At 38.1% G+C, this 72,089-nt stretch overlaps 2 non-coding genes across 2 annotated transcripts; one reads left to right on the plus strand and one right to left on the minus strand.

Moving 5' to 3' along the window:
• Positions 1–13,765: 13,765 nt before the first annotated feature.
• LOC141680996 (small nucleolar RNA R71) lies at positions 13,766–13,872 on the plus strand. The gene has a single exon (XR_012558473.1). It is a non-coding gene; the product is annotated as a small nucleolar RNA R71 (small nucleolar RNA).
• A 24,961-nt stretch (positions 13,873–38,833) lies between these two features.
• LOC141683257 (small nucleolar RNA R71) lies at positions 38,834–38,940 on the minus strand. The gene has a single exon (XR_012560206.1). It is a non-coding gene; the product is annotated as a small nucleolar RNA R71 (small nucleolar RNA).
• Positions 38,941–72,089: the final 33,149 nt, after the last annotated feature.

The following is a 72,089-nucleotide window of genomic DNA, read 5'->3' on the forward strand; positions in this document are numbered from 1 at the left end:
TGTATTTAATCGTGACATTGCAGGGTAGAAGGAATTGATTGTACGGTAACTACTCACTGAATAGGTTCTTGGTATTCTAAGCAGTGAATTCGTATTATCCGGATAGTCGCGATATGCTGAGAAGTATCCCTCACGATGTAGAATAAATATGATTAATTTATTAATTAATCATATTTAATGAATTATAGAATTTATATAAATAATGATAAAATAGTTTTATTACTATTTATTTCTACTACCGGCTTAATATTGAACCTACAGGGTCACACCATAAAAGAGAATGATTTAATGGTGGAGGAATTAATTAATAATGGCTGGTAATTATTTATTTGTGAAATAAATAATTAATTAGCAGATTTCATAATTGATTAAATGAGATTTAATTAATTCTTAATATTATTAATTAAGAATTTAATTTTGGAAATTAAATCAAGTGAGAGAATTATTTTTCTAAAGTGTTTAGAAAAGGGATTAATGATTAAAAGGTGTTTTAATTATTAGTTAATTGGTTAATAAGAATAATCAATTAAAGGGTTAATAAAAATAATATTTTATGGAAAATTTTCAGCTGAAAATTTTGCCTATAAATATACTATTATAAACCCTATTTGCCTCAACCCAAATAATTAACCCTAATTCTAAAGTAGAACAAGAGGGAGGAAACTAATTCTCTCAACCTCTTCCTCCTCCATCACATTGTACTCTTGGTGGATACCCGTGGAGTGCTTCACACTTGAGGAGCAGCTGCTAGGGATCTCCGCTCATCGTTCTTGGATCACTATTAAAGACCTCAATATTTCCATTAACGTAAAGCTTCTTAAGGTAAACATACTGAACTACGAATTAAATATTATTTTTCGCATGGATCCTGCGGAGGGTTTCGGTTTTTTTTTAGATTTAAATTTACGTTTTCGTTGCGTTTATGTGCTAAAAACCCTTCACTAATAAGCTAAGCTTCTGGTTCTTCTTCACTTTCAGGAGTGTATAGATTTGGACTAGAAACAGTCCTTGGTATATGATGAATAAATGAAGTAGTAACAATCATTCTTGGACCTTGAGACTGAGATGTCTCAGGTACTTCCTCAATTCTAATACCACTTGACCTTGTTCTCCTCTTAGTAAGAAGAACCACTTGAATAGCTTGAACAACTTTCCTTTTAGCACCTGTTCTTCCACCCTTACCACCTCTTGCTTTGCATCTTCCTCTAGAAGCACTTTGATTTTTTAGTTGACTAAGAATTTCCTCTTGGCGTTTATTAGTCGCTAAACACGCGCTAAAATTCACGCAAGTATACGCATTCCCATATAATATAGAATTATTTCTAGTTCATTCCCACAGGGACAATCTAAGATTAACTTTGTGATTTATGCACTTATGCAACAATGATATGGCTATTATTCAATGCTAAGATGAATAACAAATTGGGTTTTAATTATACTACGATTAACTATTGAGAATTATACTAGAGAACATTAACTACAGAGAGTAAAGAGAGTTGAATAATATATAACACAAACATGGGATTCTAACTTCATTAAGTACTTCATTCAATAGCCTTTTGTTCTTAACCTTAGCATGTAATGGTGATGACACTAATCAGGTAACACGAAACTGATAAATGCCAATTTTTGTTGCACGAATACCATACTAGCAGACATCTACAAAAGAGATAGAAGCTGAATAGACACCAATTATATTGAGACCCTATATGTCTATAGAATTTGATAACATAATGGTTTAATGCACAAATTATCTACTGTAATTACACAGGACAAGTAAGATGGTTAAAATTACCTACGAATCATGCATAACAATAACATATTAACTTATGCTAGCATGGCAAGTTCTAAATCCTTAAATTCACTATCGCTTCATTAAGAATTAACACGCTATCTTATAAGTTCGCGACGCTCATAAGATGAATAAGCACAACCAATACTAGGTTATCATACAATCACCACACACTAAGGCATCAAAATAAATCAACTAAAGAAATCTATAAATAAATCCGCCAGAACCCCAAGATAATGATTAGCCCATAATCGGACTCATCATCAACGTGGGTTCCGATGAAAGAATGGTATAATAAACGTAGTCTTTATAAATGAATAATAAACAAAGTACAAAATCCAGAGTATTAGGTTCAACAAAACAAGAAACGAGCATCCAAGATTACAACTTAGAACAAAGATTCACAAGAATAAACTAGATCTTCTTCGACTTCGTTGAATTATGCTATAGGTCTTCTTGTTGTCTTCTCCTTAAGCTCTGTTACGTCTCTCTCTTGAAAAATGTCTTTATTTAAGTATATATAGCAGCCCATGCAAAGTAGAAGTCATCCAATTAGAAGCCAAGTAGAATCAGGATTTCAACATCCCGACCCGGCGCGGCCGCGCGCTTGATCAGCGCGGGCGTGCTGCATCTCTCTAGTTTGGGCGCGGTCGCGCGCTATGACAGCGCGGGCGCACCCTACTCCTGGAGAAAATTATGCTTTTCTTCAATTCTTGCTGCAATGAGTTGGTTTCCCGAGCGTTATTCCATGGACACCATCCTAACATCATCCTAACACCATATTAGCACAAAAATAATGCTAATTCACCTGATTTCCGGATTAATGCCTGAAATGCAAAAATACTAGAAAACACATTAAAACACCAATAACTTGAGTACAAATGCACCAATTCAAAGCTTAATAGAGCATTATAAAGTGTCATAAATGCCACTCAACATACCCTCAAACTTGAATCGATGCTTGTCCTCAAGCATAAACAAACTCAAAGAACAAGAAATAAAAATGCATGAATGCAACTAAATGAATGCAACGATCCCCAATAGAATAATTAAACCAATCAACAAGCAACATCTCAACAAATACAGTTATTCGCATAAAGATCAATCAAACCATACAAATCAACTTACAAACCAGAGATGTGCGTGTGTGCAAATACTTACAGATATATTATCGCAACTAGATCAATAATCATGACTCACTACTCATCAAAGCAATCGCAAGGTTATAAATAAAATAAAAGCTAGACTCAAAATAACTTATAACACTTCAATTTTTATAATGGAGTTTTATATGGATTTAAGCCTTTATTCACAACAAACAACACAAGTATGCTTATTTGACCGTGCAATGAGTGAGGTCCACAAAAGACTTATACAATAGTACCCATGTAACGAGTGTTAGGTTAACGGATCCCAAACTATAAAAGCCCTGGATCACTAGGCATAAATTCCCCTAAGAACTTAATAACTCAAGTACTAAAAAGCACATCATGATCAATTATACATAACACTCATTTTTTTTCTTTTTTCTTTTTTTTCTTTTTTTTTTCTTTTTTTTTCTTTTTTTTCACAAATTTCTGAACGAGTGCGTTTCCCTCCATCTCGTTCAACCCTAGACTACTCATATAAATATGAGCCAACTACTATCCATTTGACACCTAGCCACAACAACTAGCAATGAAATCTAATTTTCTCCAATTTTTAAAAAACCATGTTATTTTATCATTAAGAGAATATCCTAAATTCTAAATATAAAGAAGCGATTAAACCTCGACAAACAAACAAACCATGATCATGATCTAGCACTCAAGCAACCTATAAAACTTAGTGAAATACAATTGTCTCTAGCATGCAAATCAATCTGACAAGACTTAATATCACTAAATACGACATCACTACACTAGCATCAATATCACAAGTCAATCGGAAAAATCATCTAAGGGATCATGTTATTATGCAAATGCATGAACTATATGCACAAACTATCATAAAAACTACAAAAATAATAAATAAATAAATAACTACATGGAAAAATATGCAACTATATGTACTAAACTATCATGAATATGCAAACTATATGCGACTCACACAAAACATATTCCTTCAACTACTACCCACAAACTTTAAATTTTCACTGTCCTGAGTGAAGTTAATAATAAGGAATCAGGCATACCTACTCGGAATCAGGATCCTCACCTCCAACGGGTGGAGTGTCAGGCATGTCTAGAGGTGGATACACGGAATCCTCACCAAATACTGTCCACTGGATGTCAATACCTGTCGCTCTGAATGCGGTCCCCAATGCCTGGGTGAGATCACGTGCAAAACGACTATGGATGTCATGCATCACATCCATCCTCCTCGCTAGACGCCTATACTGTGTCGTGCTCAAACCAACTCCAGCATCTGCTCCTCCTTCCTCCTGCTCCTGCTGCGATGGCTGTTGTGGCTGGGACGACTCTACTTCCTCACCCAACTGAGCTCTCCAACCTGCCTCACGAGCAAACTTTGAACCACCAGCATACATCTGATCATATGGTCGCTTGCCCAGAAGAAGATCAAATGAATAACCAAGCCCCTTAGGATCGGACTTACCACCGTACCACTCCACTATATTCAATATAAACGAACTATCAATAGCAGAATTAGGAAGCTGAAGTTGCTTATGTGTGGCCCAACGGACATGAACCGCCGTACACAACTTTGTCATAATGGACGCATAGGGTATAGACCCCGTAGTACCCCCTCTCAAAAATCTCAGAATACCTTAATGAATAATCCTACCAAGGTCCACATAGTCACCCTTCAGAATCCCCCACAACAAACGCGCACACTCCACAGTAACCTCATGCATACGAAAAGATGGCATGCTATTAGCACAAATAAAAGAATTCCATGTACGTGCAAACCTGTTCATACAAGAAGCAGGGAATGTGTCATAATCAGTTGTTCCCTACTTGAACTTCCAGTGAGTCTTAGGCACACATAGAGTAGCAACAATCAAATCCAAATCAAAATCTTCCGGAGTCTTATCGTTCAAAATGTCCTGATCGGGCCTCCTTGGGGCCTGATCAATCACCCACCTTATCACCTCAGCCCTGTACTCCACCTTCATCCCCCTCACCACAGTGAAACCATTCTTCTCCGCCTTTGCATTAGCATAGAACTCTCGAACAACACTCATGGGCACAACAACGGGTGCCTCGCAAAAAGCAACCCAGCCCATCTCCAAGATCATCTCCAAAAACTTACCATCTTTTCCTGATGGCAGAAAACCACGCTCCTTGGCTATAGGCTTCGAGAGAATCTTCGTATACTCCGCTTCAGCCTCTGGAGTCGAAAACCTCGGCCTCACACCACCCGCACTCGAGGAATCTGTGGTGTTGCTACTTACTTGAGTTCTTTGTCTCTTAGGTGCCATTGGGATTGAATAAAAGAGAATAACAGATAAGTGTTTGAGAGAGAATTGTGTTTGAGAATTTGTGAAGTGGTGGAGAAGTTTTTGTATAAGTGTATGTATATATAGGAGGTGAGAAGAGAATTAGATATGGAATAGAAGTGGGAATTGATTATGGGAATACTGGGAATAATGAGTTTGATTTGGAGGGGAAATTTGGGATGTGGAAGAGTAAAATTCGGGTAGGAATTGATTTTTAATCAAAGTCCCCGATTTTCTCTTTAATTCCCAGCTGTTATTTTTTTCAGAATTCGGTGACCAGCGCGGTCACGCGCTACATTAGCGTGGGCGCGTCGTGTTTCTGTTGTTTCAGCGCGGCCGCCCGGCTAGGCAGCGCGGGCGCGCCGTGTCTTAGGATTTTCAGCACGGCCGCCCCACTTCCTCAGCGCGGGCGCTCCGTGCTTCTGTACTTGCCACCAATTTTTTTTCATTTTTTCATTTTTTCTCTTTTTTCTTGCTTCCTCTTCCTACTAATGTACAACAAACTTGGGTTGCCTCCCAAGAAGCGCTTGCTTTACGTCGTTAGCTTGACGTAGAAACACGAAATCAAACGGACAACAAAATGGCATTAACCACCTTGCGGTTTTCCGTGTGACCATAGTAATGCTTCAACCATTGACCATTTACCTTGAATGCTTGGCCCAGATCATTCTCAAAAATCTCCACCGCTCCATGTGGAAACACAGTTTTGACAACAAACGGCCCTGACCACCTTGACTTCAACTTTCCTGGAAAAAGACGGAGACGAGAGTTGAAAAAAAGAACTTGTTGCCCCGACACAAAATGATTTGAGCACTAGACCCCTTCGTGCCACCTCTTGACTTTCTCCTTATACATTTTGTTGTTTTCATATGCTTGAAGTCGAAACTCGTCGAGTTCATTCAATTGAAGCATCCTCTTCTTTCCATCTGCATCCAAATCAAGATTCAACTTCTTCAAAGCCCAATACGCTTTATGCTCTAGTTCCACCAGCAAATAACACCCCTTACCATAAACCAACTGATACAGTGACATCCCTAGCGGAGTCTTGTACGCTGTTTTATAGCCCAAATAGCTTCGTCAAGCTTCAAAGACCAATCTTTTCTCGATGGACCCACAACCTTCTCTAAAATGTGCTTAATCTCTCTGTTCGATACCTCAGCTTGACCATTCATCTGAGGATGATAAGCCGTAGCAATGCGATGATTCACATTATATCTTTGCATCATACCAGTGAACTTGTGATTGCAAAAATGCGACCCCTCATAACTGATTATGACTCTTGGCATTCCAAATCTTGTGAATATCTGCTTGTGAAGAAAATTAAGCACTACTTTCGCATTATTTGTTGGAAACGCCTTAACTTCAACCCATTTTGACACATAATCAACTGCCAACAAGAAATACTGATTGTTACAAGATGAGACAAATGGCCCCATGAAGTCAATTCCCCAAACATCGAAGACCTTAACCTTGAGAAGCACATTAAGAGGCATCTCATCCCTCCTGGACATGTTACCCACACATTGACATCGATCACATTTCAAAACAAACTGATGAGCATATTTAAACAAGGTCGACCAAAAGAAATCTGCTTGAAGAATACGAGCGGTTGTCTTTTCTCCACCATAGTGTCCTTCATAAGCCGTTGAGTGGCAATCTCGCAAGATCCCCCCCCCCCCGGTTTTTCTATAAGGAATACATCTCTTGATGATTTGGTCAGCTTCTTGTCAAAAAAGAAATGGCTAATCCCACATATACAACTTCACTTCATACAGAAACTTCTTCATTTGAGCGTATGTCAAGTCGGGAGGCATGATATTACTCATAAGGTAGTCCACAATGTCTGAAAACCACGTTTCTTCCTCTTGCACTCCAAACAGCTGCTTATCGGGAAAAGACTCATTAATTAATGACTTATCTTGTGAAGTTGCAATTGGATCCTCTAAACGCGAGAGATGATCCGTAACTTGAATTTTAGTCCCTTTTCTGTCCTTGATCTCTAACTCAAATTCTTGAAGCAAAAGAACCCATCAAATCAATCTAAGCTTCGAGTCTGTCTTCGAGATGAGATAACGAATTACAGAGTGATCAGTGAAAACTGTCACCTTCGTCCCAAGCAGATAAGATCGAAATTTCTCAAAACCATCTTTCTCCGTAGTTGTATAATTCAGTTGAGCACCATTTAGTATCTTACTAACATAGTAGACCACATAAATTATGTTGTTCTTTCTGTGTCCAAGAACTGCTCCAACTGTATAGTCACTTGCATCACACATCATCTCAAAAGATTCACTCCAATCAGGCGCAATTATGACATGTGCCGTGATTAAACTCTTCTTTAAGAACTCAAAAGTAGCCACACACTCGTCATCAAACTTAAACGGGACATCCTTCTACAGAAGATTGCACAAAGGTTTATGAATTTTTGAGAAGTCCTTGATGAACCGCCTGTAGAAGCCCGCATGATCAAGAAAAATGCGAACTCCCTTAACAGAAATTGGTGGAGGAATATTTTTGATGACCCGTACTTTGGCTTTGTCCACCTCAAGACCCTTGCTAGAGACCTTGTGCCCAAGAATAATGCCATGTCGCACCATAAAGTGACATTTCTCCCAATTGAGAACTAAATTGGTCTCAACACACCTCTTGAGAACGTCGCCTAGATTCTGCAAGAACTCATTAAATGAATCACCAAACACAGAGAAATCATCCATCAACACCTACACATTCTGACCAATCATATCAGAGAAGATAGCCATCATAAATCTCTGAAATGTGGCCGGTGATCCACATAGCCCAAAAGAAACCCTTCGAAAGGCGAAAGTACCAAATAGACAAGTGAAAGTACTCTTCTCCTGATCTTTTGGAGCAATGCATATTTGATTATAACTAGAATAACCATCCAAAAGACAGTAGTACTCATGCCAGCCAATCTGTCAAGCATCTGATCAATAAACGGCAGAGGGAAATGTTATTTTCTTGTGGCCTTGTTCAGCTTTTTGTAGTCCATACAAACTCTCCACCCCGTGACTGTTCGTGTAGGATTAAGCTTATTCTTCTCATTAGCGACGACTGTGATACCTCCCTTCTTTGGTACACACTGAACTGGACTCACCCAAGAACTGTCAGAATTGGGATAGATGATCCCTGCATCCAGCCACTTAAGGATTTCTTTCTTCACAACTTCCTTCATGATCAGATTTAGCCTTCTTTGTTTCTCCCTAGTGGGCTTACTACCTTCCTCTAGCAGAATTTTATGCATAGGATAAGAAGGACTGATTCCCTTGATATCTGCTATAGTCCAACCAATTTCTGATTTGAATTCTCTAAGAATTCTCAAAAGCTTCTCCTCGTCGCTACCTGAAAGGTCAGATGCAATAATAACAGGTAGAGTAGATGCATCACCTAAAAATGCATACCTCAAATGTTCATGTAAAGGCTTAATCTTAAGAATAGGAGCTTCCTCAATAGATGGCTTAAGGCGCTTAGGAGCTTTGTCCAACTCCTCCATTACCAGAGATTGAAAAGGAATATCAACCTTCCTCTTCCAGGGAGAAGCATTCAGAAATTGCAACTGCTCATCCCCTTCATCATCTTCACTATCAGAATTCCCCAATAAGGCCTTCTCTAAGGCATAAGACCTTAGCAATTGATCAAGTTCTGAAGTAACCACAGAATCAACCAACTTCACTTTTAAGCACTCCTCATTTTCCGTAGGGAACTTTATGGCATTGAACACATTAAAAATTACATCCTAATCCATCACTCACATGGTGAGCTCAACTTTCTACACATCTATCAAGGTTCGGCCAGTAGCCAAGAAAGGTCTTCCCAAGATTATGAGAATCTTCTTATCCTTCTCGAAATTAAGAATTACAAAATCAGAAGGGAAGATGAGTTTATCCACCTTGACCAAGACATACTCCATAATACCTCACGGATATGTAATAGTACGGTCAGCCAACTACAAAGTCATATAAGTAGGCTTTGGATCAGGCAAGTCCAACTTCTTGAAGATTGACAAGGGCATCAGATTGATGCTAGCTCCCAAGTCACATAGACACTTGTCAAATGACACATTTCCAATGGTGCAAAGAATAGTGAAGTTTCCAGGATCTTTAAGCTTCAAGGGAAATTTATGTTACAGCACAACACTGCATTCCTCCATGAGGGCAACGGTCTCTAGGTCATCAAGCTTCACCTTCCTAGAGAGAATACCTTTCATGAACTTCGCGTAACTGGGCATTTGGTCAAGAGCTTCAGCGAAAGGTATATTGATGTGAAGTTTCTTGAAAACCTCCAGAAACTTCTCAAACTGCTTATCTATCATTTTCTTCTACAGCCTCTTAGGAAAAGGAGATGGAGGATAGATTTGTTTCTCCCCTGTATTACCCTCAGAAGGAGTGTGCTCAATAGTAGTCTTCCTTGGTTCCACTTCTGCTTCCTTCTGCACTTCTTCTTCTTCAACCTCAACTTAAGATTCCGGAGTCTTAGCTTTTTCAGGATTTACAACCTTACCAGACCCAATGTAATTGCCTTCACATGCTCCCTAGCTTCCTTATTGCCTGGCACTTCAGTATCGCTCGGAAGTGTGCCAGGTTGATGATTTAGTAATGCATTAGCAATTTTCCCAATCTGATTCTCCAAGGTCTTGATAGACACAATTTGGCTCTTGTACATGATCCTCAACTCCTCCAATTCAGAGTTTTGATTAGCTTGCGGTAACTACTGAAGTTGAAGTTGTTGCCTAGGGGTATATTGCAGTTCCTGAAAACCAGGAGGATTATATTGCTTTGCTGTGTATGGCTGATAAGATTGTTGCACCGCATTCTGATTGTTGCTCCAGCTGAAATTAGGATGATTGCGGTTAATTGGATGATAAGTGGCTGGAAATTGTTGCTGTGATCTCTGCAAGTTGCTCACAAATTGAGCTGATTGGCTAGAAATAACACACTGCTCAGTTTCATGCGCCCCCGCACAAAGCTTACAAACACTAGTGATTTGATTAACTCCATAATTTGCCAAAAAGTCCACTTTCATCGTCAAAGCTTGAAGTTGAGCAACTATAGCAATAGCTGTATCCACTTTCAGAATTCCTGCTACCTTGCCTTTAAACATTATTTGTGTAGGATTATGGTATTCATTAGCTGCCATGAGCTCAATCTGTGATGTCCTCAATCCCGGAATCAGGAGTTGACGTCACTAACAACAATAACAACAATCCTAATTATTAACAATGCATAACTACGACCCCTTTACCAAGACTTTTTCCATGTTTAAATGTGATTTAGGTTATAACTATTACAAAACTGACTTACAACAAACCATCCTAACGTAACTAACTTAATACAACAACTCAATAGACCATCCTTGGTCCAACACAACTACCTCAGAGGAGCCCGACACAGAAGGAACTGGAACTCTGCCCTGACTACCACGGAAGAATCTCCTAGGCATCTGCAATACATGTCTAAAACATTCTGCAAGGGTGAGCAATTAATTGCTCAGTAGTACCACTATATGAATGACAAGTAAAAACGATTTAAAGTAAAGTAGTTATAGAAACAGAATTCATAACTCGTTAGAAAAAAAGTAAACATTCATAAAATGGATATTCAAAACTAGCATGCTCTGTAAACCAATAACGCCAGTTGTGTGTTGTGTGTAAATACTAGAGTTTAATTCTAGCAGGCCATTTTCATTTCAAAATCCACTGTATAAATCACTTGTTCTGTTACAGGAACCACAAGGCCTAAATCAGATATGTAACAGATGTGTGAAGACAGATGATCAGACTATCAACACCAGATAGCTCTAACTGCCATCCCATTTACCTATTCCCGAACTCAGAGACTAGCTAGGTCTCTGACTTGCTAGACTAACCGGTTATATAATGCGCGCAACTGAATTAGCCTCTTATGCCACCTCAATAGGCCTACTGTGGCCCTTATGTATCCCATATCTGATCGTTTTATCCAGTTTTCAAAACACTTGTACCTATCTCATTTCAAAACCATTCATTTTAACAGCACACATGAGAAATCTAGTTCACAAATCATTTCATTCGAGATAGGTACCTTTCGAAGTTACTTTTCCCTAAAACAGGTTTAAAGCAATGATTTATAACTACAGGGGATACGTAACTTATCATTACGAGATTAGAACATTAGCTATTCATATATACTGAACCATAAAAGAATGGTCAGGGGTACTTTCCTTCCAGAGCTTATAACTATCACTGGCTGATTTTGGATTGACTCGGACGCTCGGCTTTATCGTCTTACTATCATGATATCCTGGATCCGACTTTGACGCTCAGGTCCTTCACTTGGAACCTTGCTGAGCTTGTCGACTGATCACTAGGTTATCGTTGGTTCAATATCAATTCTTGAGTCCTTCGACTACAACCTACAGAGTCGAAATACCCTACGTTAGACGACCAGGTATGCTTGACATATCCTCGCTAACAACCTACCCATTCGATATCAAATCCCGACTTGTAATTATACATATTATAATAATACATGCAACAATTAGGATTCACGCATTTAAGTTTCGGTTCTACATTCAAAACTTGGTTCGATGATCATTTTCAGAAAATACATATGACCAACATTCGAAAATAGGGTTGTCAGCTGTAATTCATAAAATATATTCTTACGATACATAGGTACATTTCGTAAAATAGGGTTATTAACCATATACCACAATATACAGGTAGGCTCACACAATATTTATTTATAAGTATATAACTTTGTACATTCAACTGATATTCCCGATATTTTACAGGGTACGCTTCCAAAATTTGGGCAGCGTCTCCTTTGTTTATCGGGCTTCCCGTCAAAAAAAATCGACGTCAATCACAACAATCAACCAATCAAACTGGCAATCACTCCAACCTCACAATCGAATAACCCCGGAACGTATTATTTAACTACCACTTTTTATTTCAAAAATTATAAAGTAAATTTATTAATTGTTATTTGGCTCAACAATCATCATTGCCAATAATCCGTCGGCTCAACGAGATCATTGCCGACACCGGCATAACTCCGACGGTGCCCGTACAGGTCTCCAGCCAGAGTTTCACCATACTTCACAAACCGAATAATTTATTCGATTATTAATTCATAAAATCACGGAAATTCATGTAACATCAATAGAGAATTCAAACCAAAGCTTCGAATTCCAGGAAAAACCATAAAATAGGCCTACCAGAATTCACTACCACCACAACTCAACTGAAACATACATATGCTTACGCGTGTGTATTCATATGCTAAAACCCCGACTGAACCAAGGCCAGGGCGGACGGAACAGAACATGGCACCGGAAAAGAAAGGTGGCATCGGAACTTACCAAATCGAGAGTAAAATCGGACAGAAATCAGGGAAGAAACGGGGAAAATGAAGAGAGGGAAGAGATTGACAGGAGAGCTCGAGACATTACAGAGCAATCGAGAGGCAGCAAGAATGAAGTCGATTACAGGGGTTGAACACAATTGCGTTTATCTCCTTCCTTCTATATTTTTTTTATATCTGTTAAACCAGTGAACCACACGTGTCTATCAAAATGGACACGTGTCCCCGAAACTCCCGAGGCCAAGTTTTTATCTCGATTTGTACAATTTATTGAACAAAGTTACGGTAGAAAAATGGACCGAAAATTACCAAACAAGTTTTAAAAATTTCTAAAAATCCCGAAACTAACAAAATAAAATTTTCGTGATTTTTAAAGTATTTTTGAAACGCGCCTCGTACCCGCATTTAACGAGTAACGAATTGAGCTGCACTTAAAACAATTTCAGAAAATCAAGAAAATAGTCTTAAAATGTTACAAATATCCCGAAGTTTATAAAAACATAAATTTTGAAATTTTAAAATTATTTCTGAAACAAAATTTATACCCGTTTTTATCAGTTAAACGAATTGACGCGGGGTGAAATTAATCCCAAAAATTTCCAAAATAATTTCAAAATTCCACGAATAATCCAAACTTAATAAAATACGAGTTTCATGATTTTTAAGACATTTCTTAATTTAATATGAAATTTACACTTAAACAAAATTAGAAAATCATACAAGACTAACTAATTCATGAAATATTTATTTCTAAATTTTATAAAATTATAAAAATAATTATTTTAATTATAAAACCATAAAAACAATTTTAGGGACAACCTAAATATTTATGTGAATAAATTTGCATTAAATTCACTTTTAAAAGTGAAAACAATTCAGTACAACTCAATAATTAATTACGCGAACAACCCGGTACACCATAAATCACACATAGATAATAATAAAATAATACATAGCTGATAAAAGATATACACACATTTTATTTTTTTAATTATTCAATAATTACACACTTAAATAGTATATACAAAAAAATATACGAGTCGTTACACAATCAACTCATACGCTTCATTATAGCTTTTGGCCCATAAGGCTCCACCAGACGTTATATCGAGCATAGGTTTAGAATGAGCGCCTAAACGATTGTAGAAAAAGTTTATAATCATCCAATCAGGCATGCCATGGTGTGGGCACTTCCTTAGTATCTCCTTATATCGATCCCAAGCCTCACACAAAGATTCTCCAGTTTGCTGAGTAAACTGAGTAAGAACATTCCTGATTGTAACAGTCTTCGCCATAAGAAAGAATTTAGTGAGAAACATTTGAGCAAGATCCTACCATGTGGTGATAGACCCTGGTGGTAGAGAATGTAATCAAAACTTTGCTTTATCCCTCAAAGAGAATGGGAAGAGTCGCAGCTTGATAGCATCTTCAGTCACCCTATTAAACTTGAAAGTGTCGCAGATCTCGATGAAATCCCTGATGTGCATGTTGGGGTCTTCTGTAGGAGAACCCCCAAACTGAACTGAGTTATGTATCATCTGAATCGTGCTCGACTTGATCTCAAAAGTGTCATCCGAGATGGCTGGTCTGATGATACTTGACTGGATATCATTGATCTTATGCTGAGAATAGTCCATCAGAGCCTTAGGATTTTCTGCTTGATCTCCCATCACTACTAAAGCTGGTTCCTCGATTTTCTCTTCTTCTTCTACTTTCTCTTCGTCCTCAAAAACTTCCCTTCGAATCATTACATCTTATTCCTCGGTTTGATCCAGAGTTCTCTTACGAGCCCGCGAACGTGTATGCATACACGCTCGCTAGAGTACCTGAAACACGACAAGGAAAAGAGTAAGTAAGTAACAATGTCCGAGTCAATGAAATTTAACGATCACTGATGGCAAACACATAAACTAAAAGTTAACATTGCAGTCCCCAGCAGCGGCGCCAAAAACTTGTTAGTCGCTCGCTAAACACGCGCTAAAATTCACGCAAGTATACACGTTCACAAGTAATATAGAATTATTTCTAGTTCGTTCCCACAAGGACATGCTAAGATTAACTTTGTAATTTATGCACTTATGCAACAATGATATGGCTATTATTCAATGCTAAGACGAATAAAAAATTGGGTTTTGATTATACTACGATTAACTATTGAGAATTATACTAGATAACATTAACTAAAGAGAGTAAAGAGAGTTGAATAATATATAACACAAAGATATGATTCTAACTTCATTAAGTACTTCATTCAATAGCCTTTCGTTCTTAACCTTATCATGTAATGGTGAGGACACTAATCTAGATAACACGAAACTGATAAACGCCAAGTTTCATTGCACGAATACCATACTACCAGACATCCACAAAAGAGATAGAAGCTAAATATATACCAATTATATTGAGCCCCAATATGTCTATAGAATTTGACAACATAATGTGTAAAGCATAATGTAATGTACCATGTAATCGAGGATTTATAACTTAACATGAAAATAAAAACAGATAAACATTATTAAACTGTGAAGCACAGGAACCCTTCAGATGAAGACATGATAAACACAAAGAACCAAATAATGTGATTGATTCATTAGGTCCTCCTACAGATAATGGGAAGAAGTTCACTACTATGTTCAAGCAGCCATGAAGAATAAGACATTAAGAGGCTTTAAGTATCAGTTGCATGTATTGACTTCTAGTGTTACAAGTTCAAGGGTTCATTGAAAGAAGCAATGGATAAACATCAGTATGTATCAACTCACAAATCACAAGGCAAATTAAATCAGGATGCTCTCAATACTAGTTGTTTGTAAACCAGACCAATGCACCAAACATCAGCATTCAAGAAGTATTTTGATTTAATTAAACAGAAGGAAAATGATTGATACATTGAAGAATGGTTTGACACAGAGCCAAAATATTCCAGGTCATGATAGCTCTCTCTACCTGTCGCCACAGAAGCTGTAACCACAGAGAAACTACTCAAAGGTAACCCTGTCGCCACAAAAGTTCTAACCACAAAGAAAATAATCTAAGGCAACTCTGTCGCCATAGAGCTATCACCATAGAAGTTGTAACCACAGAGAAACTGCTCTAAGGTAACCCTGTCACCACAGAAGTTGTAAATACAGAGAAAATAATCTAAGGCAACTCTGTCGCCATAGAGTTATCCCCACAAAGCTGTCGCTACAGAGCTGTCGCCATAGATCTGTCACCACAGAGGAAGCACAAGGGAAAGCTTGTCGCCACAGAGCTGTCGCCATAGATGAGTTATTCACAGAATTGTTTGCAGCAAAATTAATGAATTGTATGGACAATAATTGGACACCTGTCATTGAATTTTGAAACTCTACAAAGCAGCAATTGAATGTAATTCATTCAGTTAGTTATCTTCTTCAGCAAACAGAGAAAGTTTATGAGAGCTTCATTAAAGCATCACATTTGTCATTCTTGTAAACAGAATGTTATGCTGCTGAATTTATTGTAGCTAATCAATACTTTGATTAGATTGTAGCAACCTCAAGGTTTATATTAATAAAACAATATATTCCTCGAATTGTTTTTGTGTTGTTTTTGATTCCGTACTTTTAACGAAGAACTTGAAACGAATCAAAAGAGATTGTAGGTATCGTATTCAACCCCCCTTCTACGATACTTTGGGACTAACAATTGGTATCAGAGCTTGTTGATTGACACATAAATCAAGATCCGGAGAAAGAAACAAGTTCTTGAAAAATTCTTGAATTTTTTAGTTTTCAAAAATTCTCATTTCTTGAATTTTTTTGAATTTTAAATAATTTAATTCCGCCAAGATAATGAATAACCAAAGAATTGGAAGCATAAAGGTTCCTCTATTTGACAGAGATAATTACAACCTATGGAAGAAAAAGATGATGCTGTTTTTGAAAGCTTCAAATCCACTTTACATTGGGATACTACTGAATGGAACTTATATTCCGATGGAAGTAATTGCTGAATCCACTACTACAATAGAATTCCTTCCACATCTACTCCCAGGGATCCGTCTAAATATATGAAAACCGATAAGGAGTTGATAAATCTGGACACAAGCCTTCAACTCATAATTATGGAATCGACCGATAAGGATATGAGTCATCAGCTTCTAGGAAGTAACAGTGCAAAAGATATGTGGGAGACCATTGAGCTTTTGATGGAAGGAACAGAGGAAGTCAAAGAAAACGGGATGGATATTCTGATGACTCAGTATGAGGCATTCAAACTTCAACCCGGAGAAGCACTATCTTCACTCTTTGAGAGATATATAAGACTGTTAAGTGAATTAAAGCTGTAAGGGAAATTCTACCCTATACGAGAGTCTAACAGAAAGTTTATGCTAATGCTCCCAGTTCACCTGGAACAAAAGAACACATCAATCAGGGAAATATCAGATTTTATCACTATGTCCCTGGATGTGATCTATGGTATGTTAAGAACACATGAGCTGGAGCAAGAGCAAAGAGCCATTATCTATGGACCTGGTTCTGTTGACAGTAAGAGTACGACACTTGAAAAAACCACTGCACTTATAGTTCGTGAACCAGAATCTCAAGAAAACAAGGTTGCACCCTCCTCAACAATTAAAGAAATTGTCATAGCTGAAATTACTCATGGTGAGCCAGAAGATGAAAGTGAGTTTTATACTTAAGAGGAACTTGAACAGTTGGAGGACAAATCGATGGCATACATGGCTGTAAAATTTAGTCATGTTAGATTCAGGAGAAAGCCCAACTACAAACCAAGAGGTTCATTAGGAAGATTTCTGAAAGGAAGCTACTCGTCAGGGTCAAGCTCCAGAGGAGGCTACAAGTCAAGCTGGGTTGACAAGAGCAAAACTAGATGCTACAACTGCAATGAGTTAGGGTACTTTGCATCTGATTGTAGAAAGCCCAAGGCAGCTAAACCAAATGATTCCTATGAAAGGAAAGAAACTTATGAAGATCTGAAAAGGAAGAACGAGAAGCTGAAATAGAAGCTAAATGCTTAAGTGGTAAAGGAAAAAGGGAGATCCTACATTGTTGAAGGAAAAAGTTGGGATGATACTGATTCAGATGAAGAGGAAGAGCATGTAAATCTGGCTCTCATGGAATACTATGCAGAGGAATCACCATGACCATCTCAGGTTTCTTAACTTACCACTATAGAAATGTCTATATCTGAATATAAATCTACTGTGCATGAACTTACTTTAGAATTATATAATGCTCATACAAGCATGCATGCATATAAAATGGAAAATGATAAATTAGTTCTTAAATATGAGAGTTTAACCTCTAGGAATGAAGAACTAGAATTACTTGTAGTTGGACTAGAAGACCTTAAGCAAAAAAATGAGTATCTAGATAATAAGGTTAAATGCAATGCAGATATAGAGGCCATTCTTAGAACCCAAATTGCTGACTTAGAAAAGAAGTTACAGGCGTTTAAGAATGTAGCTCTGACTTAGAAGGAGATAATAGATATTCAAAGATTTAAATCTAAGACTCAATAGGACTTGACTATTCTAAGCTGAACAGTAAGAAACATAGTGGCACATCAGAGATAAACATGTTTGTCTCAGAAAAGGTTCCATATGTTATTAAGGATGTTGTATCTCCGATATTCACTGAGTCTGTTTTAGAACCTTTGGATGAAGTAAGTTTGCTGATCAATGAGGAATTAATTACTGAAGATAGAAAGAAGGTAGAGGAATCCCCTAAGACCCCTAAGGTTCCAGCTACGAAAGCTAAATCTATAGCTGACCTAGGTACTAAGGTGGATTGAAAAGAACCTGAAATGCTTAAGAAACCAGAACCTGTAGTCAACTCTAAGACTAGTGTAAGTGTTATGGTTAAGACTAGGAAGAACAGGAATGGCAAGGTAGGTGTTAATAAGAAATCTAATTTTGCATCATCTTCATCTGCATCTAGGAAGCTTTGTAATAATTGTAATTCTGCTGCACATCTTACACATCTTACACATGCATGCACAAAAGGTAAAGTAGAATTCATTGCAACTTCTAGTATGTCTGTCATGCCTAACATGCCTAGTTTTCATGAACCCTGTAGTATAGTTGGATGTATGCCATGTGCTTTTGTTACCATGTCTGATTATTTTAAAGCTTTTCATGCAACTGCTAGCACTTGCATCAACACTAAGACAAACATGAGTAATAAGCACACACAAGACAAGACTGAGACTCCTATTTCTAAGTCTGACAACTCTGTTGAGACTAACACTGAGAAGGAGCCAGCCAAAGTGAAAGCTAAGCCTATTAAGGGTTCAATTATTGATTCTGTTTTTACTCCTAAACCTTCCGGACCCAAGAAAGCTTGGGTACCAAAGTCTTCTTAATCAATCTGTGTTTGCAGGGTAAGGTAAGCAAAGAGAAGATCATGTGGATACTGGACAGTGGGTGTTCTAAGAACATGACAGGAGAAAAGTCCCTGCTCACAGGTGTGGTTGAGAAAGCTGGCCCTATAGTTACCTTTGGAGATGACAACAAAAGATTTACTAAGGGATATGGCAATTTGATAATTGGCAATGTCATCATTGAGAACATCTCTCTTGTAGAAGGATTAAAACATAATCTTCTGAGCATAAGTCAGTTTTGTGACAGGGGATACAATGTTGATTTCAGAATAGAAATATGTTTGATCTCTCAAAGGAAATATGAGAAGCTTGCTTTACAGGGAGTAAGGAAAGGTAATCTGTACGTAGCTGACTTGAAGTCTACCTGTGATGGAGTAAGCAGATGTTTCTATAGCAAAGCTTCATCAGAACTAAGTTGGCGATGGCACAAGAAGCTCTCGCACTTGACTTCAAAATAATGAACTCTCTGATCAAGAGAGAACTAGTGAGAGGACTACCATAAATAGAATTATATCAATAAGGACTCTGTGAAGCATGTGAAAAAGGGAAATCAAAGAAAGCGTCACACAGAAGCAAGGAAATGACAAGTATAACTGAACCTCTTCAGTTGATTCACATGGATTTATTTGTTCTAGTGAATGTATTGTCACTATCAAGGAAAAGATATGCTTTAGTAATGGTCGATGATTTCTTCAAGTACACATGGGTGTTGTTTCTACAAACCAAGGATGAAGCACCTCAGCTGATAGTGGATCATATAAAGAAGATTGAGATGGAAGCGAAATTACCTGTTAGAAAGATCAGATCAGATAATGGGACAAAATTCAAGAATGTATTTCTAAATGAATTTTGTACGGAGACATGTATTTCGAGACAGTATTCAGCCCCAAGGACTCCACAACAAAACGGGGTAGTAGAAAGGAAGAATCGTACCTTGGTTGAAGCAGCAAGGACTATGCTAAGTGAATCAAGACTTCCTACCTACTTCTGGGCTGAAGCTATCAACACAGCATGTTACACTCAAAATTGTACCCTGATTAACAAAGATCATGACAAGACTCCTTATGAGATTATGGCTGACAAGAAACCAACACTGAAATACTTTCATGTGTTTGGTGTTTAATGCTTTGTGCTAAAGGAAGGAATTGAACATCTAGGAAAGTTTGATGCTAAAGCAGAAGAAGGCATATTTCTTGGCTACTCTCTGGAATCTAAAGCTTACAGGGTTTATGTGATCTCTGATCAGAAGGTGATTGAAAGCCTTAATGTAACATTCGACGACACCAAGTTGGCAAGCCTGCAAAGAGAAGAGAATTCTGAATCTCTAGAATTTGAGAATCTAACAGATGATCCTATGGATATAATAGAACCTGAGATTGCTAGAACTATGCATGTAGCTGATTCAGGATCAAGTGGTGACAATGGTGGAAATACTGATCATGATAATCATTCAGGAACTCCATCAAGAACCACTACAAGCAGATCAGAATCATCCAGTCATGGTGACAGCAATTCAGGGGGGCAGGAAGAGGATCTATAGTTCACACTCAACATCAGGCTGAACAAGGGGAAACATCAAGATCTTATCTGCCTCGTCAAAGGGTTTGGAACAGAGACCATCCCTTTGAATTGATCATTGGTGATCCTGACACAGGAGTAAGAACTAGACATGCCACTCAGAATGTATGGCACTTCTCAGGGTTTCTTTCAGAAATGGAACCTAAGAAAGTGGATGAGGCACTGGAAGATCCAGATTGGGTTATTGCAATGCAAGAAGAACTCAATCAGTTTGAGAGGCAGAAAGTATGGAAGTTGTTACCCCGACCAAAGAACAAGTCAGTGATAGGGACTAAATGGGTATTCAGGAACAAGCTAGATGAAGATGGCATTGTAACAAGAAATAAAGCCAGACTGGTAGCTAAAGGTTACTCTCAAGAAGAGGGTATTGATTATGATGAAACCTATGCACCAGTAGCTAGACTTGAGGCAATCAGGATGTTTCTGGCATTCACAGCACATTCAGATTTCAAAGTTTATCAAATGGACGTGAAGAGTGCATTCCTGAATGGAGAGCTAGAAGAAGAAGTGTATGTGGAACAACCACCTGGCTTTCAAAATCCTAATCTGGCTGATTTTGTATACTTTCGATTCAAAGCTCTCTACGGTCTTAAGAAAGCTCCAAGGACATGGTATGACACTCTCTCGGAGTTTTTACTTGAAAATGGTTTTACAAGAGGTGTCATAGATAAAACTCTATTTCATAAAGTGCATAAATCTGATATGATATTAGTTTAAGTATATGTTGACGATATTATATTTGGTTCTACTAATGATGATCTTTGCAAGAGATTCTCTAAGCTAATGTAGAGTAAGTACGAGATGAGTATGATGGGGGAGTTGAACTACTTTCTTGGATTAAAAGTGAGTCAAAGGAAAGATGGTATATTCATTTGTCAATCCAAGTACATCAGAGAACTTCTTAAGAAGTACAATCTGGAAGATTCAGCTCCAGTAAAGACTCCCATGCCACCAGCCTCCAAGCTTGATCAGGACAAAACTGGTAAGAAAGTTGACATCACAAGCTATAGAGGTATGACAGGCTCATTACTTTATCTCACAGTAAGTAGACCAGATATCATGTTTGCAACATGCTTATGTGCTAGATTTCAAGCTGAACCAAAAGAATCTCATCTAATAGTTGTTAAAAGAATATTTAGGTACCTTAAGGGAACTCCAAATCTTGGAATTTGGTACCCTAAAGGCACAAGTTTTGACCTAGTTGGCTATACAGATTCATATTTTGCAGGTTGTAAGATTGACCAGAAAAGTACATCAGGAAGCTGTCATATTCTTGGAAGAATATTTGTATCTTGGCATAGCAAGAAGCAGCACTCAGTATCCACATCAACTGCTGAAGCTGAATACATAGTTGCTGGAAGCTGTTGTGCTCAAATCTTGTGGAAGAGGAACCAACTCTGGGATTATGGTCTATTGGTGTCAAATATTCCAATATTCTGTGACAATACTAGTGCAATAGCAATCTCAAACAATCCAGTTCAGAACTCAAGGACAAAGCACATTGATGTCAGGTATCACTTTATCATAGAGCATGTCAAAAAGGCACTGTGGAGTTACACTTTGTACCCACAGAAGATCAAATTGCAGACATCTTCACCAAACCACTTGATGAAAACACTTTCTTTAAATTGGTTAGTGAACTTGGGATGTTAAATATCTCTAATTAATTTTAGAAGTCAATAACTGCAATTTGGTCTGGTTAAATTCACTTGTTGTTTAAATTCTATATATTAAGGACATCTGAATTTACATGCCATTAATTATTTCTCGTAATTCAATCATTTTTGTGCTTACATACAAAATATATATATGGCTGAGCACATTCATATTGATAAATCTATTTAATTTGATCTCAGCGGACTTTGGATAATTTATATGTAAAGGGGTTCATTGACATTAAAATTAAATATATTGCAGCATAATCATTTTTCACAAAAATATAGTGTTATCAATTTAATGATAATATTTGTAGAAGTAGTGAAAAATAATTGTAATTTATTGTTTTAACATTCTTTTTAATAACTCAATATTTAAAAGATGTTTAAAATAAATCAGTAGCAAAGGATTGTGACTTAGAAATTTTTCTAAGTCCTGTACTCTGTGTCGCCACAGAGACCTGACTTAGAATTTTTCTAAGTCCTGTACTCTGTGTCGCCACAGACTGTGTCGCCACAGAGACCTGACTTAGAATTTTTCTAAGTCCTGTACTCTGTGTCGCCACAGACTGTGTCTCCACAGAGACCGGACTTAGAATTCTCTAAGTCCTGTACTCTGTGTCGCCACAGACTGTGTCACCACAGAGACCTGACTTAGAATTTCTCTAAGTCCTGTACTCTATGTCGCCACAGAGAGTGGTCGCCACAGAGAGGGATCGCCACACAGCTCCTTTGATTATTTTAGATTGTTTTGCTGTTAATATAAATACACAATCGGGTTGGTTATCTTCTATATACACACATCATTACCATCGCAGGAGAGGAATTTTTTTGTTGATCAAAACCCTAACAAAGTGCTGTTGAAATTTATAATTTTTACAGTTTTGTAAAGCCCAGTTAATCAGGAGTAGTTTGATAACAAAATCACTCGATTTTATCGGTTAATTTTGCAGATCGAGATACTTGTTTTGTTTAATTGTTTAAGGCCTTATTTGGTTACTCATTTAAGGGTTTTAGTCTCAATTAAATTTCTTCATTAAGACATTGTTTGGTTAATCCTTTAGAACTGCAGTGTGTTTAATTAGAGTCTATTTATTTCTCTTAATAATTCGAAGTGCTCAATTTAATTTGTTTTAAATCTAAACTATATTCTCATTTTATTTAAATGGCGAATAATATTCAGATTCCAAAAACAAATTTTATTTCTATTATTGAATGCGATCCCATAAAAATGCTACATTTTGAAACTTGGATCCGCTTTTTAAACGAACACTCAATTGTGCGCTTCGCATTAACGACTAACGTGAAATTGAATGTTGAGCTTCTCAGGAATGTACACACAACAGCTATAAACTCTTCAGAAGATGAAAAATTAGATTTTTCTTTTGACATTGATGATGATACCATCAGAATTACAGAGGATGATTTCAATGAACATCTTCAGTTACCTCGAGATAACTTTGATGAAACTCCAGAAGATTGGGAACTACTCAGCATCTTTAGAGCTATAAGGAGCACAATGACAGCGAATGATGATTTACCAAGGCACTTCAACAAAAGTCATCTTTCGAAGGAATGGAATCTATTCTTCAATATACTGTCTCATTGCTTGTCTCCCAAGACAGCTGGATTTCATGGACTCACTATTTTTAATCAAGTTGTTGGGGTTGCTGTCGCGAATAATCTTCGCATCAACTTTGGGAGGTTATTCATGGAGCACATTTTGGAGAACCAATCAAATCATCAGAACTTTATCCTATATGCAAGGTTTCTTCAGATAGTGCTAAATAGAAAACTGTCAGAAGCCCAAAAGACATCCACTCATAGTGACTTAATGCAAGATCCTCCTGTCTTATCTCAACTGGTAGTCACAAAGCTACACAAGAAAGGGAACTATCCAAACTCAGAGGTTGCTTTCCTAACAGAACACATGATAGATGCCTTTGTCACTATCAATGCTCAATATGAAGAAGAAGAAGAAGAAGAAGAAGAAGAAGCTGAAGATGCATCTATAGCTGCAGATGAACCTCAAGCTGAAAATGAACCACAGGAAAACATTGATCATGAAGCTGAAGAAAATGTGAAAGTAGAAGCAGATCAATCTATTTCTGAGCATGGTGACCAAGCAGAGGCTGAAGTTGAACAAGAACAACAAGCTGAACCTGAAGATTCTCCTCAACCTCAACCTGAAGCTGCTAGTCCACCACATCAAGCTGCTGAGTCTACTCATTCTAATACCTCTGTCTATAGACCAGTCTTCTCAGGTATGGGTACTTCTTCAATAAGTCATACTTTTGAAGCATGCTCTGATTTCTTTAGCATAGATCAATTACACCTTGATTCTCAGCACACACAAATACTTGTTGAACAAGTTGATAGGCTAGGGAGTGAATTTGGCATGCCACAAATTCATAACCACCCTCTAGAGCCACACCAAACACCATCTCTCCTAGCTCAAACCCTGGAGTATAAGGATCCTATACAAATAGAGGGAGAAACTGCACTAGATGCAGCAAATAAGGAAGGTACTTTAAGTGAACCCACAGCTCTGGCTCCTATGAAGCAAAGTAGTGAACATCCTGAGACAACTGCAAACCTCCAGGTATCCTCTCAAAAGGATTCTCTGGCTAAAAAGGCAACCACACAGTTACTAGATCTATCTTCTCAACAAGGTAGGTCTATTGAAATTCGCCCGTCAGCCACGACATCTTGTAACGAGTCAAACACCTTATCCAATATTCAAGCTCTTGAAGCTTTAAATGAGTCAATTAGAAGAGTACTATTTGGTGAGGAAGTATTGACGGTAATAGAGAATTCAACCATTTTATGGTTAGAATATCCTGTTCAATGTCCTTCAATGGATCAACTTCCTTCACAGGTGTTAGGAGAGAGTGTTGTAATTACTGCCAAATCTAGCACAGTACTTACCTCCCCAGGACTAATAAACCTGGATACATCTGCGAATAGTGGATCCAATGTAGGTGCGGATCGGCAACCCATTGGCGATGAACCAGATTTAACTGGTGAGCCTAAGAGGAATGTATCTTCACAGATACAAGGGGAAGCTGGGGATCAAATGCCAGATATGAAGGCCCCACTGCTCCCCCCCAGAGATTCAAAATCTGGACGAATCATCTCCTGATGATAGTCAACTTGTCTCAGACAAGGATAGGGAATGGCGAACTCCCATTGCACCACTGCTGACCTCCTTAAGGGTGGCTCCAGTGTCTTCTGCAGGTACACTTGGAACTCGGAGCTCTGAGAGGAGTGAAATTGTGAGAATGAGTGAAACACATGACCCTAAACCGAGTGATAGAATGCTGAGCGATACACTGCGAGAAGCATGTGAGACACCTACCATCCAAACTACACCTATAGATCTATTAAACTACGTCACTAAAGATTATCTCAAAGAGCAGCTAGCATTCAAAGACAGCTATCTCAAAGAACATCTGGCTCTTAAAGATCAACACTTTCAGACATAACTATCTCTCAGAGATCATCAGATCGCCAGTCTTTTGGATCAACTTGAACATTAACAAGCAGCATTCGCCAGTTTGCGGGAATTTGTTGAGCAATCTCTCTCTCATACAGGAAAAGGAAAAGCAACTGCCAATATTGAGCCAAATATCTCAGTTAGCAAGCAGGCATTGATCCCGGTTTCATCTGAAGCAGCTCTTGCCAGTACTGGGCCAAAGACCACAGTTAGTAAGCAACTGCCTGCTTCTCTTGAGATCCCTATCTCGACCTTACATGCTCAATCAACACCATCTCTGAAGGATAACCCAACTGAGGGGGAGAAAAGGGTAGTAGAACAAGAAAAAGTGGACACTACTGTTAATCTACTTCAAGATGCCTTTTAGACCACTGGTACGTATGATGAATTTGAAGTAGAGATGAAGGAAGATTTAGAAGAGAGAATTGATGAAAGGGTGCTTCTAAAGGAAAGATTATCTAATGTTAGGTCCCAATGTGTTTGTAGAAGGGGGGTTGAATACAAACATTACCAAATAATCGAATAAAATACGGAATAAAAATTGAAACAAAATTCAAGTTAAATAAGAATATTATTAAACTTGAAAGGTGTTACAACAATATCGATTACAAGGAATTAATCTCAAATTAATTATCACAAATCTAGAATAAATTCGACATGAACTTTTTCTACTTTTGCAATAAAAAGATTCAAATGCTAAATGTAATTTGAGATTAAGTTCTAGGGATTTTGATCCGCTAGATAGTTACACAAGAACAAGAGAATGATTTCTAGTTGATTGGATTTAACTTTACAAACTAGAAATGTGATCTTGAATTTAGCAGATAAAAAATAAAATGTTTTCTGCGGCTGCTTTTCTTTCTGTGTTCTTGGTTGTTGGATGATAATGAATGTATGCTGCTTCTGTTCTTTTTAAATCAATCAACAGACTCTCATTGAACTGGCAAGACAATCCTGAGCTCAGCAAGACAATCGGTAGGACTATTGATTATACTAGCAAGACAATCTAATTGAACTACAATGACTTTCGGTATGACAATCAGTTGAACTAGCTAGACAATCTCCTTCCCAGTAGAACTTTCGGTATGACTATTGAAATGACTTGGCATGACAATCCAGATTGTCATGCTAGTTCATTTTCAATTGTCTTGCTGATTTTAAGACTGTTTTTAATCCAATTAAACTTCTGAAAATTCTTAATATTAATTCTGAATTAATTAATCAATTAATTCAATTAATAAATAAATTAATCTTTGCAGATATAATTTATTTTCTTAATTAAATTATATGACTTAATTAATTAATAGAGAATTAATACTAATCCTGAGCAGCAACCATTCTTCTGAGAATCTTCTGAAAATCACTGAGAATTATGAATCAATTCTACCACTTCAATATTGACACTCGATGAACTATCTGGTTCATGAGTGACTAACTTCCGTGACGTTTCTTCATGTCTTGACTTTGATTTCAGATTAAATCCCTGTAATTAATTGATACCTTGACGAGATCTCTGTCACTTGATTAAATCCACAATCTTGATTTATATCACTGAGGCTTGAACAATTTCTTGAACTTCTTTCAGTGAATTGATTCCTCAAGTCTGTAGATGAACCTTGTTTCTGAATCCTTTGACAAATGTTAGTTTATGAGACCTCTTTGACGGTAGATCCACTATTTACTTGTTACATTCTTATTTGAGTTGAGTTAAATCCTCGAATAAACAAATAGGCTATGACATATGCCTTACAATCTCCCCCTATTTGTTTGTTAGACAATAACACACAAATACCTAGAGGATAACTCAACTAACAAATAAGAAAAAGATATAAACAGAAATGCAAAGTAAACAGCAGAAAAGTTCTGGATGACATTTAACCTTTTCCAGATTCCAAATAGATGTTCCTCTAGACTGAACATATCTTCAAGTTGTTTCATCTTCATTTGTACAACCACATTTCCTTTTGAGAATCGCATATCTCTCTTGCTTCTCCCTCTATGAGAATCAACTGATTAAAGAAGATCACCTTCGTTTACCACCTCTCCCGTACAATAAGATCCGCAGATAAAAACCAATGGTACTCCCCTAACAACTTCTTCCCTTACTAGAAAATCACCTTGTGTTTACCACCTCTCCCATACAATAGGATCTGTAGTTACAAACAACAATGGTGGGGTGTAGTGTACATGTTTAATCTTTTTCTTCCTCCCTTCTATTTCTCCCCCTTAGTTGAGGAATCCTCCAAACTATTACTTAAGCTTTTATCCCCCCCTTAAAGAAGGAATGTATGCCATCGTCTGAAGGAGTTCTCATATTTCACTTGGTTAGAAAAGAAATAACAAGTAGTTTCTTTTTCTTCCTCACTGTGAGTGAGTGATTCTGTTTAGTGTACCTCACATGTGTTTCACTCTTCTCTCCACTCGTGTTTACATTCATTCTCACAAGTGTATCACTCTTCTCTCATAGCTCCATAATCCAGCTGTACCTGCAAGGAAAATCACCTTAGCCATCCTTAAAGAGGTCACAGGTGGTGCAATGGGAGTTCGCAAATCCCCATCCTTGTTAAACTCGTCAGATGAATCTGAGTCATAATCTACAATTGCTAGTTTCCCTTTTAGGGTTCCAGATTTGAATTTTGGGAAGGTAAATAATGATCCAACGAATTTAGCATAAAGATCAAAGTTCCCTTCTAATGTCTGTGAAGACATTTCCTTGTGACTCATCAGGTAATATCTGAATCATTGTCAACAATTTGCCGATCTGCACCTATGTCAGATCCACTATCCGCATATGCATCCAGGGGATTTAAGCCTGGGGAGGTAGACACTGACCACTGACATATGGCTTTTGGATCAGTATCCTCTCCTAACACCTGTAAAGGCAATTGGTCCATTAACGAACCTTGAACAATAAAATTTGACCTTAAAATGGTCGAAACTCTTGTTTCCATCAACTCATCCTTTGTGTGTGTGACCTCTCCTTGTGCATCAAGAATTGTTTATGTTTGAAGTGGTGACACTACATCAGATACCCTGGCCGACAGGCAAATTTCAATAGACGCACCATGTTGAGAGAATGAATCTAGTAACTGTTTTTGAGCCTTTTCAGCCATTACATCTTTTTGAGAAGATGCATGGGGGCTAGCAGTTGTCTCGGTTTAAATACTACTCATCTATGTAGGAGACAGAGCTGCTGGGTTGAGTTCAGAACCTTCCTTATGTGGTGCACTAAGGCACTATCTCCCTCACGCTCACTCATACTTCATTTTAGTGGTAAAAGAGTGTTGGTTGGTTCTGTTTCTGTGTTTGTCTTTACAGTCTGGGATAGATGTTGTGGGTTTTCAACCTCATGACTGTCAATGAAAGAAAGTCATTGGAGACTGACCCTGTATCACAGAACATATGGCAATAGATAGATAAAATGTACTTAAGATCTATAATGAATGAAAATTATACATTTAATCTTTTAAGAGAAATGATGTACAATAGTGATTTCAAAGGATTTTACATGAAATAAGAAATCACTAATGTAGAAAGATGTTTGATTTTCTCCTAAAACTCACTGCACATATAAAATAATATGTTTGTGCCTAGTGATAAGAGAGTTATAAATATGACGACTCTACTAGTTCATATTAAATTATAACTTCAGTTAGAGTGTCATACCATGTCCTTGACGATTGCTTGAGTAGTACACTAGTTCATACCAACCTGAAGTGAGATTGTGAAGAAGAGATTGCATAGTCCAACAGATCTGCAGCTGTAAAGTCCATGAACTGTGGTGCACTGACTTCCTCTTTTGACTCACCAACCAGGAGTACACTTGTACACATCTTACTAGAGTCCAATTCCAAGTGTAATGTGCAGCAGGTGCCTGATATGTCGTAATATTCTCAAGTCTCGTCACTGGTGCTATATGTTAGATACTGCTTCCTGATAATAACCTAGCACAATATACAAATTTTCAATGATAACATTCCCACCTTGCAAACAGCCATATCCCTCAGATAAACCTTTGCTGTTATCTCCAAAGGTAACCAGGGGGCCAGCTTTTTCAATCCACATTTGATAGCAGAGCTCTATCTCCGGTCATATGTCTTGATAATCCACTTATCAAGAATCCACACTACCGGTTACACCTGTATACTGCCCTGCACTTCAAATGGATTAGACCTTCTTCGGAACCCAAACTTGGTTGGGCCCGACATACTTGTAGAATTGTCCTTTGTCAGGCAAAACAACATTTTTAATTTTAATGGTCTCAATTTTCTCAATGACTGAACATTTGACCTTGTAAACAGCCTTAACAAATTTCTGTTTAGGCTTAGGCACAAATGTCTCCTTTCTAGCCTTAGAAGGACTAGCAGTCTTAGACCTATCATGCTTCTTATTATTCACATGCTGACGAGGAGTAGTCTTATCAATAGAAACATGCTTACCATTAAAATAAGCATACATCAAATTAAAAGCACAAGACATACAATTAGCAACACCACATGCTTTATGAGAGTGATTAACAACAGGCAATTTATGCATGGTAGACATGGCATTTTTGTTATCCAACTCATGTATGTCTAAGTTAGTCTCAGTTGCTTTCACAACTTTGAATGGAACTTTCGACACACTTGACTTGGAAACAACCTTCTCATTAGCAAGATCTTCAGAACGCATTTCTTCTTGAATAACAGAAGAGGTCGCATCAAATAGTTCAACAATTGATGCTTTATAGAGGGGTTCATCAACACCCTTAAGCACATGTGGTACTTCCCTACCTTTAGCACATACATGAGGTGGGGAGTTTATGCCTAATTCTCCAATAACAGCATTGTAATCATAACCTATTCCAGATGTTTGATTAACAACTTGCTTACTGTAGAACTCTTTAGCCTTCGAACAAGAATTAAAGTAGGTCTAATCTTAGTCTCAAGACCGGTGATCTTGTCTTTGAGAATAGTTTCGAGTTGTCTATAACAGTCAACTCTATTCTCTAGAAAAGATACTTGTTCTTTTAACTTGTCTTGATTAATGTGCACAAGTCTTAATTCATTGACCTCTTTCTCAAGGTCTTTGATCTGCCGACTTAACAGTTCATTATCACGACGAGCACAATCTAAGGAACCTCCTAGATGATAAACTAATTCAGCATCAGTAAATTTTACCTCTTTTCTTGACAACGAAGCATTTCCATCAATATCCATAAGAGCAAGATTATCATCTTCTTCATCTTCACTATCAGTATCATCCCAGCTTCTTCCCTTTGCCAGGTAAGCCCTTTCAGAGTTACTCTTCTGATTTGAATCATAAGAGTTCTTCCTTACTTGCTTTGGCTTCCTGCATTCTGTGGCAAAGTGTCCCAACTCATTGCAGTTATAACATCTAATGGTGCTCCGATCAACCATCCCTGTTTTGTATCCACCACTACTGGTGTTAGAGGATGAAGATCCACCTGTCTGGAATCTGTTGTAGTTGGACTTGTACTTGAACTTGGGATTTCTCTTGAATCTGACATTGGAGAATATCATGACAATTTGGGCCATTGACTCATCTTCCAATTGCTCCAGCTCTTCCAAGGAATAAAAATTATCACTGGATTGATTTGTAGTAGGAGGATCATATTATGCTACTATCACATTTTCCTCAGCCTTGGAAAACTGTACCATTCTCTCCGACTGTTGAGATTGTTGTTGTTGTTGTTGACCTTCAGCTACAAGAGCAGTAGATGTGCTGACCATTCTATCTTTCCCGTAGACTTCCTTCTGCTGAATCTGCTCCAACTCATAGGTTTTCAACATACCATAGAGTCTATCCAAAGAAATCTCACTCAGATCTCTAGCTTCTCTAATGGCAGTGATTCTATGTTCAAGATGAGTTGGCAGTGTTAAAAGGAACTTTTTGTTGACCTCCCTGATTGAATAATATTTTCCATTTATGTTCAGGTTATTGATCAATGCATTGTACCTCTCAAACACTTCAGAAATTCCTTCTCCTGGATTTGATTTAAAATGTTCATACTCAGAGGTTAGGATCTCCAACTTGTTCTCCCTAACTTCCTCTGTGCCTTCATTAATCACCTCAATAGTTTCCCACATGTGTTTGGAATTTTTACAGTTCATCACATGTCTGTTCATCAAGGGATCAAAGGAATCAATTAATATTAATTGAAGGCTGGCATCCAAGGAGGCTTCTTCTTTTTCAGCAGGACTAAAATCTTCAGGCTCTTTTGGATAGGTTCTAGCTTTGGTAATCACAACATCATCTTCTATCACCTCTGGTTCAATAACCATCGGAGTTTTTGGACCCTTCTTTAACAAGTTCAGATATTTGGGATTTGCAACTTGTAAAAATAATAGCATCTTCTTCTTCCACATGATGTAATTTTCTTTATCAAATAGTGGAATTTTAACGGTTCCAACTTTTTGTGAAGTCATTATGAATTTTTGAATAAATAAAAATTCAAGGAGTTGAAAAATCACAAAAGTCTAGGATCTTGATTTGTTCGTTAATCAGAAGGCTCTGATACCAGTTGTTAGGTCCCAATGTGTTTGTAGAAGGGGGGTTGAATACAAACAGTACCAAATAATCGAATAAAATGCGGAATAAAAATTGAAACAAAATTCAAGTTAAATAAGAATATTATTAAACTTGAAAGGTGTTAGAACAACGATATCGATTACAAGGAATTAATCTCAAATTAATTATCACAAATCTATAATAAATTCGACATGAACTTTTTCTATTTTTGCAATAAAAAGATTCAAATGCTAAACACAATTTGAGATTAAGTTCTAGGGATTTTGATCCGCTAGATAGTTACACAAGAATAAGAGAATGATTTCTAGTTGATTGGATTTATCTTTACAAACTAGAAATGTGATCTTGAATTTAGCAGATGAAAAATAAAATGTTTTCTGCGGCTGCTTTTCTTTCTGTGTTCTTGGTTGTTGGATGATAATGAATGTATGTTGCTTCTGTTCTTTTTAAATCAATCAACAGACTCTCATTGAACTGGCAAGACAATCCTGAGCTCAGCAAGACAATCGGTAGGACTATTGATTGTACTAGCAAGACAATCTGATTGAACTACAATGACTTTCGGTATGACAATCAGTTGAACTAGAAAGACAATCTCCTTCCCAGTAGAACTTTCGGTATGACTATTGAAATGACTTGGCATGACAATCCAGATTGTCATGCTAGTTCATTTTCAATTGTCTTGCTGATTTTAAGACTGTTTTTAATCTAATTAAACTTCTGAAAATTCTTAATATTAATTCTGAATTAATTAATCAATTAATTCAATTAATAAATAAATTAATCTTTGCAGATATAATTTATTTTCTTAATTAAATTATATGACTTAATTAATTAATAGAGAATTAATACTAATCCTGAGCAGCAACCATTCTTCTGAAAATCTTCTGAAAATCACTGAGAATTATGAATCAATTCCACCACTTCAATGTTGACACTCGATGTACTCTCTAGTTCATGAGTGACTAACTTCCGTGACATTTCTTCATGTCTTGACTTTGATTTAGATTAAATCCCTGTAATTAATTGATACCCTGACGAGATCTTTGTCACTTGATTAAATCCACAATCTTGATTTATATCACTGAGGCTTGAACAATTTCTTGAACTTCTTCCAGTGAATTAATTCCTCAAGTCTGTAGATGAACCTTGTTTCTGAATCCTTTGACAGATGTTACTTTATGAGATCTCTTTGACGGTGGATCCACTATTTACATGTTACATTCTTATTTGAGTTGAGTTAAATCCTCGAATAAACAAATAGGCTATGACATATACCTTACATCTAAGGAAATCGCAACATCTCAGGGGGAGCAATCAGGGCATCTGAGTCGAATCATTACAACACAGAGAAATCTGTTGTCTCAGATATATGCTCCAAGACCCTTATTTTCTGAAGAAGAACTGGAAGAAGGTGAAATAGATGAAAGTGATTTTCCGATAGGGTGTGAGCCAAGATTTGAAAAAGTGGCTACGGAAGAGAGAATGATTATCACAGAGGATGAAGAATTTGAAGACGAAGATGCTTTTTCAGATGACTGTCTATCCTATGGAATCACAGAGAAAATCAATCGCTCTTATCTGGAAATTCAAGAAGAGATGGAAAGATCCAGAGCAAGAATTCAAAGAGCTATTCAAAGAAAAAGGAACAGAGAGGAGAGAGAAGCATATCTTTGAGCTAACAGGAAAGGAAGTAAATGGGAAGAAATAAAGAAGAAAATGGACAAACCAGAAACATATCACTATTCAGACCCTGGAAACTCTAACCTGTTGAGAACTGTGGAGCACTACAGAGAGACATATGTAAACATCCATGAGTTCTATGATCAGTTGGGCAAAGTAATTACTGGAACTACTGTGAACATTCTGAAGAATGGATGGAAGATCACTATCAATCACAGAGATGGTCTACAGATGAAAGTACTATTGTACTGAAAAAGTTGAACATTGTTGAACTATTTGTCTTAGCCTCAAAGATCCCATGGTTAAAATCGAATGAAAATGAATACTTCAGAGACAGACTTTGGAGAATGATGATGGATGTATCCCCTCAAGCATTTATGTATCCATTCATGATCAAACTTGTTGCGGGTGGTAGATTGCAGAATATCACCATGTCTGACCAACACATAAGAAGCATTCGATATCTACAACTTACCTTTTCTGGAAAGTCAACTAAGGAGCAAAAGAGCTAAGATGACAGCTCCAGGTGTCAAGAGATCTGAAGCATATGTCAAAGCTGTTGAAGTTCTATACGCTTATAGGCTCAATGACAAGATGATCAGAGACATGGAGAAGGATATGAGGGCAATTAGAAGAGAATATCATGAGATGGTTTATCATTAATGGAGAAGCAGAAATTAATCTTCTCAAAGACAATGAACCCATAATCAGCATTGACAGTGAAGGAGATTTTGTCTTTAGAATCAGCAAATGCAAAATCAGAATCAAAGACTTCAGGACAAGTGAATCAAGCTCAATTCAGCAATCCTTGACAGATGTCAAACTATCTACTTGTAAAGATGACAAGGTTGCTCTGATCCCTATCATAAATATTCTTGATGAAGTAATGGAAGAAGAGTCGATCAATGACACTAGAAGAGTAAGAGGACATCCAAAGAGGATAACTGTCTTCATAATGTCCAGATAATCCTCTCTATTGTTTGATCTGGTTCCTAAATGTTCTAAAGTCAAGTATCTTGGGATAGTGCTTCATGAGCTAAAAAATCCACCTCCAGTCAATGCACTTGAAATAGAAGCTCGTGATTGTATTCAAGCTAGATTGAATGAGCGGAAGGAATATCCTCCTAAGAAGAAAGTCTCTAAGAGAAAATCCATTCAGCCTCAAGAAGAAGAAGGAAGCAGGAAGCAGAAGAAGACAAAGACAAAGAATAAAAATTGAATATGTTCAGACTAGAGGAACACTTCTTTGTAATTTGTATCTTAAGAAATCTGGAAATGAATATATAATCCAGAATGTATTTAATATCATTATCTATTTTACAGTTCGTACTTTTTCTTATTATCAGTTGAGTTATCCTTAAGGATTTGCTTGTCGAACTCTAACAATCAAATAGGGGGAGATTGTAAAGCATAATGTAATGTAACATGTAATCGAGGATTTATAACTCAACATGAAAATATAAACAGATAAACATTATTAAATTGTGAAGCACGGGAACCCTTCAGATGAAGACATGATAAACACAAAGAACCAAATGATGTGATTGATTTATTAGGTCTCCCTACAGATCATGGGAAGAAGTTCATTACTATGTTCAAGCAGCCATGAATAATAAGACATCAAGAGGATTTAAGTATCAGTTGCATGTATTGACTTCTAGTGTTACAAGTTCAAAGGTTCAGTGAAAGAAGCAATGGATAAACATCAGTATGTATCAACTCGGAATAACAAGGAAAATTAAATCAGGATGCTCTCAATACTAGTTATTTGTGAACAAGACCAGTGCACCAAACATCAGCATTCAAGAATTATTTTGATTTAAATAAATAGAAGGAAAATGAATGATACATTGAAGAATGGTTTGACACAGAGCCAAAATATTCCAAGTCATGACAGCTCTCTCTACCTGTCGCCACAGAAGATGTAACCACAGAGAAACTGCTCTAAGGTAACCCTGTTGCCACAGAAGTTGTAACCACAGAGAAAATAATCTAAGGCAACTATGTCGCCATAGAGCTGTCGCCATAGAAGCTGTAACCACAGAGAAACTGCTCTAAGGTAACCCTGTCGCCACAGAAGTTGTAACCACAGAGAAAATAATCTAAGACAACTCTTTCGCCATAGAGTTGTCACCACAGAGCTGTCGCCACAGAGCTGTCGCCATAGATCTATCGCCACAGAGGAAGCACAAGGGAAAGCTTGTCGCCACAGAGCTATCGCCATAGATGAGTTATTCACAGAATTGTTTGCAGCAAAATTAATGAATTTTGTGGACAATAATTGGACACCTATCATTGAATTTTGAAAGTCTACAAAGCAGCAATTGAATGTAATTCATTCAGTTACTTATCTTCTTCAGCAAACACAGAAAGTTAACGAGAGCTCCATTAAAGCTTCACATTTATTATTCTTGTAAACAGAATGTTATGCTGCTGAATTTATTGTAGCTAATCAATACTTTGATTAGATTGTAGCAACCTCAAGGTTTATATTAATAAAACAATATATTCCTCAAATTGTTGTTTTGTTATTTTTGATTCCGTACTTTTAACGAAGAACTTAAAACGAATCGAAAGAGATTGTAGGTATCGTATTCAACCCCCCCTTCTACGATACTTTGTGACTAACATAATGGTTTAATGCACAAGTTATCTACCATGATTAAACAAAGTAAGATGGTTAAAATTACCTATGAATCATGCATAACAATAACACATAAACCTATGCTAGCATGGCAAGTTCTAAATCCTTAAATTCATTGTCGCTTCATTAAGAATTAACACGCTATCTTATAAGTTCGTGACGCTTGTTGAGTGGCATTTATGACACTTTATTACGCTCTGTAAAGCTTTGAATTGGCGTAAATATACTCAAGTTGTTGGTGTTTTAATGTGTTTTCTAGTGTTTTTGCATTCCAGGCATTATTCTAAGAATCGGGTGAATTAGCATTATTTTGGTGCTAATATGGTGTTAGGATGATGTCCAAAGAATAAAGCTCCGGAAGCCAACTCGATTGCAGCAGGAATTAAAGAAATTCAGAAATTTTCCAGAAGCATGGCGCGCCCGCGCTGGTCTAGCGCGCGGCCGCGCCCATTTGTAAGAGAGCCAGCGCGCCCGCGTTGATGAAGCACGCGGCCGGGCCGGGTCGGGATTCCAGAATCTTGATTCTAATTAATTTATAATTGGAGGACTTCTATCTTGCATGGGCTGCTATATATACTTAAATAAAGGATGTTTTCTAGAGAGACGGATATACCAAAGCATAAGGAGAGTCGTAAGAAGACCGTGTAGCACGATTCAACAAAGACGAAGAAGATCTTGTTTTTACTTGTGAATCTTTGTTTTAAGTTGTAACTTGGATGCTAGTTTTCTTATTCGTGAACCTTACTCTTATTTCGTACTTGATTTTATTATTTTATTCAGTATAAAGACTACGTTTATTATACCATGCTTTCATCGGAACCCACGTTGATGATGAGTCTGATTATGGGCTAATCGTTATCATGGGGTTCTAGCGGATTTAATTATGGATTTCTTTAGTTAATTTGTTTTGATACCTTAGTGTGTGGTGATTGTATGATAACCTAGTATTTGTTGTGCTTATTCGTCTTATGAGCGTCGCGAACTTATAAGATAGTGTGTTAATCTTTAATGGAGCGACAGTGAATTTAAGGATTTAGAACTAGCCATGCTAGCATTGGTTTTTGTGTTATTCTTATGCATGATTCGTAGGTAATTTTAACCATCTTACTTGCCCTATGTAATCACGATAAATAACTTGTGCTTTAAACCTTTATGTTGTCAAATTATATACACATATAGGGTCTCAATATAATTGGTGTCTATTCAGCTTCTATCTATTTTGTGGATGTCTAGCAGTATAGTATTCATGCAACGAAAGTTGGCGTTTATCAGTTTCGTGTTATTTGATTAGTGTAATCACCATTATATGCTAAGGTTAAGAACAATAAAGCTATTGAATGAAATATTTAATGATGTTAGAATCCCATGTTTGTTATATGTATTAATTCAACAATTCTTATTCTCTTAGTTATAATTGTTAATTTAATTCTTAGTTAAAAAACAATCCGAATTTATTATTCGTCTTAACATTGAATAATAGCCATATCATTGGTGCATAAGTGCATAAATTAATTAGTTAACCAAAGTCAGTCTCTATGGGAATTTACTAGAAATAATTCTATATTACTTATGAACGCGTATACTTGTGTTTATTATTAGCGCGTGTTTACCGAGTAACAAGTTTTTGGCGCCACTGCCGGGGACTGCAGTGTTAATTTTTTGTTTATGTGTTTGTCATTAGTGATCGTTAAAGTTCAGTAACTCGGACATTGTTACTTATCTATTTTCTTGTCTTATTTTAGGTACTCTAGCGAGAGTGTATGCATACGTGTTCGCGGTCTCGTAAGAGAACACTGGATAAAGTCGAGGAAGTTGTAGTGGTTCGAAGGGAAGTTTTTGAGAACAAAGAGAAGGTAGAAGAAGAAGAGAAAATCGAGGAACCAACTTTAGTAGTGATGGGAGATCAAAAAGAAATTCCTAAGTCTTTGATGGACTATTCTCAGCCCATGATCAATGATATTCAGTCAAGCATCATCAGGCCAGCCATCTCGGCTAACGCTTTTGAGATCAAGTCAAGCATGATTTAGATTATGCAGAACTCAGTTCAGTTCGGGGGTTCTCCTACTGAAGACCCCAACATGCACATCAGGGATTTCATCGAGATCTGTGACACTTTCAAGTTCAATGGTGTGACTGAAGATGCTATCAAGTTGCGACTCTTCCTATTCTCTTTAAGGGATAAAGCAAAGTGCTGGTTACATTCTCTACCACCAGGGTCTATCACCACATAGGAGGATCTTGCTCAAAATTTTCTCACTAAATTCTTCCCTATGGCGAAGACTGCTGCAATCAGGAATGCTCTTACTCAGTTTGCTCAGCAAATCGGAGAATCTCTGTGTGAGGCTTGGGATCGATATAAGGAGATGCTAAGTAAGTGCCCATACCATAGCATGCCTGAATGGATGATTATAAACTGTTTCTACAATGGATTGGGTGCTACTTTTAGACCTATGCTCGATGTAGCATCAGGAGGAACCTTGTGGGCTAAGAGCTATAATGAAGCTTATGAATTGATTGAACTGATGGATGATAATGAATACCAGAATCCTTCTCAGAGACTAACTCAGGGAAAAGTAGCAGGAATTCTGGAGTTGGATGCAGCAACTGCTATAACTGCCCAACTTAAGGCTTTGACGATAAAGGTGGACACTTTGACTAATTATGGAGTTAATCAAATCACTAGTGTTTGTGAGCTTTGTGTTGGTGCCCATGAGACTGATCAGTGTGCTATTTCTAGTGAATCAGCTCAGTTCGTGAGCAACTTTCAGCGATCGCAACAACCTGTACCAGCCACTTATCATCCCAACAATCGCAATAATCCTAATTTCAGTTGGAGCAACGCTCAGAATGCGGTACAAAAGCCTTATCAGCAGTACCCGGCTAAGCACTACAACCCCCCCTGGTTTTCAGCAACCGCAATATACAATAAGGCAGCAACTTCAGCTACAACAAGCTAATGAAAAATCTGAATTAGAGGAGTTGAAGCTTATGTGCAAGAGTCAAGCTATTTCTATCAAGACCTTGGAAAATCAAATTGGACAAATTGCCAATGCCTTGCTAAATCGTCAACCTAGTACATTACCTAGTGACACTGAAGTGACAGGGAAGAGGGAAGCTAAGGAGCAGGTAAAGGCAATCATTTTGAGGTCTGGAAATGTTGCGAATCCCGAACAAACTCAAGTTTCGAATGAAGAAGCTGGGGCTGAAGAATAAGTAGAGCAATATGAAGCAGAAATGGAACCAAGGAAGACTAATGTTGAGCACACTCCTCCCGAGGGTAATACAGGGGAGAAACAGATCTATCCTCCACCTCCTTTTCCTAAGAGACTGCAGAAGAAAAAGCAGGATAAGCAGTTTGAGAAGTTTCTAGAGGTGTTCAAAAAACTTCACATCAACATACCTTTCGCAGAGGCTCTTGAGCAGATGCCTAGTTACGCAAAGTTTATGAAAGATATTCTCTTTCAGAAAGTGAAGCTAGATGATTTAGAGATTGTCGCTCTCACAGAGGAATGCAGTGATGTGCTGCAACAGAAGTTGCCTCCAAAGCTTAAAGATCCAGGAAACTTCACTATACCATGCACTATTGGAAAAGTGTCTTTTGATAGATGTTTGTGTGACTTGGGAGCTAACATCAATCTGATCCCCTTGTCAATCTTCAAGAAGTTTAATTTGCCTGATCCGAAACCAACTTATATGACTTTGTAGTTGGCCGACCGTTCTATTACATATCCGCGAGGTATTATGGAGGATTTCTTGGTCAAGGTTGATAAACTCATCTTCCCTACTGATTTAGTAATTCTTGATTTTGAGGAGGATAAGAAGATTCCCATAATCTTGGGAAGACCTTTCTTGGCGACTGGCCGAACCTTGATAGATGTGCAAATGGGTGGGCTTACAATACGAGTGCTGGATCAAGATATAACTTTTAATGTGTTCACTGCTATGAAATTTCCTACGAAAAATGAGGAGTACTTAAAAGTGGAGTGGGTCGATTCTGTAGTTACTTCAGAACTTGATCAATTGCTAAGGTCTGATGCCTTAGAGAAGGCCTTATTAAGAAATTCAGATAGTGAAGATGCCGAAGGAGATGAGCAATTGCAATATCTGAATGCTTCTCCCTGGAAGAGGAAGATGGATATGACTTTTGAATCTCTTGGAATGGAGGAATTAAACAAAGCTCCTAAATGCCTCAAGCCATCTATTGAGGAAGCTCCTACTCTTGAGCTTAAGATTTTACCTGAACATTTGAGGTATGCATTTTTAGGTGATGCATCTACTTTGCCTGTTATTATTGTATCTGACCTTTCCAATAGCGATGAGGAGAAGCTTTTGAGGATTCTTAGAGAGTTCAAATTGGAAATTGGATGGACTATAATAGATATTAAGGGAATCAGCCCTTCTTATAGCATGCATAAAATTCTGCTAGAGGAAGGTAGCAAGCCTACGGTTGAGCAGCAAAGAAGACTTAATCCAATCATGAAGGAAGTAGTGAAGAATGAAATTCTTAAGTGGCTAGATGCAGGGATTATTTATCCCAATTCTGACAGTTCTTGGGTGAGTCCAGTTCAGTGTGTACCAAAGAAGGGAGGTATCACAGTTGTTGCTAATGAGAAGAATGAGCTCATTCCTACTCGAACAGTCACGGGATGGAGAGTTTGTATGGATTACAAGAAGCTGGACAAGGCCACTAGGAAGGATCACTTCCCTCTGCCTTTCATTGACCAGATGCTTGACCGACTTGCTGGTCACAAGTGTTACTGTCTTCTGGATGCTTATTCGGGTTACAATCAGATTTGTATAGCTCCAGAAGATCAGGAGAAGACTACCTTCACTTTTCCATTTGGTACTTTTGCCTTCAGACGAGTTTCTTTTAATTTGTGTGGTGTACCAGCCACATTTCAGAGATGTATGATGGCCATCTTTTCTGATATTGGCCGGAATGTGGAGGTGTTCATGGACGACTTCTCTGTATTTGGCGATTCTTTTGACGAATGCTTGCAGAATCTTGGACATGTTCTCAAGAGGTGTGTTGAGACCAACTTGGTTCTCAATTAGGAGAAATGTCACTTTATGGTGCGACATGGGATTATTCTTGGGCACAAGGTTTCTGGTAAGGGTCTTGAGGTGGACAAAGCTAAGGTGGGGGTCATTGAAAATCTTCCTCCACCAATTTCTGTTAAGGGAATTCACAGTTTTCTAGGTCATGCGGGTTTCTATAGACGTTTCATCAAGGACTTCTCTAAGATTTCGAAGCAATTGTGCAGTTTGCTAGAGAAAGATGTCCCTTTCAAGTTTGATGACGAGTGCCTTGCCGCTTTTGAGACATTGAAGAAGAGTTTAATCTCGGCACCTGCCATAATTGCACCTGACTGGAATGAACCTTTTAAGATGATGTGCGATGCAAGTGACTATGCAGTTGGAGCAGTTCTTGGGCAGAGAAAGAACAATATATTTCATGTGGTCTAGTACGCTAGTAAGACCTTGAATGGTGCTCAACTGAATTATACTACTACGTGGAAAGAATTCTTGGCTATTGTTTATGGTTTTGAAAAATTTGGATCTTATCTACTCGGGATGAAGGTGACAGTTTTCACTGATCATGCTACAATTCGTTATCTCGTCTCGAAGAAGGACTCGAAGCCAAGGTTGATAATGTTGGGAATATGTTGTGAACTTGATGATTTCATTAACAAAACACCTTAGTAGATTCAACTTAGTGAATTATGTAGGACTCGACGGATAAGCAAATATAGTCCCGACGGATGACTCAATACAGTCCCGACGGATGATGATTTCACATCCATCGAGTGAGTAGCTTATGTAACAATAAGTAATGTAGAACATTTATGCAAACACCTTTGTATAGATTCTGTAGTAGAATATAAGTCATGTTGACTTTAATTAGATATGTAGAATAGGTTGATTAATTGTACATAAATGATTTCTTGTAATTCTGCAGAAATGAAATGAAGTCCAGTGCCAAATAGCTACCCCACGGATGATCTGCAAAGCTACCCGACGGATGATCAACAAGGCAACCCGACGGATGATAATCATGTACCCGACGGATGATCAATTCAAACATCTGTTGACAGTGACAACACAGTCACATGTGCCGAGTATATGCAAAAGGAATGTGGCAGCCTATTCAACTGGGTTTTTGAGAACAAAGAAGCATTTCCATTTCCATGCTATTATGAAGATATTCAAAGATGCTGGAATAAAGTGGTGAAGCAGCATAGTATTAGACTTGATAGGTTTTGTTTTATTATCTTGTCTTATTACCGTGTAATCTTGCTGATATATAAACCAAGAGTAGCAAATAGAACAACAACAACAAGACTAAGCAAGTATTTTCTCAGAGAAACAATTGTAAGCTGAATCCTTTAGCATTTCTCTGTAAGTTTAGTTGTTCTTATTTGTAAGCAGTTGTGAGCTATTCAAGCTTCACAGAGTTCTCTTGACATATATATATATATATATATATATATATATATATATATATATATATATATCTCGTGGATACTTTCAAATCCACCAGAAAGTTTTAGAGACTTGTGTTTTTATTACTTTATATTTTGATTCATATTTAACTTGTCATTCCGCTCTTTGCAAATCAAAACACTGACATATATATTTTAAGTTAAAACATTTTATAATTCAGAAAAAGTTTCAAGAATTCCATTCAACCCCCCCCCCTTCTGTAATTCTTGTTGCATTGTTAAAGACTAATAATTGGTATCAGAGTAAGCTCTTGAAGAACAAAGAGTTTAAAGATCACAACAAACAGCAAGATGAACAAGAAGGACGTTGGAGTCAAGATTCCTTTTCTGGACAAAGATAATTACCATCACTGGAAGGTAAAGATGCATCTTCATTTACTTTCTCAAGATGAGGCCTATATGGATTGCATAGAGAGAGGCCCTCATGTACCAATGGGAGCTGCAACTGGAAATGAGCCATCAGTTCCCAAGCCAAGGCATGAATGGTCAGATCCTGATATTGAACAAGTCGGGAAAGACAAGAAGGCCATGAATATTCTGTTCAATGGAGTTGATGGTGAAATGTTTGACAACATCATCAATTGCAAAATTGCCAAGGAAGTTTGGGATACAATTCAGATTATCGGTGATGGCACTGAACAAGTTAGAGAAAACAAGATGCAGTTACTAATTCTGCAATATGAGCATTTCCACTTTGAAGAAGGCGAAACTCTCACTGATATCTTTAGTATATTTCAAAAGCTACTAAATGCTCTAAAGCTGCATGGAAGAGTCTACCAAACCAGAGATTCTAACCTCAAATTTCTGAGATCCCTACCAAAAGAATGGAAACCAATGACAGTCTCCTTGAGAAATTCATAAGAATACAAGGAGTTTACACTAGAGAGTGTAACACCCCCAGATCCGGGGTCAGGGATACGGGTCGTCACGGTCTTTCTTTCCACAATATCACTTAACTGAATTAATAATAAATAACCTCATGCTGTGACCCCACACTAACACACCACAACCCGTTATAGTCTCAGAGATGAAATTGAAATAAGTACAAGTCCTTGAATCCACAGTTAAAAGTTATTACAACCCAAAATGATTACTTGATAAATTTACAATTAATTGCCATTATCTGCCATAAGTTATAATTATACAATATTTGGTTCCCAAAAGTAGAATGCCTGATCTACCAATAGATTTACCTCTGTAGCTACAGCAGCTACAACATCAACGGGAAGACGCGGGACGGTTCCCACGCGCTTGCATTGGGTCTGCTTGAGTCTGGCCATCTTTCCTAACTGTTGTTGTGTGATGAAGAAATGAAGCAAGAGTGAGCATTACAGCTCGCAAGATAATATATAGTGTAGACAATAATGCAAGTATCTAAATGGATAACTTACTAGAATCCTTTATCAAGTGTAAGGTAATTACTTACTGGATATAACCTTAAAGGAAGATGAATTTACCAAATACTTCACTATACTTATACCATTTTTAGAAATCTACTTGAACTGCTACTGTTCAAAGTATAATGAGTTTCAAAAGGTCTTCCCATAGATGAGACCACAAGTTAAAACTTGAATAGATTCAATCTTTGAAATATTTTTAAAGGAAATGAAGTTACAAGATACTTCATTCAATGGGAACACCATTAAAACTATTTGACCCTGTCAATGCTTCGGCAACCACCCATTCGTAGCCTTTCGATCGAAATGCTACGGGTAGTGTTGCAGAATTATCCAACGGGATGATGAACTCATTACGGGAGTTTATCGCGCCAGGAAGACCACTTACGATGATCAGTCGCAGTAGTACAACCCCATCATTTTCTACATGTAGAGGAGAACCTGTCGAATTTACTTGTCAACCGAACACTGGACTCCTAAGGAATGGACCGTCTTAGCGGAACTTCCAGGCCACTTGGGCCAATATAATAAGGCTGGGCCGGCGCCACTCGACCACTTACGCCACTCCTAGTTCAGATGAAATCCATGACTCTGAAACGTAAAGCTTGTCCCCCCATTCCCCAAGTAGAAACTTGTTGATACGGATCCACCAAGAAGTCGTATCTAGTTGGAAAGGAAAACTCACCGATATTTCCCAGGCAATGCCTGTTAATGGATTAACTTGTTCCAAGAATTTTACTTCCCGAGTATTGGGTAAGTAATCAAAACTCTTTTATCAAAATAGCAACCTGGTTGCGAATATAAAACATACCACAGAGCCAGATCCCTCAGGTTTTGAGCGAGTATTTAAATCCCATTCGAAAGGAGGATCTTAAAATATAAAAATGAGTATTGGGATCCGCCCTAACCTTTAAAAATCATTTTGAAGACTCGAAAACATTTTTAAGAATGTTTGGAGTAATGTTGATTTAATAAAATAAATCAGTCCCAATATATTAGAAAATATCTGAATATTATTATTTAAATAATATTCCTATAAAGAATAATCTTTATAAAAATAATTGAAGTAGAAGTTTTAAAACTCATACTTGAAATGAATAATAAATAACCAAAGATATACTTATACGAAAGTACGATCTGTTTTTGAATAATCAAAAATAAGATTGATTATCGAAACACTATTCTTTAATAAAATAAAGAATATTATTTAGCAATTAATCGGAGTCATAAGTCCTCGAATGAATATTCAAAATAATATTCATTAATAAAATAAACGGAGTCATAAGCCCTCGAATGAATATTCAAAATAATATTCATTAATAAAATAAACGGGGTCATAGCCCTCGAATGAATATTCAAAATGATATTCATTAATAAAATAAAGTTATCAAATAAACCTTATTTGATTCATAGTTTTAAAAACTATTCATATATATATATATAAATATATATATTATACTCGGGAGGATCGACTCCCGGTTTTAGAAAAATGTTCTCCTTTGGGTCCCCTATACTAAGGGTATATGCAAATTACCGCTTATCTCTAGCATAGGTATTATCAACTGAATCAACAGATATATGTATCAAGAATACGAAACAGTCATGCATATATACCATATCACATGCTACAACATATCGCAAGAATTTACTAATTAACCATCATGCATCTATCACAAGATAATGCATATACAAATGTATACATCACAACAACAATATAACGGGTAGAAAACTTGCCTGAGCGACTGGGGATTAGAAATGGCTTGGGACGAGTCTGGTAACCTATAAACAACATATAAGTTGGAATTAAACCAAAGTCACTTATAAATCTATACTTTAACCAATTTAGACTCTAACGCTCGCTTTGCGCTTACTGATTCTCTTAAGTCGCTCGAGTGCCCTCGGCTCCACCATTTTTAATAACTTAACCATTACGAGTTTTAAGGCGATTCTTTCGCGAGTGTCTTACCAACTTCCTAATATACTTTACATAATTGTTTCATACTCCAATTAGTCCTTTTAGGGCTTTAACCTATGTTTCAAAGTAAGGCGAGGGGTAATGATTCGTTCGCGAAACGTCGATACTTAAAACGGTCGTTTCTCCTAAACCGTACATCGGAATCAAACGAACTACATATCAAAACGAAGCTCGTAACATGAAATATATAATCATGACAATGGTTAAAACCTAGCAGTGAGTTCACGGGTCCTAATGTTAAGAACAAAAACAGCCTAAAGTAAATCGGACATTACGACGGCTATGTTTACGCGATTACCCAAATTTAAACCACTCCAAATCATCTCACAATCAACTCACAATCAACATCCCAACCAAAATCCATCCATACTTCATCATAACAGCCCCAACAACTCCACATTATCAATTTATACTATTCTTAAACATGAATTTAAACTACACTTAAGTTCATTAATCAAAAATCCAAGAATTACCACTCCAAAAACTTCACAAAACCAACTAATCTCTACATTCACAACAAACAAGCCTCTCATGAATTATAACAACAAAGCTAAACCTAATTACTCAAAAAAAGTTAGGGTTTGGAGGGGTTATACCTTCCTGGGAGAGTGGAGAATCAAGTAACTAGCTTGGAATCACCCTTAAAAGTCCTTATCCAAGCTTAATCTAAACAAAAACTCAAGAACAAAAATTTTAGTTCTTGAAAAACACTATTCACCATCTTCTTCCATGATTTTTAGGAAGAGATTGTGAATGATTTAGGAGCTCAAACTTGTAGGATAGCTATATCTATGCATAAGGATTCTTGGATAATTACCTTGCTAATTAACAAAGCTTGGAACTAGGATTTTAATTTTTCTTTCTTTGGAAAAGAAGAAAAGCCGAGAGCTTTGATGAAGAAGATGAAATAATTTTGTGTTTTTGGTGAAACTGAAATGTTTTGGCTTGGTTGGTTGACATTTTGATTTGTTTTGTTTTGTTTTATTACCTTTTACCATGGTAACTTTTGTGTGGTTCTAATTTAACCAACAACACACTTTGCTTGGTCATGCTTATGTCACCATGTGATGTCACCCTCCCACCTTTGTCCTCTTCTAGTTGGTTTGAAGACATCAACCTCACTAACCTCTTTGATTAGCTTCTAATTACTTGGGTAATGACCGCTGATCTGTTATACGGTTCGCTTAACTTTCGTTTTCGTTTATCATTTGAGGGATCATACCCGGGATCTTATTACTTGGGTTTCCTTAACCTTTCTCAATACATTATATTCCTTTTATGATCCTCTCTTATAATCCTTGAATTTAAATCCTTTTTATCCTGTTATCTTATACTCAATTCTTTCGGTACCTGGTGGATTTTCGGGAAAAATCAAAGTGTTCGAATTTGGATTCTGACGATCTTTACATACACGTATTTATCATATAGAGTACTAATACAATCTCAAAATAACAATAAAAGAACCCCTACATAGTGTGGCATGAAAAGTTTTCTTATTCAACAATATCAGCTAAAACACTATTCATAAGGGTTACAAAAAGTTCAAAATTTTGGGGTTATTACAGTCTCCCCTCCTTAAAAGGATTTCGTCCCGGAATCAAATAGAAAACAAATGGGGGTACTTTTCTAGCATTGCGCTCTCTAGCTCCCAAGTTGATTCTTCCATATTATGATTCTGCCATAGCACTCTGACTAGCTTAATCACTTTGTTCTGAAGCACTTGCTCCTTCTTATCCATAATCTTTACTGGTTTCTCCACGTAAGTCAGATCTGGTTGCATATCCACATGCTCGTACTCCACTATGTGTCTGGCATCCCGATGATACTTCCTTAGCATTGACACATGGAACACATTATGAACTTGTTGTAGGTTCGGGGGTAAGGCTAGCTCGTAAGCCAACTTCCCAATCCGTCTTAGTATCTCAAAAGGTCCAATGTATCTTGGGCTTAGTTTTCCTTTCTTTCCGAATCTCATTAACCCTTTCCAAGGGGATACTTTTAGTAGTACTAAGTTCCCTACTCCATACTCCTTGTCCTTTCGGGCTAGGTCTGCATATTTCTTCTGTCTGTCGTGGGCTGCTACCAGCCGTCCTCTAATGAGATCCACTATGTCTTTGGTCCTTTGGACCACTTCGGGTCCGAGCATCTTCCGCTCTCCTACTTCATCCCAGTATAAGGGAGATCGACACCTTCTTCCGTACAGGGCCTCATAAGGCATCATTCCGATGCTAGCATGAAAGCTATTGTTATAAGAAAATTTGATCAACGACAAGTGATCATCCCAACTTCCTTTAAAGTCTATTGCACAGACTCTCAGCATATCCTCTAGTGTCTGGATGGTCCTTTCACTCTGTCCATCCATCCGGGGATGGTAAGCGGTACTCATATTTAACTTGGTCCCCGCACATTCTTGAAAGCTCCTCCAAAATATAGAGTTGAACCTGGGGTCTCGGTCTGAGACAATGGACGCTGGAACTCCATGTCGCGTCACTATTTCCTTAAGGTAGATGTCCACCAGTCTATCGACTGTGTATCTCTCATTGATAGGAATGAAATGAGCTGACTTTGTCAGTCGGTCTATAATCACCCATATGGCATCATGGTTGGCTTTCGTCCTTGGTAAACCGACAACAAAATCCATGGCTATCTGTTCCCATTTCCATTCGGGAATCTCCAGGGGTCGTAAGAGTCCACTGGGTCTCTGGTTCTCTGCCTTTACTCTTTGGCAAGTCAAACATTTGCTTACCCATTCTGCTACATCCTTCTTCATGTTGGGCCACCAGTAATATTCCTTCAAATCCCTATACATCTTGGTGCTTCCCGGGTGAATGGAATATCTTGAACTATGGCTTTCATCCAAAATCTCATCTTTAAGCTCTTGAACGTTCGGAACCCAAATCCGGTAGGAGTACCTCATTATCCCTTTATCATCTTTCTCAGTATGGATCTCTTCTCCAGTCATTGACTCTCTGCCTTCATTCATTATTTTCTCTTGGCACAATCTGATCTTTTCCAATAACTCTGGCTGCATTGAGATCTCAAACAGCTTTTCAGTTCCGGTTCCGGTTACCTTTACTTCTATTTCCATCCTCTCGAAATCCTTTATTAATTCTTTCGAAGTCATTATCATTCCGAGTCTTTCCTTTCTACTAAGGGCATCAGCCACCACATTGGCTTACCCCGGATGATAGAGAATCTCACAATCATAGTCCTTGATTAGCTCTAACCATCTCCTCTGGCGCATGTTGAGCTCTTTCTGCGTAAATATGTACTTGAGGCTCTTATGGTCTGTGAAAATCTCGCACTTCTCTCCATACAAGTAGTGCCTCCAAATTTTTAGGGCAAAAACTATTGCTGCGAGCTCAAGGTCATGAGTAGGATATCTAATCTCGTATTCCTTCAGTTGTCTCGTCGCATACGCAATCACTTTACCGTGCTGCATAAGCACACACCCTAATCCTTTGTGCGACGCGTCACTATATATCACAAAATCTCCTTTTCCGTCTGACAATGCCAACACCGGGGTAGTTACCAACCTTTTCTTTAATTCCTGAAAACTGTTCTCGCATTTCTCCGTCCATTCAAACTTCTCTATCTTACGAGTAAGTCGTGTCAAAGGGGCTGCGATCTTCGCAAAGTCCTATACAAATCTACGATAGTAGTAGCCGGCCAATCCTATGAAACTCCTTACCTCTGCGGGTGTGGTTGGCCTTTCCCAATTGGAGACCGCCTCTATCTTGGAGGGGTCGACCAATACTCCTTCTTTATTGATCACATGTCCTAAAAACTGTACTTCATTCCGCCAGAATTCACACTTCGAGAATTGGGCATATAACTGTTCCTCTCTGAGTATTCCTAGAGCTGTCCTCAAATGCTCTGTATGTTGTGCCTCAGTCCTTGAGTAGATTAAAATATCATCGATAAAAACTATCACACACTTGTCCAAGTACTTCTTGAATACTTTGTTCATTAAGTCCATGAAAGCCGATGGGGCGTTGGTTAATCCAAAGGACATTACCAAGAACTCATAGTGCCCATACCTGGTACGGAACGCTATCATGGGAATATCTTCGGGTTTAATCTTTAGTTGGTGATATCCAGTTCTCAGGTCAATCTTGGAAAAATAAACAGCATCCTTTAGCTGGTCGAACAGATCGTCTATTCTAGATAACGGGTACCTGTTCTTTATGGTTAGCTTGTTTAACTCTCGATAGTCGATGCACAGCCTCATGCTCCCATCCTTCTTCTTAACAAATAGCACTGGTGCTCCCCACGGAGACACGCTGGGTCTTATCATACCCTTATCCAAAAGTTCCTGCAATTGGGTAGCTAATTCCTTCATTTCTAATGGGGCTAACCGGTAAGGTGCTTTTGAAACTGGCGTCGTCCCGGGGGCCAACTCAATAGCAAATTAAATCACTCTATCGGGTGGTAATCCCGGAAGGTCTTGTGGGAATACGTCTTCAAATTCGTTGACTACCGGAATATCTTGTAAGTTGGGCACCTCCTTCTGCGTGTCCATCACATAGGCTAGGTAAGCCTCATTTCCTTTTCGTAGCATCCTTCTGGCCTGGGCCATTGTCAAAAATTTCTGCGTCTGCCTCTTTCCTCTAAATATGACTTCTTTCTTTCCTGGGATATTTAACTTAACTTTCTTCCCCTTACAGTCTATCTGAGCATCATTGCTAGATAGCCAGTCCATTCTCAAAATTACATCAAACTCCCATAATTTAAAAGGAATCAGATCAACACTAAAAGATTGCTCCCCTATGCCTAACTCACAGGCGGGGTGAATCTGGTTAACAGGAATAATTTCATGATTGGCTATTTCTACTTGTAAGGGTTTTATCAGGGGTTCAGCCTTAAGTCTTAATTTACGCGCAAGGTCCTTTGATATAAAATATTTAGTTGCTCCCGAATCAAATAAAATGTTTGCACTGACTGAATTTAGAGAAAGGGTACCTGCTATCACATCTGAGTCTTTCATAGCATCCTGGACTGTCATGTTGAAAGTCCTCGCAGTAGGTGGCTTATTGGAGGTAGCCCTGCTGGCTCCTAAAGCTGCTGGTTTGTTCATTGGGCATTCCTTCTTCCAATGACCCGGGCGTCCACACTGATGACAAGTGGTGGTTGGAATGACGGCAGGGGCTGACGAAGGGCATTTGTGGGAATAGTGGCCCACTTGCCCACACTTAAAGCAGGTTACTGGCTTTCCCTTATATTCCCCAGAATACATCCTTCCACAAGTGTTACAGGCTGGCAATGGGAGTCAAGACTGGTTGGAATAGGACATTCTTGACTTCTGGCCGCTCTGGCTCATATTCACACTCATTGGCCCCTTAAACCCAGTGTTCTTTCCCGATAGGGACACTGCTCCTCGATTAAATCTAGTTGGGAAGCTCCTTCCAACGAAACCTCCACCCATGCTCATGCTTTTCCTCTTTATTCCCTTGTTCTCTCTTTCCTTCTGCATCTGTTCACTTTCGGCTTCTATACTTGTTGCTTTTTGTACCAGAGTGGCATAATCAGTAAGCTCAAGGATTGCCACCCTATTCTGGATCCACGGTTTCAGTCCCTGCTGAAGCCTCCTAGCTTTCTTTTCCTCGGTGCTCACAAATTCCGGCACAAACCTTGATAACTCAGTAAATTTCGCTTCGTACTCTGCTATAGATAAGTTATTCTGCTTTAGCTCCAAGAACTTGAGCTCCAAGAACTTGAGCTCCATCTGGTTTTCCATAAACCTCGAGAAATATTTTCCCAGAAACAACTGACTGAATCTCTCCCAGGTTATAATAACATCTGTCTCCATGTTTTTCTTGGCCTCCCACCAGTAGTTAGCCTCTCCTTTCAGAAGGTAGGTAGCAAATACAGTCTTCTGTGCCTCATCGATACTCAGAATCTCAAAGGATTTCTCCATTTCCTTTAACCATGCCCTTGCCTCAACTGGGTCGGCCGATCCGTGGAACTCAGGGGCTTAAGGGACTTAAAAGCCCTGAAAGAGTTTGCCACAACATTGTTATTTCCTTGTGGGGCTGGGTTGGGTTGTCGTTCCAAGTTCTGCCTTAGTAGTTGCATGAACTGGCCCATGGGATCCATGCCTGGGTTTGGTACTGGTTGCTCAACCTCAGTTTCTCCTTCCTCAGCCTCTATCTCAAATCCCTCAATATCATATGTTTCCTCCTCCTCTTCATACAGGGAGTCATCCTGTTCAACATAATCCTCGTCTTCCTCTTCACTGTGTTCCTGGTTCCTATCGTCCTGGTTATGGCTTCCCTGGTCCTCAGATCCAGGGTTCGCCCTAGTTCCAATCTTTCTTGGCGGCATGATACTGATAATAAAAAAAATTATCGGGAAATTCAACGTTAGGTCATAATCATACACAACATTGTGCCTTGCACAGCTCTATAATGGGGAGAATGTATCTCGCAGTTCTATTATTTTATGGCAGTTCTAATAAGAAGTGCAGTAATAATAATGATAAAAACAGTGATCTCGTCACTAAGGAACTGAACTGAAAGGAAACAAATATATACATAATGCGAGAAATACATAGTTTGATCTGGTCAAAAGTACAACAGTGCTACATCCATCTGTCCCAAAAGTAATACACAATAGTCTATCTGTCTAGTCAGAAAAAGGGATGATATATACAAGTCAACTATCCCGGAAAATTGGCTCTTACTAAGGCCTCGACTAACTAGACAACTAGACTATCCCATCGTTAGTCCTGAATCACACACCGGAGCGGGTCAGCTCCCATACCCTTTCCATCGCATGACGGAAGATATAGTCGGCCTGCCACCTGGAGATCCTACCATGCCTGTCCCCCTGGAGCGATCGGAGTCTCGCTCGGGATGTGAGCTCTATCCCCATCAGCTCCCTCCTCAAGGATCGGGTATAGTAGCCCTAGTCTCATAAGCTCGGGTATGCCTACCTGCCCTCTCCGCATTCAACTCCCTCCTGACCTCATCCAGCCGGGCCTCAGCAACAGCCACTCGGGTCCTCTGTACATCCTGAACATAGCCGTGGGCTAACAAAGACTGCCTATGGGCAGGGTCGAGAGGTGGTGAATCCGGAGCCGCTGGGGGTGCTTCCTCAGTCTGCCTAAGCTCGGAAGTATGGGTCTCTGAGCTGTCATCATATGGGATCCAGGATAGTGGTGGAGGGGTAGGAGCTCTGACCACCGGGAGTGAGGGTAAAGGGGTACCAGTGTACACTACCATAGCTCCGACACGCTCCTCAGCCACTGGGACCTCATCCGGGTCCTCCTCATCTAAAATAGCAATAACCTCTGTCTCTGACTCCTCTGAGGGGTCCTCCTCATCCTCCTCCATCTCAGGTTCCTCCTGATCCTCAGCATCTAGCAGTGCCTCATCATGCTCATGCTCGAACATCTCAGGGTCCTCTATCTCATGTGCCTACACATTAAACGAGCTAAGTTACTATCATGATACTTATAAGGGTTCCCGTAAGGGTTTTAACTGTCAGCGCTACTTTAAGTAGTCCGACCATGAACTTGGCAAGAGTTCTTATTATCTTTGTGAGTTTATTATTATATCGTCGCATCATCTCTGAGGTTTATAACGCTTGGCTCTGATGCCATTTCTGTAACACCCCCAGATCCGGGGTCAGGGATACGGGTCGTCACGGTCTTTCTTTCCACAATATCACTTAACTGAATTAATAATAAATAACCTCATGCTGTGACCCCACACTAACACACCACAACCCGTTATAGTCTCAGAGATGAAATTGAAATAAGTACAAGTCCTTGAATCCACAGTTTAAAAGTTATTACAACCCAAAATGATTACTTGATAAATTTACAATTAATTGCCATTATCTGCCACAAGTTATAATTATACAATATTTGGTTCCCAAAAGTAGAATGCCTGATCTACCAATAGATCTACCTCTGCAGCTATAACAGCTACAACATCAACGGGAAGACGCGGGACGCTTCCACGCGCTTGCGCTGGGTCTGCTTGAGTCTGGCCATCTTTCCTAACTGTTGTTGTGTGATGAAGAAATGAAGCAAGAGTGAACGTTACATCTCGCAAGATAATATATAGTGTAGACAATAATGCAAGTATCTAAATGGATAACTTACTAGAATCCTTTATCAAGTGTAAGGTAATTACTTATTGGATATAAGCTTAAAGGAAGATGAATTTATCAATTACTTCACTATACTTATACCATTTTTAGAAATCTACTTGAACTACTACTGTTCAAAGTATAATGAGTTTCAAAAGGTCTTCCCATAGATGAGACCACAAGTTAAAACTTGAATAGATTCAATCTTTGAAATATTTTTAAAGGAAATGAAGTTACGAGATACTTTATTCAATGGGAACACCATTAAAACTATTTGACCTTGTCAATGCTTCGGCAACCACCCATTCGTAGCCTTTCGATCGAAATGCTACGGGTAGTGTTGCAGAATTATCCAACTGGATGATGAACTCATTACGGGAGTTTGTTGTGCCAGGAAGACCACTTACGATGATCAGTCGCAGTAGTACAACCCCACCATTTTCTACATGTAGAGGAGAACCTGTTGGATTTACTTGTCAACCGAACACTGGACTCCTAAGGAATGGACCATCTTAGCGGAACTTCCAGGCCATTTGGGCCAATATAATAAGGCTGGGCCGGGGCCACTCGACCACTTACGCCACTCCTAGTTCAGATGAAATCCATGACTCTGAAACGTAAAGCTTGTCCCCCCTTTCCCCAAGTAGAAACTTGTTGATACGGCTCCACCAAGAAGTCGTATCTAGTTGGAAAGGAAAACTCACCGATATTTCCCAGGCGATGCCTGTTAATGGATTAACTTGTTCCAAGAATTTTACTTCCCGAGTATTGGGTAAGTAATCAAAACTCTTTTATCAAAATAGCAACCTGGTTGCGAATATAAAACACACCACAGAGCCGGATCCCTCAGATTTTGAGCGAGTATTTAAATCCCCTTCGAAAGGAGGATCTTAAATATAAAAATGAGTTTTGGGATCCGCCCTAACCTTTAAAAATCATTTTGAAGACTCGAAAACATTTTTAAGAATGTTTGGAGTAATGCTGATTTAATAAAATAAATCAGTCCCAATATATTAGAAAATATTTGAATATTATTATTTAAATAATATTCCTATAAAGAATAATCTTTATAAAAATAATTGAAGTAGAAGTTTTAAAACTCATACTTGAAATGAATAATAAATAACCAAAGATATACTTATACGAAAGTACGATCTTTATTTGAATAATCAAAAATAAGATTGATTATCGAAACATTATTCTTTAATAAAATAAAGAATATTATTTAGCAATTAATCGGAGTCATAAGTCCTCGAATGAATATTCAAAATAATATTCATTAATAAAATAAACGGAGTCATAAGCCCTCGAATGAATATTCAAAATAATATTCATTAATAAAATAAACGGGGTCATAAGCCCTCGAATGAATATTCAAAATAATATTCATTAATAAAATAAAGTTATCGAATAAAACTTATTTGATTCATAGTTTTAAAAACTATTCATATATATATATATTATACTCGGGAGCATCGACTCTCGGTTTTAGAAAAATGTTCTCCTTTGGGTCCCCTATACTAAGGGTATATGCAAATTACCGCTTATCTCTAGCATAGGTATTATCAACTGAATCAACAGATATATGTATCAAGAATACGAAACAGGCATGCATATATACCATATCACATGCTACAATATATCGCAAGAATTTGCTAATTAACCATCATGCATCTATCACAAGATAATGCATATACAAATGTATACATCACAACAACAGTATAACGGGTAGAAAACTTGCCTGAGTGACTGGGGGTTACAAATGGCTTGCGACGAGTCTGGTAACCTATAAACAACATATAAGTTGGAATTAAACCAAAGTCACTTATAAATCTATACTTTAACCAATTTAGACTCTAACGCACGCTTTGCGTTTACTGATTCTCTTAAGTCGCTCGAGTACCCTCGGCTCCACCATTTTTAATAACTTAACCATCACGAGTTTTAAGGCGATTCTTTCGCGAGTGTCTTACCAACTGACTAATACACTTTACATAATTGTTTCATACTCCAATTAGTCCTTTTATGTCTTTAACCTATGTTTCAAAGTAAGGCGAGGGGTAATGATTCGTTCGTGAAACGTCGTTACTTAAAACGGTCGTTTCTCCTAAACCGTACATCGGAATCAAACGAACTACATATCAAAACGAAACTCGTAACATGAAATATCTAATTATGGAAATGGTCAAAACCTAGCAGTGAGTTCAAGGGTCGTAATGTTAAGAACAAAAACAGCCTAAAGTAAATCGGACATTACGACGACTATGTTTACGCGATTACCCAAATTTAAACCACTCCAAATCATCTCACAATCAACTCACAATCAACATCCCAACCAAACTCCATCCATAATTCATCATAACAGCCCCAACAACTCCACATTATCAATTTATACTATTCTTAAACATGAATTTAAACTACACTTAAGTTCATTAATCAACAATCCAAGAATTACCACTCCAAAAACTTCACAAAACCAACTAATCTCTACATTCACAACAAACAAGCCTCTCATGAATTATAAAAACAAAACTAAACCTAATTACTCAAATAAAGTTAGGGTTTGGAGGGGTTATACATTCCTTGGAGAGTGGAGAATCAAGTAACTAGCTTGGAATCACCCTTAAAAGTCCTTATCCAAGCTTAATCTAAACAAAAACTCAAGAACAAAAATTTTAGTTCTTGAAAAACACTATTCACCATCTTCTTCCATAATTTTTAGGAAGAGATTTTGAATGATTTAGGAGCTCAAACTTGTAGGATAGCTATATCTATGCATAAGGAGTCTTGGATAATTACCTTGCTAACTAACAAAGCTTGGAACTAGGATTTTGATTTTTCTTTCTTTGGAAAAGAAGAAAAGCCGAGAGCTTTGATGAAGAAGAAGAAATAATTTTGTGTTTTTGGTGAAAATGAAATGTTTTGGCTTGGTTGGTTGACATTTTGATTTGTTTTGTTTTGTTTTATTACCTTTTACCATGGTAACTTTTGTGTAGTTCTAATTCAACCAACAACACACTTTGCATGGTCATGCTTATGTCACCATGTGATGTCACCCTCCCACCTTTGTCCTCTTCTTATTGGTTTGATGACATCATCCCCACTAACCTCTTTGATTAGCTTTTAATTATTTGGCTAATGACCGCTGATCTGTTATACGGTTCGCTTAACTTTCATTTTCGTTTATCGTTTGAGGGATCAAACCCGGGATCTTATTACTTAGGTTCCCTTAACCTTTATCAATACATTATATTCCTTTTATGATCCTCTCTTAAAATCCTTGAATTTAAATCCTTTTTATCCTGTTACCTTATACTCAATTCTTTCGATATCTGGTGGATTTTTGGGAAAAATTAAAAGGTTCAAATTTGGATTCTGACGATCTTTACATACACTTATATATCATATAAAGTACCAATAAAATCTCAGAATATCCATAAAAGAACCCCTACATAGTGTGGCATGAAAAGTTTTCTTATTCAGCAATATCAGCATAAACACTATTCATAAGGGTTACAAAAAGTTCAAAATTTTGGGGTTATTGCAGAGAGACTGTATGGCATTCTAAAGACTTATGAGCTTGAAATAGAGCAAGATTAATGAATGGAGAAAGGGAGAAAGAAAAGAGGGTCCATTGCACTGGTTGCTGAGTTAGAGAAAGAGAAGGAGATGAAGATGAAGATAGAAGCTGTTGAGTCTACTTCGAAGGTCTATGAAAACAAGGGCAAGGGGCTGGTTGCAGAAAATGAAGATTCTTTGAGCCAAGATGATATGGATAACATTGATGAGCATCTAGTATTTTTTTCCAGAAGATTTTCCAAGCTCAAGTTCAAGAAAAACTTTGGAGCAGCTAAGCCAAATAAAAACATGGTGGATAATCAAAATTCAAATGTTTCAATTATGGCTTAGCAGGGCACTTTTCCAGTGAGTGTAGAAAGTCAGATTCCAGCAAGAAGAAGTTTGATCCTGTGGATTATAAATAGAAATATTTTGAGTTGCTAAAACAAAAAGAAAGGGATTTCATTACACAAGAAAATGACTTGGCATCAGATGGTCTGGATGAGGATGAGGATGTCAGCTATGTCAATCTAGCCCTAATGGCCAAGTCTGATGAAACATAGGCAAGTTCTTCAAGTAATCAGGTAATCACCACTAACCTTGCATATTTATTTAAAGCTGAGTGTAATGATGCAATAAATGCCATGTCTACAGAATTATATCATTTGCGTGTTACACGTAAGTCCCTCACTAAGGAAAATGCTACAATAAAAGAAAACAATTTGTTTTTAAGTGAGAGAAATAATGTGCTAGAGTCTCAGTTTATTGAATTTGAAAAACTGAGAATTGAGTGTAAGATTGCTAAGGATGAATTAACTGAGTCCTTGAAGAAAGAAGAGATTTTGAAGAAGAAGCTTGAACGAGAACAGAAGGTGATTAAGGCATGGAAAACAACTAGAGATGTTCATGCTCAAATTACCAAAGTTCAAGGTATTGAGTCCTTTTGTGATGCAGCTTGGAAGAAGAATAAGGAGAAGATGTAATCCAATTTGGTTGAAGGATTTCTAACAGATGTGGACTCAACGGATGATGAGAGTCATCCGTCGGATAACCAAAAGGATTATCCGTTGAGTGACATAAATCCTCATCCATCGGCTGTGAGTAAAGCCAAACTTGCCAAGTTAAATGAATAATATGGATCAGTTTCCAAACACTTCATTTCAGGAGAATCTAGTCAAGTGAGGAAGGAGAAGAAAGTGAATGTTGGTCATCTGTCTATCAAGTAATTGAATGACAGACTAGAAAAGATTGAGGTTAAAACAGAGGCTAAAATGAAAAAAATAGAATTGGTAAAGCAGGGGTTAACAAACATAATAACTACACATCTGATAAGTATGCTCCAAGAAAAATCTGTGTTAAGTGTGGTAGTGTAAATCATTTGTCTGTTAATTGCAAAAATGCCATGCCTACTTCCATATCTGTGCCACCTCCTTTTTCCAACATGAATGCCATACCTTCTATGACTATGAATGCTATGTCTACACAGAATATGAATACAAAATTTGCTAATATGCCATTTGCACCTAATCCTTATTATGCTGCATTTAGTATGCCTCAAATGCCATTTAGCATGCCCTACTGGAATAACATGTTTGCTAATAGCATGCCATTTCCTGTTAATCAAAATGTGCATGATAATTCTGTTTTAATGAATGGTTGCAAAGGTCCAACTCAGATGACTAAGGATGAATCTGATATCCCCAAGTCAAATGAGATCAAACCTAAGAAATAGAAGAAGAAAGCTAACAAGGCAGGACCCAAGGAAACTTGGGTAACAAAATCAACTTGATTTGATTTTAAAATGTGCAGGAAAATAGAAAGAATATGTGGTACTTGGATAGTGGTTGTTCAAGACACATGACTGGTGATTCTACCCTGCTTACAGAGTTCAAGGAGAGAGCTGGCCCAGGTATTACTTTTGGAGATGACATCAAGGGTTATACTGTGGGATATGGCTTGATTTCAAAAGACAATGTCATCATTGAGGAGGTTGCCTTAGTGGATGGTCTCAAGCACAATTTGCTGAGTATCAGCCAACTGTGTGATAAAGGCAATTTAGTAACCTTCAACTCAGAAGCCTGTGTTGTGACAAACAAGAGGAACAACAAAGTGGTTCTCACTCTAGTGAGAGAAGGAAATGTGTACTTAGCTGACTTCAACTCATAAAATATAGAATCGGTTACTTGTCTTCTCAGTAAAGCAAGTCAAGATGAAAGTTGGCTATGGCACAAGAAGTTAACCCATCTAAACTTCAAGACCATGAATGAACTTGTAAAGAAAGAACTGGTGAGAGGCATTCCTCAAGTGGAGTTTTCTAAGGATGGACTGTATGATGCTTGCCAAAATGGAAAGCAAATTAAAGCATCATTCAGAAAGAAGCTTGATTCAATAATTGAAGAACCTTTGCAACTGCTGCACATGGATTTGTTTGGACCAGTCAATGTGTTGTCTATCTCTAGAAAAAGATTTTGCGTAGTAATTGTAGATGATTTCTCAAAGTTCTCTTGGACATATTTCCTTAAGTCTAAAGATGAGGCTAGTGAAATCATCATCAATCACATAAGGCAAGTCAACAATCACCCTGATTTCAAAGTTAGAAGAATCAGGAGTGACAATGGAACTGAGTTCAAGAATTCTGTCATGAGAGCATTTTGTGAAGAAAATGGGATTTTGCATGAGTTTTCAGTAGCAAGAACTCCACAACAAAATGGAGTAGTAGAAAGAAAGAAAAGATCACTTATTGAAGCTGCAAGGACAATGCTTGAAGAATCTAAGTTACCAACATATTTCTGGGTTGAAGCTGTAAATACTGCATGCTATACCCAAAATATTTCTTTGGTTAATCAAGAAAAATGCATGACTCCCTACCAATTGTTCAAGAACAAGAAGCCAACTCTAAATTTTCTTCATGTCTTTGGCTGCAAATGTTGTATCTTGAGAAATTAAACCTATCAGAATGGGAAGTTTGATGCTAAAGCAGATGAAGGAATTTTTGTTGGATATGCTGTTGGTAAAGCATACAGAGTCTACAATCTGAGAACAAACATTGTTGTGGAATCAATACATGTTGTGTTTGATGATAAAAAGATTGAAGGACTACAAGATGGAGATTACCATGAGAGCCTCAAATTTGACAATGTGGAGATGGTTAGTGATGATAGTAATGATGAAAGTGATCAAGAAATAGTATTAAAGGATAATATAGAAAAATCTACTACCAATGAAGCACAAAATTCAACATTTGTCCAGTTGCAAAATGCATCATCCGTCGGGAGACAATCTGCTTTATCTGTCGGGAGACAACCAGCTTCATCCGTCGGTACTCAAAATTCACCATCCGTCGGGTCATCAAAAGAAGCTGAAAGTCAGAATAGATCACTTATAGAAAGCCCCCCTTTTCTCAAATCAAAGATCCATAAACTCAGGGGGAGTTTCTAATAATCAAAAGTACACAATCACACATCAAGATAATAATGAGGCCCCTTCATCTAGAGCTAATCTACCTCAACAAAGAAAATGGACAAAAGATCACCCATTTGATCTCATCATTGGTGATATATCTTCTAGAGTTCAAACAAGGAGAACAACTCAAGAAGAATGTCTAGATAACAGCTTCCTATCTAATGAAGAACCAAAGAAGGTAGAAGAAGCTTTGTTGGATCCTGATTGGATTTTAGCTATGCAGGAGGAGCTAAACTAATTTGAAAGAAATAAGGTATGGAAGCTGGTACCCAAGCCTAAAGGAAAGAATGCGATAGACACCAAATGGGTATTCAGAAACAAGATGGATGAAAATGGAATAGTAGTCAAGAACAAAGCTAGATTGGTTGCTAAGGGCTATTGTCAACAAGAAGGTATAGATTTTGATAAAACATTTGCTCCTGTTGCAAGACTTGAAGCCATCATAATCTTCTTAGCCTATGCAGCCCATGCCAATTTCAAGGTCTATCAAATGGATGTCAGAAGTGCCTTTCTGAATGGAGATTTGGAGGAGGAAATCTATGTCAGTCAGCCTCCTGGTTTTGAAGATCCAAATTTTCTAGAATATGTCTACTATCTTTTGAAAGCACTTTATGGACTGAAGCAAGTACCTAGAGCCTGGTATGACACTTTGTCAAAGTTTCTTTTAGAGAATCACTTCATTAGAGGTAATCTTGACAAAACTTTATTCTTTAGAAATGTTAATGGCTCTAGCATACTTGTTCAAATTTATGTAGATGTCATTATCTTTAGCTCTACAGATGAAAAAGTTTGCAAAAAGTTAGCCAAATTGATGCAAAGTAAGTATGAAATGAGCATGATGGGAGAACTAACTTACTTTCTTGGTTTGCAAATTAAGCAAGTTAGTGATGGAATATTTATTAGTCAAACTAAATACATTTATGATCTTTTAAAGAAGTTTGATCTAATGGATTGCACGTCTCTAAAAACTCTCATGGCCACTGCAACTGAAAGGCATATGTCATAGCCTATTTGTTTATTCGAGGATTTAACTCAACTCAAATAAGAATATAACAAGTAAATAGTGGATCTACCGTCAAAGAGATCTCACAAAGTAACATCTGTCAAAGGATTCAGAAATAATGTTCATCTACAGACTTGAGGAATTACTTCACTAGAAAAAGTTTAAGAAATTGATCAAGCCTTAGTGATATAAATCAAGATTGTGGATTTAATCAAGTGACATAGATCTTGTTAGGGTATCAGATAATTACAGGGATTTAATTTGAAGAAAATCAAGTTATCAAAGTCAAGACATGAAGAAACGTCACGAGAGTTAGTCATTCATGAACCAGACAGTACATCGAGTGCCAACATTGAAGTGGTGGAATTGATTCATAATTGACAGTGATTTTCAGAAGAATGGTTATTGTTGAAGAGTAGTATTAATTCTCTATTAATTCATTAAGTCATATAGTTTAATTAATAAAATAAATTATATCTGCGAAGATTAATTAATTTATTAATTGAATTAATTGATTAATTAATTCTGAATTAATATTATAAATTTTCAGAATTGATTTTGAATTTATATTCAATATTAATTCAGCATGACAATCAATTGAACTGTTATGACAATCAGATTGTCATACCGAAAGTCATGATAGTTCAAATTGATTGTCATACCAAAAGTTCTACCAGCTACGGGATTGTCTTGCTAGTTCAATCAATTGTCATGCCGATTGTCTTGCTAGTTCAGGAGATAGTCATACCGATTGTCATGGTAGTACAACAGATTTTCTCACCGAAAGTTCTACCAGCTATGGGATTGTCATCCCAGTTCAAGTGGATTCTGTTAATTGAATTATAAAAGACAGAAGCAGCAGATTCATTCAATTATCTTCAACCAACCAAGAACATAGAAGCAGTCGCCCAAAAAAATTTCATCTGTAACTGCAAATTTCAAGACCATTAATTTCTAGTTATTCAAGTTAAATCCAAACCACTAGAAATCATTCTCTTGTTCTTGTGTAACCTTCTAGCAGATCAAAATCCCTAGAACTTAATCTCAATTTCCTTTTAGCATTTGATCTTTTTATTGCAAAAATAGAAAAAGTTCATGTCGAATTTATTCTAGATTTGTGATAATTAATTTGAGATTAATCCCTTGTAAACGATACCGTTGTAACACCTTTCAAGTTTAATAATGGTTTTATTTAACTTGAATTTTGTTTCATTTTTTTTATTCCGCATTAAATTCGATCAAACGGTATAGTTTGTATTCAACCCCCCATCTACAAACACATGGGGACCTAATAATTGGTATAAGAGCCTTCTGATTAACGAACAAATCAAGATCCTAGACTTTTGTGATTTTTCAACTCCTTGAATTTTTATTTATTCAAAAATTCATAATGACTTCATAAAAAGTTGGAACCATTAAAATTCCACTATTTGATAAAAAAATTATATTATGTGGAAGAAGAAGATGCTCTTGTTTTTACAAGTGGCAAATCCCAAATATCTAAACTTGTTAAAGAAGGGTCCAAAAATTCCGATGGTTATTGAACCAGAGGTTATAGTAGATAATGTTGTAATTACCAAAGCTAGAACCTATGCAAAAGATCCTCAGGATTTTACTCCTGCTGAAAATGAAGAAGCCTCCTTGGATGCCAGCCTTCAATTAATTTTAGTTGATTCCCCTGATCCCTTGATGAACAGAGATGTGATGGACTGTAAAAATTCCAAACACATGTGGGAAACTATTGAGGTGATTAATGAAGGCACATAGGAAGTTAGAGAGAACAAGTTAGAGATCCTAACCTCTGAGTATGAACATTTTAAATCCAATCCGGGAGAAGGAATTGCTGAAGTATTTGAGAGGTACAATGCATTAATCAACAACCGGAACATAAATGGAAAATATTATTCAATCAGGGAGATCAACAAAAAGTTCCTTTTAACACTGCCAACTCATCTTGAACATAGAATCACTGCCATGAGAGAAGCGAGAGATCTGAGTGAGATTTCTTTGGAAAGGCTCTATGATGTGTTAAAAACCTATGAGTTGGAGCAGATTTAGCAAAAGGAAGTCTACGGGAAAGATAGAGTGGTTAGCACATCTACTGCTCTAGTAGCTGAAGGTCAACAACAACAACAATAATCTCAACAGTCAGAGAGAATGGTATAGTCTTCCAAGGCTGAGGAAAATGTGTTAGTAGCAGAATATGATCCTCCTACTACAAATCAATCCGGTGATGATTTTTACTCCTTGGAAGAGTTGGACCAATTGGAAGATGAGTCAATGGCCCAGATTGTGAAGAGATTCTCCAATGTCAGATTCAAGAGAAATCCCAAGTTCAAGTACAAGTCCAACTATAACAGATTCCAGAAAGGTGGATCTACATCCTCTAACACTAGCAGTGGTGGATACAAAACATGGATGGTTGATCGGGGCACCATTCAATGCTTTAACTGCAATGAGTTGGGACACTTTGCCACAGAATGCAGGAAGCCAAAGCGAGTAAGTGTTATGGATAAAAAAACTAATATATATAATTGTTGTATTTAATACTAAGGAACGTGAGCTGCGAAGCTCGATTTAACTGCTCTTGTGTTTCGTGACTCAATCTGCCTTAACAAGATGCCTACGTACCTTGCTGATTGCCAAGGATCAAGTCAAAAAATGTAGTTCTGATTTGTGGGGTGAGGCCCTTTATATAGATGTGGGAGTCCTTGAATTGGACTTGGTATAGGAGACTTTGTGGTCAAGCCTCTGAATTAGGATAGACTTAGGAGTCCTAGGAAGTAGGAAGCTGATTCCTTATCCCATGAGGTTCCTTAGAGGCCAATCTACAAGGATTTATATCCCCATTAGGACTTATCTTAATAGCTGTTTTTCTCCCTTATTTATTAATTATGAAATTAATAAATAATCAGGGTTTCTGGGCCTTCTTTGGTCCATCAGGCTTGATCTGGTCCATCAGGCCTGATCGACGTGTTAACCTCTCTGATCTGAATGTCATACATCTTCTTATTGGGTCTTGCAGCTAAAACTGTAACATTTAATTATGTAATCAGGATTTATTTATCCCTATCATTTGCCCCCCAACTTTTGGGAAACATTTATTGGGTTTCGCAGAAGTTAAGTCTATTCATTCCCTTACAGAGTTTCGTTTTTGTGTAAAGTGTGGAGCGACCTACACATTTACAATGATTTTTCCTTTAATTCAGGAATCATCTTAATTTCCAGGAATTTTTCCCTAATTTTCTAGATTTTTCCCTTAATTTCTAGGTTTTTCCTAATTTTCTGGGATTTATCCTTAATTTCTGGATTTTTCCCTAATTTTCTGGGATTTATCCTTAATTTCTGGATTTTTCCCTAATTTCTGGATTTTCCCTAATTTTCTGGGATTTATCCTTAATTTCTGGATTTTTCCCTAATTTTCTGGGATTTATCCTTAATTTCTGGATTTTTCCCTAATTTTCTGGGATTTATTCTTAATTTCTGGATTTTTCCCTAATTTTCTGGGATTTATCCTTAATTTCTGGATTTTCCCTAATTTTCTGGGATTTATCCTTAATTTCTGGATTTTTCCCTAATTTTCTGGGATTTATCCTTAATTTCTGGATTTTTCCCTAATTTTCTGCCTTAAAATCGATCAGGATGTATAAAAAATCGATCAGGATTCCTGACCGATTTCGATCAGGATCCTGATCGAACTAGCTCAAGAAGTAACATTCTGGTCGACGGGATCTTCGATCAGGATCTATGCGGAATCGATCAGGATTCCTGATCGATTTTGATCAGGACTCTGATCGAACTGGCCTTCAAAGTGACACTCTAGTCGACTGAAACATGGGCATAATCGACCAGAATTCCTGATCGATTTCGATCAGGATTCTGATCGAACTAGGTGGCTTTCTACCATTCTGATCGAATGAAATATCGATTTGGATCCTCTTCTGTGTCGATCAGGACTCTGATCGATCTTAGTGGTTTTCTTCCTTCTTGCTCGAATGAGATATCGATCAGGATCCTTTTTGGGGTCGATCAGGACTCTGATCGAACTTAGGGGATTTCTTTCCTTCTGTTCGAATGAGGTATCGATCAGGATCCTGTTTGGCATCGATCAGGACTCTGATCGAACTTAACAGGTTTCTTCCCTCTTGATCGATTGAAGTATCAATTAGGATTTTCTTCTTTGTCGATTAGGACTCTGATCGAACCATTTTAAAATTCTGGTCTATTTTTGACCCTTCATTTTCCACAGGAGCTTCTAGATTATTCCTGATATTTCTGGTAGATGGGCTTTTAGGTTGGGCCTGGCTAAATGGGCCTAGAAACGCCTCGTATTCCGAGCTTTTCGCCTATATAAGTGTAGTGTGAAGTGAGAATCCTCACTTCACTTCATATTTCTCATTTTCTCTCACAAATCTCTCTAGAGTTCTCCCTTTGAGAAGGAGATTTCCGGCGACCTCAGCCACCGCAGCTCCACCTTTCTCAGGTTTTTCTGGGTTTCAAGCCTTCAATCGAAGCATATCAATGGCGGATCATGACTTGGCTCGTTTACAGAAGATGAATGTCTCTAAGAGAGGTACAAACATTCAAATTCAATCTCCATATACTTCCCTACTTGATATGATTAACTCGAGAGGTGATGAATATCCCTCTCTATTTGAGTTAGATTCGTATAACCATGGTAACACCTTTCATGAGTTAGATGGTAGGATAGAGTCCATGAACACCCTGTACAGACTTCCACCCTACCTTAGGATCACTCCAGCCGCCCCTGGGGATAGGACTTGTAATTGGGAGGGGGATACTTTGTTTATCTATCGAGGAGCCCTGACCGCGGGTCTTAGGTTCCCATTCTATGAATTTATTCCTCGCTTACTTGCCGATGTACAAATCAACCCTTGTCAACTCCCTCCTAACGCTTGGAGGAACATTATCTATTTTATGGTCCTTTGTCTTAGAAACAATTTTCCTCTTTCCGTAGCTGTCTTTAGGAAAGTTTTCCAATTCTATAATAGCTCCATGAGTCAACCAGGTTGGGTTTTAATTCGTCAACGGCCCAAAATCCCTCATATCTTTGATAGTAATTCCATAGTTGAGAACAACCCCAAATGGAGGGACGAGTTTGTGAGGCTGACCTGGGCTGGGGGTGATTGGGCCACACTCTTCCGTAGGCCCTTTTGCAAAGTGTCAGATGGGAGTCCAGGTAGCATCAGATTATCTGATGAGGAGGAGGTGGCCTACCAAGCCTTAATTTCAGATGATGGGAAAACAGACACCTGGACCCTCTTAGAGGAGTTTTCCTTGAAGAAAGTTGGTCTCTCTCAGGCCAGTGATAAGGGTAAATTTATAACTGGATAACCATTTTTCCTTCCCTTTAATTGTAACGTTTTATCTCTCCTATAATTTAATATTCTTTCTATCCTTCTTTTTCAGCTTGCGAGGCCATCAATAATGTCAACAGGCCCAAAGAAGGGGAGTCAGGCCGCCAGAAGAGGGCCAAGCTAAACAGGGACCCCAGGAGCAAACCTGACGGTCCTTCTTTTCTTAAGCCCCACGTCCCGGTGGTCGAGCTAGGGGATGATGTGGATCCTCCACTTAAGGCACATTCCTTCAGGCCTAACTGGGGCTTCAGGAGGAGCGATAAGGTGGTTGGATCCACCAAACACGCTAAGGATTGGTCGTACCATTCCATCACTCCCCACGACTTTACTGACATTGTTACGGGGAGTGATATCGAGACTATTGAGCTTCTGGGTTCTCAAGCCCAAGCTGCGGTAACTTTCTTTTTTCTCTTTTTCTTTGAATCCCAACTTTCTCGTATTTCAACGAACTTGTACTAACTCATACATATTTCTTTACAGAGTAATACCTACTTTCAGGTGGCCCTCCATCAGGCTAGGTCCTGGAAGGGTAACTCAGATGAGTTTGAGAAGGAGATGAAGAAATGGGAGGAGAGAGCCAAGGTCCTAGAGAAGAAGCTGAACACGAAGAAAGAGGAGCCGGCTAAGGCTCATTCCGAGCTGGTGAAACTTAGGAGCGATAAGGATAAGCTCATTGATGACTACATGGATTCTGACAAGTTTAAGAATCTCATGGAGATTCATGATGAGGGTCTTTATTCCCTACAGTTTACTCAGGGATGGGATGCGGTCGTAAAGGCGGTTTCTGAGAAGCACCCGGGCTTAGTCGACCCTAAGGACTTTATAAGTCCTGAGCAGGCTGAGTCGGAGTGCCCTCTTCAACTCCCCTCAGCCAGATGATCGCATCTTGGATCCTAACACTGCTTCTCCTCCCGCTTCTCCTGCGAAGGATGTTGAAGGCGCTGATAAGGAGCAAGAGAATGAAGGCTCCCGCATGGAGGAGTAGTTTTTTTATTCTCTAATTTTATCCTTAACTTATGTCTGGACTTTTTTTTGTATTAAAACTTATTACCCTCTGGGGTTATTTTATATGTTACTCTCCTTATTCGCATCTCTCTCCTTTATTTTTCCGATACTTTAATATGCATTCAAACTTGACCTAATGGGTCACACAAGTATTATCACAATTCAAACATCCATAGGTTGAAATAATTTCGAACTCTTTAATTTCAAGTCTGGTTTTCCAAAACCTTACATAATATGGGTTCGACCCTGATCAATAATAGCTAGAAAATAAAAATCCTACGCAAACAAAGCTTCAAGGTGCTCTCAAACCTACTTGTCACAATGACAAGTGAGAATCGTACTTCGACTATCTTACACGTAGTAAACCTTCAGGTTTTGTGCGTGCCAGGTTCTCGGGACTTCAAAACCATCCATAGTCTCCAGCTTGTAGGTTCCTCTACCCTGAACGCTCTTGACTTTGTACGGCCCTTCCCAATTTGGGGCAAGTTTCCCTTTCTGTACTACCCCCGAAGCTTCTATCTTCCTCAAGACTAGGTCACCTTGTTTAAAGAACCTTTCTTTAACCCTTAAGTTGTAGTAGAATGAAGCCTTCTTCTGATACTCTACAATCTTTGCATGTGCTTCATCTCGCACATCATCGATTAAGTCTAGAGCCAACCTTTGTCCTTCCTCATTTTCCTCAGCATTGAAAGCCTGAATCCTTGGAGAGGAATGTGATATCTCCACTGGAACTACTGCTTCTACCCCATACGCCAACATGAAGGGAGTTGCTCCTGTCGTGACTCTACAGGTAGTCCTATAGGCCCATAATATGGGAAGTACCTCATCCACCCAATTATTTCTTGACTTCTCGATCCTCTTCTTTAGTCCATCCAGGATTATTCGATTTGCTACTTCCGCTTGCCCATTGGCTTATGGGTGAGCCACGGAGGTGAACCGTAACTCAATTTCATTTTCTTTACAATACTTCTTGAATTCCTCGTTATTAAACTGTGTTCCATTGTCGGTGACTAGGACACGGGGAATTCCATATCGGCACATAATGTTTTCCCACAGGAATTGTGCAACCTGTTTAGTTGTGATTTTGGCCAAGGGTTTGGGTTCAATCCACTTAGTGAAATAATCAATGGCTACAATCAGATACTTCCTTTGTGTCGTGGCCATAGGGAAAGGCCCTAGAATATCCATCCCCCACATAGCAAAGGGAATAGGCGAGTTGATAGATGTCAGCATCTCGGGAGGTTGTCTAACAACAGGTGCATGCTTCTGACAGCGGTCACACTTCTTCACATATTCTTTGGCATCAGCCATCATTTCCGGCCAATAAAAGCCTAGACGAGTTATCTTATGAGCCAAGGCCCTGCCCCCCAAGTGTTGTCCACAAATACCTTCATGCACTTCTTCAAGAGCCAAGCGTGCCTCATCGGGCCTGAGACACCTCAAGTAGGGAACCACGAAAGATCTTTTGTAAAGAATCCCATCTATCAAAGAGTACCTTAGTGCTCGAACAGTTAACTTCCGTGCTTCAGTTGCATCACTTGGCAACCAACCGGTTTGAATGTGAACCTTGATAGGATCAATCCATGACGTCCCCAGGCTTATGGGAGCCACAAGCTTAACATCTATGCTTCGTGTCTTCAAAATACGGAAGTACACACTTCTCGAACTTTCTTCTATCTCAGATGAAGCAAAGTTTGATAGCGCATCTACCTTAGCATTTTCTTCCCTTGGAATGTGTTCAACATGACATTCATTAAATTGGGTCATCACAGCCCTTACTAGGCGGACATACTTAGCCATCGTATCATCCCTTGCCTCAAATTCTCCCTTTACCTGGGATATGATTAGCTTTGAGTCTCCCCGGACCTTTAAGTTTTTGACTCTAAGTGTCCCAGCTAGACCAAGGCCAGCTATCAGGGCTTCATATTCTGCCTCATTGTTTGTGGTTGGGAAGTCTAGCTTCATAGCATACTCAATTAAGAACCCATCAGGGCTTTGCAAAACCAATCCTGCTCCACTGGAGTTTGTTTTTGATGCTCCATCAAAATAGAGAACCCAATATTCTTTATCATCCTTCTCTTTGCCCCCATTATCGACTCCCTTGTCTTGAGGTATGGCATCTTCCTGCCCCCCGACTTCTTGGTTGGGTATGGTACATTCCACCACGAAGTCAGCTAGTGCATGGGCTTTTATTGTCGTACGTGGCTTATACTTGAGATCGAACTCTCCCAACTCTATCGCCCACTTAATCAATCTCCCACTTGCCTTGGAACTGTGAATGATATTTCTCAGGGGCTGATTTGTTAGCACCTCAATCTGGTGAGCCTGAAAATAAGGACGCAGCTTTCTCAAAGCCATTACCAAGGCTAAAGCGAATTTCTCAATAGTTGAATAATTCAACTCAGCACCATGCAAAATTTTGCTGACATATTATACGGGTTTCTGAACTTTCAGTTCCTCCTTAACCAATACCGCGCTCAAGGCGCTCTCTGAAGCAGCCAAGTACAAGAATAAAACTTCATTCAAAGATGGTTTGGCCAACAACGGGGCCTGAGCCATATACTTCTTTAACTCTTCGAATGCCTTCTGGTTTTCCTCATTCCATACAAAGTCCTTGATGTTCTTTAGTGACTTGAAGAATGATAGGCACTTGTCTCCTGACTTGGAGACGAATCGTCCTAGCGCAACAACCCTTTCGGTTAGTTTCCGAACATCCTTGACAGTTTTTGGTTGTTCCATGTCCAGGATCGCCTTTATTTTGTCGGGGTTAGCCTCAATTCCTCTCTTTGAGACCATCAATCCCAAGAATTTCCCTGATCCTACTCCGAAAGCACACTTCGTAGGATTCAACATCATATTGTGGTACCTCAGGACCTCAAAAGCTTCCCTCAAATGGGTTATATGATCAGTCTTTACTAGACTCTTGACTAACATGTCATCAACATAGACTTCCATAGTTTTTCCAATAAAGTCCTTAAAAATTTTATTCACTAACCCTTGATAGGTGGCTCCTGCATTCTTGAGACCAAATGCCATAACAAGATAACAATAAACACCAAAGTCAGTGATGAATGATACCTTTGGAATGTCATCCTTATGCATTTTGATCTGGTTGTATCCGCTAAATCCATCCATGAAACTCAGCATCTCATGCCCAGCAGTG

This window comes from Apium graveolens, chromosome 1 (genome assembly GCF_009905375.1).
Source record: "Apium graveolens cultivar Ventura chromosome 1, ASM990537v1, whole genome shotgun sequence".
NCBI lineage: Eukaryota > Viridiplantae > Streptophyta > Magnoliopsida > Apiales > Apiaceae > Apium > Apium graveolens.